General features: G+C 46.4%; 1 protein-coding gene across 6 annotated transcripts; it reads right to left on the bottom strand.

Annotated features, from left to right (window-relative positions):
* Nucleotides 1-21,041: 21,041 nt before the first annotated feature.
* Nucleotides 21,042-67,303, bottom strand: Pdgfra (platelet derived growth factor receptor alpha). 6 transcript variants are annotated; one of them, XM_005080777.4, is made up of 23 exons: nt 67,088-67,303; nt 57,622-57,682; nt 56,086-56,403; nt 51,991-52,251; nt 50,965-51,095; nt 48,487-48,658; nt 48,205-48,394; nt 45,987-46,102; nt 44,351-44,477; nt 42,796-42,989; nt 41,976-42,070; nt 41,445-41,577; nt 39,338-39,442; nt 38,499-38,609; nt 38,114-38,267; nt 36,845-37,011; nt 34,355-34,470; nt 33,899-34,021; nt 31,912-32,023; nt 30,525-30,624; nt 30,314-30,419; nt 26,290-26,531; nt 21,042-24,231 (listed from the first exon to the last, which is right to left on the bottom strand). In XM_005080777.4, the coding sequence occupies exons 2-23, from the start codon at nt 57,668-57,670 to the stop codon at nt 24,084-24,086; spliced, it is 3,270 nt and encodes a 1,089-aa protein (XP_005080834.1). In that variant the 5' UTR covers nt 57,671-57,682; nt 67,088-67,303; the 3' UTR covers nt 21,042-24,083. The 6 variants fall into 6 exon arrangements, with proteins under 6 accessions (XP_005080834.1, XP_012976499.1, XP_040603140.1 ...); XM_013121045.3 differs by lacking the exon at nt 67,088-67,303 and adding an exon at nt 65,923-66,026; XM_040747206.1 differs by lacking the exon at nt 67,088-67,303 and adding an exon at nt 65,349-65,633.
* Between the last annotated feature and the right edge of the window lie 4,454 nt (nt 67,304-71,757).

The raw sequence follows: 71,757 nt of genomic DNA, 5'->3' as shown, positions 1-71,757 counted from the left end.
AGAAAATGGGAGGGCTGCATCATAGGGACTCCAAGGACTGATGCGGTCATAGACAACCCAGGAGTAGAAGGAACACTTTGGGACCACAGAGATCTAGGCTGCAGACATGGCCTCACTGCTCATCTGCTACGTAGTCCCAAGCAAACTTGATTCTCTCCTTTCTTTCAGCTTCCATCTCCTTTTCTTGTATCAAAACCACAGTGTAACAGTGAAATGTTATGTGGAAATACAGATATATGGATATGTTGTCCCATGTGCCCCTGAAATAGATGCATATATATGGTAGGTACTAACCTATGATAGGTCAGCTAGAGATTCTTTGACTTCAAGAGGTGACTGTGTTGACCCATTGGGCTGGTCTCTTTCAAAACAGTAGTTAACAAATCTCATAAACTCTTCAATACTTCATAATGAATAGGCTTTGTGGTAGGTCACGTTTCCTCAGATATTGGTGAATAACAAGTGCTCTGCCCCAAAGGAAGCTCAAGAAAACATCACAAAAGAGAAGACAGAAAGAATGTAAGAGCAGCCAGGCGTTGGTGGCGCACGCCTTTAATTCCAGCACTCGGGAGGCAGAGGCAGGTGGATCTCTGTGACAGGACAGGCTCTAAAACAATACAGAGAAACCCTGTCTCAAAAAACCAAAAAAAAAAGAATGTAAGAGCAGGGGGATTGGGAGGAGTGATGTGAAGCCCTGTCTACTGGATGTGACCCAGCCACTGCACCCATGAACTCATGGCAGCCATGGTGACCTGTGTAAGACCTATACAAGATCAAGCCAACAAAATCAGTCAATATTGCAACAGGCAGCACTAACTGGACTCTGTGGGGTTTTTTTTATTTATTTAAGTAGAGGATATAAAGTGAGGAAGGGGACATGCTGGAAATGCTAGGGAAAGAGAGTAGGGAGAATTGGGGTGTATATAATCAAGACCATATTGCTTACATCTATAAAATTATCAAAGCATAAATAAAAGATTTCCTATTTGAAAAAGTAAGTGTTCTGAGTACATTTAAGGTAGACTAAGCTAAGCTGTAATGTTCAGTCACTAAGGTCTATTGTATGCATTTTTGACAATTCTTCAACTTTGTGATATATTTATTGGAAAATAGTCCCATCATAAGTTGAGGAACACTTACCCAGAAACTACTATCTCTGTATAGACTTTAAACTGCTATAAATAGATAGTGGTTTATGTTTCAAGATACAGATCAAATTCTCAGCACACTGCAGATATCCCAGGAGCATTAGCCCGTCACACAAACATGCTTTCCCATCTAATCCCCCTCCTTTTTCCACACTTAAAAAGATAAGAACCAGTTGATTTAAATGATAATTCACAGCTCGAGCCTTAAGCATCTGTCTTTCAGGCCCTGGGAAGCCTCCTCTGGTACCTAGAGCACAGACCCCACAGTGTGCAGCTCTCCAGCCTTTCGGCTGGCATCCTGCAGATGCCCACAGACCTTCCATTCACAGCGCCTGAGTCCACACTGAGCATCAGCGCAGACTACAAAACAGCCCACCTTTCACGCACTCATGACTGAATATAAATGTCTGTGCTTTTTTAATTTTTTCATTCTGGGAAGGCCGCTCTTGACTTTAGTGAATTCGTGGATTGCTTTTGCCATGTGGAAATTGGTTTAGAAAACTTTTCTGTCTCCAGGTTTCACCTATGAATATCTAGATTGGCCTTGCTGTTTCTGTAACTTAGAAACGACTCTGCACGTGAGGTGTGGGGCAGGGCATTTGGAGACCAGATATACTTAGATATACAGTTCCCTTTCAAATCTCCTACCTGGCAGACCCAATATTTCAAATATCTTGCAAGGATATATAAAGCCCTAACCCTAGACTTGGGTCTTGACACTATGATTTCTGTTTAGAAACTTTGTTTCCTTCTCCAACTTTATTTCTTGCAAAGACATTAATACTGGCAACATGCTCATCATTTTGCCAAAAGAAAAATTCACCTATGAACCAAACATACCAAGGCCTGCCTCTTTCAGTGTTTTAAAATATTTGGCATCATGAAATAGAATATGTATGTACCCCGCAGTGCCAAAGCTGCTTGAGCTTCCGGCCCTGCGATCTCCACCCCCTCACTAGCTCTCCTCTGTAGATACACAGAAGTAAACTGTGTGGACTGGGGGAGGGGCTTCTCCTCTATCCAGCCCACCTGCAGGTGGTCCAAATGAACACCCCAAACTCTCCATCAATCATTGCCAACCATTGTCTAGTGCTTGCTCAGCTCTCTTCTAGACACGGGGTGGGGGGAGGAGGGATGTAGGAAGAGAAACAGCCTGGTCCTCACTCTCCGGGGACATTGCCATGGCAACAGGAATGGGGCAGCAGGGGGGTGGGAAAAGGGCACCCAGACAAGGAAAGGCCAAGTCCTCACCCAGGCTCTTAGGGTTTCATGAGTGTAGGGTCCAGCTGCCTCCTTTGTCCTTTGTGAATGAAACTACTGACTATATTTTCTGGGGCAATTTCCCAAAAGTGTGTCATAAGAAGGAGGCAAGATGCTAATAAACTGAGCAGAAAAAAAATAATAGTCGGTGGTCACCTGATAAGGAAAAACAAATAAGCTTTTTATTCGGATCTCTGACACCACTAACAGCACTATCCCTCCCACCGAGGGCGCTGAGTCTGGTTACATTCACCTTGAAGAACCAGGACTCAGGTGGCACTCACCTTTAATTCCAGTTCTTGGGAGGTAGAGACAGATGGATCTCTGGAAGTTCAAAGCCAGCTTCATCTACATAGCTCCAAGGGCAGCCAGAGCTACACAATGAGAAGCTATGCAACTCTAGAATATTCTCAGTTGTGTTACCATCCACCGTGCTCCCCTGGGTGTTTCTAGGAAATGGTAGGATTGAAGGAAAACAAGAGGTTGGGCCACAGGGCTCCATAGGCAGAGAGGCACAAAAGAGAGCAGGAAGAAAAAAAATCCAAGAGGAAACACCATTTCATGAACTCACCTCTGCTTCCAGCAGTGAAGTTGCAAGGGAACCACCAAGTGACAACTACACCAAGTGACAACTGCCGTTGTGCCTAAGCTTGAAGGCAGGCGACCCCCAACAGAGGGCTCTAAGGCCCAGCTCCAAGCCACCTGGGATGCCACAGAAAACCCAGCCTTTGCTCAATTCCTTTTCCTCTCAGCCCATCCCTTCCCAGTGTCTATGTAAACCCATCAAGTGGGGTTAAGGAGGGCCCTGGGGTTAGCATCCTAGATTCCCCCTCACTGGTGAACAGGGCCACTCGGCTGCCCCCAGCTTCCCCTAGGTCTCTCCATTCAGCTGTCCTTTGATTCAGTTGTTCCCAGCATTGGCTGTGCCATGCAATAATCTGGAGATGTTTGTTTTGTTTTAAATCCAAAGGTCAAGCCTCATCTCACTTAGTAAAGTCAGAATCGTGGTTGTGAAACTCAGACATCCATATCTTATCTCTTGAGTGACTCCTACCTAGATTTGGAGCCACCTGTGCTTCTGGAACTGGGGTTGCTCCAGAAGCAGATTTCTCTTTGCCCTTTACTTTCAGCCAAAAGTGTCCTGTCCGTAGTACCCCCATTCCTGTTTTGGGGTGTCTTTGATCACTGCGTCTCTTGCTTTTGGTCAGAGAATTCTGCAGACCCAGCATGCTCCGGGCTCTTCCTGCTTCCTGGGTCTGTGAATTCTCATCAATAGGTAACTGTGGCTGGCGTCTGCACAGCACTGACTTCCAGGAGGCCAACCACTCACGATCGCAGTCTCCACAATGCCTGCCCACTCCTGAGTTCCCCAGATACCTTCCCCCAGATATGAGAAGAGGCAGTGACAGAAAGCACACTAGGAGTTCCCTAGAGGGGAAAAGACTGGTGGGAGAGGGAGCTGAAGCACGCTAAGGGTCGTGAGTGTGTTCTGAAGTTGACGATAAAAATGAATGCATTTAAAGCCATGGAGTTCCAGGCTGTAAATGAGAGGATTGAATGGCACTTAAATGGCTTCTCAGTCATGTGCAAGGCGAAGACTTGGTCATTGAGATTGTCTTCCACCTGCCACGCTGTGCTTGTCACACTTACTCTAAGTGCGAAGATCCGAAGGCCTCATGAGGGTCCACAGATGTCGCCTTCTGAAGCTGACACCCCATGCAGCAGAGAAAGGAGTTGTGAGTAGCGAAATCCTAATCCCTGCCTCACTCACCTCCCTATAGTGCCTATATAACTCCAGTGTGGCTGGCAGTTTACAATAAAAATAAACACACATCTCAAGGAAAGCCACTAATTCAGACTTCCAACAAAGGCGGCTGGCTTGCTTCATCAACCTAACGTGCACTAGAGATACCTGGGAAGAGGGAACCTCGGCAAGGAATTGCCTCCACAGAGGGCATGTCTTTATGACGTTTTACTGATCAGTGGTGGAGGCTGGAAGGCCCAGCCCACTGTAAGTGGTACCATCCATGGGCATTTGGGCGTGGGAAGTTAAGAAAACAGACTGAGCAAGCCATGGAGAGCAAGCCAGGAAGCAGCACTCCTCCATGGCCTCTGCATCAGCTCCTGCCTCCAGGATCCTGCCTGGAGCTCCTGCCCTGGCTTCCCTTGGTGAGGGACTGTTGCCAGCAAGTGTAACTGGAAATAAGCCCTTTCCTCCGCCAAGTTGCTTTTAAACATGATGTTTCTACAGCAACAGGGAAAGCAACCAGGACGGCACCAACCTGAGTGCTAAGAGTTAGACCCACAGCCACGGAAGACTCCGCAGAACTGGAGGCTCACCTTCATCTGGCTTAGGGGTCTCCCTACAGCTCCTACCAGGCATAGAGATTTCCTCTGTACTTCAGTCTCCTGCCCAGCTTCTTCAGAGTGTTTCACCCTTTCCTATTCTCTTCTCCTTACAATCTCTTCCTCCTACCTCAGAGAGTTTGAAGTTGCTGTTTGGGGGTGACGAAAACCCAGATCTGTTATTTCCTGCTTTCCCCAAATGCCTTATAATAATAATAATAATAATAATAATAATAATAATAATAATGTGCTTGTCCCTCCAAGCTTTGACAATACATATGACTTTTTTTCCCTCAAGTCATTGCTCCATCAGATCAATGAATGGCTTTTCCCAGTAAGTCTGCTGAAGTGAACGGTTGAATCTCTGACCAATTAGACCCTGGTTTCTCTTCACATCCTAAAACCAAAATCCTCATCTCCCTGAGGGAACATGGTGTGGGGTCACTTCAGAAGTGGTGTACAAAACCAGATGGGAAGAATCACAGTGCCATTTACAGGTGTCAAAACGGGCACCTGTCACTCTCTAGTTCAAGAGACTGATGGTTCCGGCTTTAACACACCCAGCTCTGCATCTCAGTGCTCCTCCTGTGAGAAGAATCCGAGATTTGGCTCTTCCCCAAACCACCATCTTCTTTCTCCCTTCTATCCCCTCCATCCTCATAGCACTGCCAATCCACTCCCAGTTGAGGCAGAGGTGGAGGATGGTCACATGACCCCTAGGTTCTGGAGCAGAGCCTAAAACAAACCTCTAAATTCTTTACAATCAATTTGATTTTATACTGAAAATTGGGACTGGTGCAATAGCTCAGGGGGTAACGTTGCATGCTGCCAATGCCACTGCCCTAAATTTAATTCCTAGAACCCCTATGGTGGAAGGAAAGAAATAACTTCTCTCCCTCCCTCTCTCCCCCCTCCCTCCCTCCTCTCTCTCTCTCTCTTTCCCTCCCTCTCTCCCCCTTTCTCTCTCTCTCTCTCACACACACACACATACACCATCACACACAAAAAATAAAATAAAAATAATTAAAACATTTTCTTGGAAATCCATGCATATATTCCATTCTCTTCCAAAACTGATCAGTTTTTTAATATAACTTTTAGATTACAAAAAATAAAAATGGCTTAGCTGGTTCTTTCAGTCTTCAAATAAAATTGACTCTCTGGAGTAAAGCACTCTCTAAATCATGTAGCTTCTCAGATGCCTCAACATACCCCAAGTATGTATCCTTAGCAATGAGGACTTGTTTCCCAAATATTGGTAGATTATTTGACAATGATAAATTCGTATTTCCAGCCACTGTAGCACTCAGACTATCAGGGAGCTGAGATAATACTCATTAAAGAAATTAATTTGGGAGGAAAAAAAGACCAAATCACTGAGAGAAAGGTCAAAAACCTATTCAGAAAGCAAGAAAAACAATGATTTTTCTTGTAACTCAGATCTCCAGATATTCACACACATTATTTGCATCTTTGTAGCAGGCGATGGGGATAATATTGGGGGTTGTGATGTACCTTCTAGTGATCTTTGATTTGGTATCATGCTAGGATATCTAGAGCAGAAGCCATTTCTGGGGGAGGGGTAGTGATCACAGAGTCCCTTACAACTATAGCAAAGGTTTTCTTTCCCATGGAGCAGTATACAGGTCTAGCTATGGAAGGGAAGGAACAGCCTCCCCTTCCATAAAGATTATAAGAAGAAAAGAGGAGAAAGACGATTTTTTTTAAAAAGGAACTTTAGGAAGCTTCTGTGCCTCATCTTGGGACCCTTACTCCAAAGAGGGACATCGTGTTTGTTTCCTACACCAAGTAACAAAGCGCCCCAAATTTAGTGGTTTAACACTACACCTCAGGAGTCCAGCATGTTCCAGAGCTGAGTCCTCAGCCCAGGATCTCTCAGGGCAGAATCCAAGTGTCAACTGGATTCATTTCTGCTGGAGGGTCAGAGAGGCCGAGGTTCAAGCTCTAGCTGTTACCTAAACTCCTTTCCTTGCAATAAGTGGTAGGACGGATTCTTCTTATCTTGCACACTACCTATCGCCCACTAGTGGTACTCATAGACAAAATACCCTCAACGGGCTGCCTCGCAGGCTTCCGACTTCTCTGTCCCTGTGGTCTTGGAGAACTTGTGTACCTGGGTACGACCCACAGAAGTCATCATCCTCTCATAAAGTCAATGACTTGAGAGTTTAGTCACATCTCTATAGACATTCGCCACAGCAGCTGGTGTTTGATTAACTATGTGAAAAAGTGTAAGAACCTCACTCCTGGGACTTCTGTTGTTATTTTTGCCCGCACAGGATGGGCATAAGGCCCCCATTCTATGATAAAAGTTGAGGGAGTCTATTGGCTAGCCTGGCTTTGATTGGCATTCTGGGGGAAGGTCACACACCCTTGGGGAGAGTTCAGGCTTGCCACAGCTGGCTCTAAGTGAGCAAGGGGTAATGAGCATTGTTCTGCCAGCGAATGAGGAGCCTAAGGCAGAGCCTCGTCACCCAGGCCTGTCCATACACCGTAGTACTCAGTCAGGGAGAGGTCCTGTAGTGCATGTGGCAGACTGTGAGAGCAAAGGCCCTGGAACAAAGCCACCAACACTCCCCCCCACACACACACATGCACAGCTCCTGCCTCCTCAAGAGAGCCATGAAGCATTCAGAATATTCTTCCAGAATCTAAAGACTTGGGCTCTTCTTCCCTTTGAAACTTACTTCTTCCCCATGTCCCCAGAACCCTGCAAGAGAAGAACTGAGGAGGTGGTTGTAGAGTCAGAAAACCCAGGCAATGGTCTCCTGGAGACCTACACTAAGTCCAAGTTTGGTTTCTAAGGGGTGGGCACATTCCAGGGCTTTGGGGTTTTAAGCTCAGAATATCCTGATGAGCCCATTTCTTTCAAGATTAGGTGTTACTATGTCCTTCAGGGTGATCATAAATTCTCTACCTTCCTTCTCATCTCTGGTCACTGGGTTTGTCTGTGTGCACCATCATGCCAAACTCTAAGTTGAACTAAGATTTAAATGTAATTTTACCATGTTATAGGACACACATACACACACACACACACACACACACACACACACGATTCTAAAAACCTCATCTAAAAGCATGCCACTTGGGCTCATCACGGAGCCAGCCCTGGAAGCAGATCTTCTGATTCGAAGTATTCAATGTTTGATGAATCTTCAGAATCTAAGAATTCCCACCAATTTATCTTTCTCGGCGCTTTATTTAACATCATTATTAGATTCAACTCTGAGTGTTCATCAATGGTGAGGACCATTCACAGAGTACCCCCTGGCTAGAAGACTGTGCTCAAGACCCCAAGCCAACCTGATTCCCTGGTTCCGGGCGAAACATCAGCCTGCAGTGGGCGCTCACCTGCCTTCCTGCTGGGTGACAATAGGAAAGCCAGAACAAAGAGCAGGTTGACCAACTTGGTGTGATGCTTCCCTCTTGTGGTCAATGTGCAACTATGGAGAAAAGGACAGACGTTCCAAAGGTCCCCAGTGTCTGGGATTCCCTCACCTGTTCACCTCTGTGTGTGCGTGTGTGTGTGTGTGTGTGTGTGCGTGTGTGTGTGTGTGTGTGTGTGTGTGTGTGTGTGTGTGTGTGACTTGACACTAGGTGTACTTAATCAGCAACCACCACCCCAGACCCCCACCCAAGATCACCGAACTCACAGGAAGAATCTTGCTTCTTCATTCATCTTCTGCTCTCCTGCTGGTAAGACAGGAAGAGAACAGGTTAGCTCATGAGAAGTCTGTGTGTTCAAAGAGGAGGCCCACAGAATGCAGTCTGTGACAGCAATTTAGCACTGCTCCTGGGCTAACAGTGAAGGACAAAGCAGTGTTTGTCAGTCGAGAGATGCTAAGGGTGTCAACTGGCCATAAGCCATGACTGATGCCACAGATGACCACAGAGGAGAACAGCTGGTGGTGTGCCAACCCCAGCATCATCAAAGCTACTCTCAGACCCCCTCATAATTCTTACCCTGTACTGGTGTGATGGAGCACGTGCGTGCGTGCGTGCGTGCGTGCGTGTGTGTGTGTGTGTGTGTGTGTGTGTGTGTAAGCAGTTTTAGGGAACTATTTTTTTATTTATCTTGTTTCACAAAGACAGTTTAGCTTAGAAGGCTGAGAGTGTACTGCTCAATGGTAGGAAACAGGCTTAGTATGCACAAGGCTATGGATCCAACAACCAACATGAAACCCAAGTCTAATTGCTCGTGAGAGCCTTTTCCTGCTCTCTTGTTATATCCAAACCCTTCATGTTCAATGGCCCGGGAGCTATGACAGGCCGCAAGCTCACACAGCCACCACATCATCTACCCATTGTGGCCTAATTCAGGAGCCTGAAGGAGGATGAAGATAAGTATGTTTAACTTAGCACAGGAATGGAACCCAACTCCACACAGGTTCCAACAAGAACAAGTCAACAGGAGAGCCAGGGTGTAGGGACAAGAAGATTGTGGCAAAAGCAGGGAGGATAAAGTAGAGGAACCTGGGACAGACAAGTTCCTGGATTGCTTTTTAACTCCCAGGATGCAGTTCTTAATAATTAATGGTACCAATTACTTAAAAATTGTCTGAGATGACTTGTCTCATACTCCATTTGTATAATGTTCGCCCAGCATAAGGCTGGGACTGAAAATGCCAATAAGGGCCAGAACTGGAGGGCCAGTTCCGATTTGTCCCCTCTCTCTCCTCCCTTGACCTTCCTAATGCTGGTCTACCTAGTTTCTAATGCCCTACCTCATGCAGCCCTGATTGTAACTCCAAAGGAGCACCTAGGAAGTTGCTTCCGTATGGACTTCTCTACCCTGCCCCCTCCCTGCCTTGCCTGCATAATAGCAAGAGATGAATAAAGAAGCAAGATTCTTCCTGTGAATTAAGGCAGAGTTATTTAACCCTGCTGATTTCAGCACCTGAGCCATGAATGAGGCTAAGGATGTCAACACATGTTTTGAGTTAAGGAGTAAATGATTGACGGACTGTGTCTCTGAAAGCACAGATGCAGAGTGTCATCCCAGGCACTGGAGACACAGAGGGGCAGACAAAGAAGGACTAGCCTCAAGAAAGCCACAACCCAGCAAGCAATCGGGAGACAGATGAGCTCTTGGAAGACAAAGACAGTGAGCTGTGGGGATGTCCTGTAATAAGTGTGGTTTAAGACTCCATGTATTTATCTCAAAGGATGGAAATAAAGCAGAAGAGGTGGCAGTCATGAGGAAGAACATTCCAGGCAGAGAGAAGGCTATGTGTCACGGCCTAGGACAGCAAACAACTCACTACAGTAGCTGGAAGGGGAAAAAAAGCAAGTGGTTAGGCCAGAACGAAGGGACATGGTGTGAGCATGGCCATTTAACCCCAGTGGAGTTGAACTTTCCCTAAAGACAAGAAGCCATTGCTGTCTTTAAGCTGTGAAGTAACAGAACTGGTTGTGTCTTTTTTAAGTAACCATTTCTCTAGTTGACGTGTGGCGGGTGTATTAGAGAGGGAAGTGTGAAGCCAAGACCCTGCAGAGGCCATGACAGTGCTCTGGGTGAGTAGGAAATTGGACTTAGTCTTGGCTATTGAGATGGAGGGGAGGTAGGATCCAGGAGTGACTTGAAAACAGAACTTGAGGGTGTAAGGAGCCAGGAGAAGAAATCTGAGTAATGCTCAGGCCCAGACTTGAGAGCTGGCTGTGCGCACTAGAAGCACAGATCTCTGGGCTTGTTGGTGGACTTTGTGGATCTGAAGGTCCTGTTAGGTCTCCTAAGCCATTCGGCTCTGTGAGTCTTCAGTTCAGAAGACAGCATCATTTAGAAACCATGAGCTTGTAGAAGATAAAGGAAGCCTAGAAACACCCAAGGAAGAGAAGTCTGGGGAATTCTATCTAACCACCAGTGAACAAACATTATAGTGCAGAGCTCCAAAGCCTAAGCCACTTGTATTTTCTGATCTAATCTCTGTATTCCTGTGGGTATCAGGCAATGAAATTATCACACATAATAGAGGCTGCTGGTTGCCTATCCCATATCCATCTCTCTTGTGTCTACATATGTTGAACAGGGTCTCAATGTGCTCAGCTAGAAAACTACACTTCCCAGCAGCCTTTGCAAATGACAAAAAAGGAAGTTGTTTTGTGAGATTTATAAAAGAGAGCTTCTAAGGGAGCCAGACGGCATATGCCCTGTTGTTCTCCTCCCTGTCTTTATTACTTTCCTAGAATGTGGGCCTGGTGACTGGGACTCTGAAGGGTATCTTAAGGCACAGTTGATCTCCCTGTGTTTATTGCTTCTCTGGAACTTGGGCCCTGATACTCCAAAGGCTATCTTAAGGCACAACCTTGAGCATAGAAGCTATTATTTAAGGTTGGAAAACAGACAGAAAGATGGTTTCTGCATCTCTGGTGACTGGAAAATGACCACAGATCTCATTATAACAGTAAGACCTAATACATCTAATAGATTATTCATGTGACAATTAACCAAGATGGTGAATGTGAGGATGAAAGAATTCTAAAATGAGACTGCAGGGATACACAAAAAAGAACACAGCAGGTCAAGCTAATGTGCAAAAGAACAAATGGGGTAAAATGTCCACATTCCTTTCAGTGTCTTGAGCTGGGGCTGCAACTATAAAAGTAGACACCCAGATCCCCCCCCCCAATCCCATCTATTAGCAGCTGAGTATCTCTGAATCCCAAGGGAATGTTAATTCCACATATTGAAAAGAAATACAAAAATAGTGCCCATTGTGATTACAATCTCACAAAGATAATTGAGTAATCGCAGAACTTGGAAACACCACTCTCTCAGCTGTGTGGAGTACACGTCCCTATTTAGTACAAAGTTCCTTCACAAAATTTTGGGGAAATAATTCATACATAAATACATGTGTGTGCATATTTATCTATCCATGTGCATGTATATATGAGTGTATGTATGTATGTATTGTGTTACTGCAGTTCCCTTTAGCCTACCAAGTCATCTAAAATTCTAGCTCCAGGTTTCCTGACCTAAGCAATGAATGTAGGATGCCATGCAGCCTGATCTCCTTCCCAAAGCTGCCCTGGAGGTTCTCGTCAACCTGGAAGCAGTGGCAGTTTCCGAGGTCTTTTTAATTATAGCCACATCCTTTGGCAAAGGCTTGGCATAAAGATGTTCTCACTGGAGGCAGTGGTGGCACACACCTTTAATCCCAGCACTTGGAAGACAAAGGTGGGTGGATCTATGTGAGTTTGAGGCCAGGCTGGTCTACAGAGTGAGTCCCAGGATAGTCAGGGCTGCTACACAGAGAAACCCTGTGTCAAAAAACAAAACAAAACAAAAAAAGATGTGCTCACTGAGTCTCTGAGGTCCATGAGCCTGCCCGGGTCCTCTCCACCTACCTACAGCACCGGGTTGATGACCTTCAAGGAGCTGAAGACCAGGAAAGTATTATCAGAACTTCTGCCAAACAACACAGAGGACTTTAAGGGACAAGTGCAATAATGCATTAGAGCCAAGCCAGAATCTTTAAATAAATATTAGCATAACAGGAGGAAAAAACGTCTACTTCCTACCAAGACAAAGGAAACAAGGATATGGCCGGAAGATAACAGTTTCAATGTTCTTCGAGTTTCTGTTGCTCTCTAGCAACCCCTTGTGGAACATTCAACACTTTGCATCCTAGGACCCATGAGGCTCCACACCCAGCTGTAGGTTTCGCGTCTAAGCACCTAATACTCCAAATGCATTGTCCCTGTTCCAGGCACAAGAATATAATAGAATTTGCCAGCACTTCATGGTGATGAAGAAAAATTATCAATAAGCCCATTTTCTGCACACAAGTAAAATTCAGCTGTTGAAAACCAAGTGAGTTAATACATCTATATTCTGTCATGATGTTCTGCTGAGAGGCATGAAGGAGGTAAAGGGACATGGGACATTAAAAAAGAATCATAACCAAGTCTACAATACACACAAAAAAAATCTTTCTAGAAATAGAGTCAAATTTGGTTGGATGTGATTCAGTATGATGGATTAGGGCTACGAAGTGGAGACAGACCACTGAAGTGTACTGGCTAATTTATGTCAACTTGACACAAGCCAAAGTCTTCAAAAAGGAGGGAGTCTCACCTGAGAAAATGCCTTCATGGTATCAGGCTGTAGGCAAGCCTGTAGGGCATTTTCTTAATTAGTGATTGATGAGGGCCCAGCCCATTGTGGGTGGTACCATCCCTGGGCTGGCGGTTCTGGATTCTAAAAGAAATCAAGCTTAGGAAGCCATGAAGAGCAAGTCAGTCAGCAGCATCCCTCCATAGCTTCTACATCAGCTCCTGCCTCCGGGTCCCTGCTCTGCCTGAGTTCCTTTCCTTATTTCCTTTGATGATACGCTTCGGTGAGAAGCATAAGCTGAACTAAACCCTTTCCTCCCCAACTTGCTTGGGTCATGGTGTTTCATCTCGGCAATAGTAACCCCAACTAAGACACCAAGGCAAGAATGTGAAGTACAGAGAAGGACAACTTTAGAGAGTCCTGCTGGAAGTGCTGATGATTTCACAGTTTGGATCAGCTCTCCAGCTAAGGCACCTGAGCTGTTGGCAGTGTGGGTAACTATGGCTGCCGTGAGCTTAAGGCCTAGGTGGGAGATGAGAAGAGTTTGTGAATGTCAGTGCTTTCACGGAACGAGCTTTGCATCTGGAGATGCATCTGTTCCAAACACATCTTTCCCAATTGTGTGTTTGTTTGTTTTTAACGCTATCATGATCTTTATACAGCATCTACCTTCCCCAGGGCTAAGCTAGCCACCAAAGTTGTTTTCATCTCCCCTGCCATCCTTCCCAAGGTATATGAGAATCACACTACCAACCCTGAGACCAATCCCAACTGCACAGCCACAGCTAGCTCCTTTCCCTAATATTCACAACGTGTGGACTGAATGTGAAAACATCCCCCCAGATGCTCATCGCTTGAACACTTGGTCCCAGCTGGGAGCGTTGCTTGAGAGGACTGTCCAATTCTGGTAGGTGGAGCTTCCCTGGAGGAAGTGGGTCACTGTGGGAGAAGCTTTACAGCCTAACCTCACTTCCGGTCTACTCTCTGTCTCCTGACTGCAGTGTGACCAACCACCCCAGCTCCTGCCAACATGCCTTCCACCTCAGCTCCTGCCAACATGCCTTCCTGTATTTGGTTCCCAGAACCACAAATAACATAGAAATAAAATACAATTACTTTGAGTGATATCATAAGACTGATATAAAATGTAATAACAGAGGGCCTGGAGAGACGGCTCAGTAGTTAAGAATACATACTGCTCTTGATTTCAAGGTCAACTCACAAGTTCCTGAAACCTCAGTCCTTCTGGCCTTCACAGATACCTGCAATCACACAAACATAGCCACACACATACACACAATTAAAATAAAAAATAATAATTTTGACCCATGATCTTACTATATAGCTCTAGATGACTGGTGTTTACTATGTAGCCCAGGCTAGCTCACTATGTAGACCAGAGATCCATCTACATTGGCATCCCAAACACTGGGATTAACAGCCTGCATCACACCCAGCATAAATCTTTTTTTTTAGTGTTATAGCAGTAGTAATGGGCATATATAATCAAAAATATTGTATAACTAAGGTTTTCAATGAACAAATAAAACAGTATTTTGAGCATGATGAAAGTCTGCACATAATAAGCATATTCCCTGTTGTCATTAGTCGTCTGATCAGTTGCTGACTTTTCCAGAAATACTGGCTTCTTAGGAGTATAGTTCAGTCAAGGAGCCATGTTCATGGAATGTGGTCCCAGAAGGACAGCGTCACACTGTAACCCATCATCTGTTCTGTTTCGTAGCTATAGAGCTACAAGGAGCTAGACTGCCTTGGTCCTGCCTACTGCAATCCACACAATACTGTACACTCAAAAAAGAAAAGTCTGAACCCTACACTCAAAAGCCACTCAAAAGGACTACCCTGGAACATAAAAAAAACTCAAACAAAACAAAAATAGGAAACACATTCAATTTATGGTGATACTAGTTAGAAGGTTTCAAGACTAACCAGGATTCCACTGTTCAGTCACTGTTTTAAATTCAGTTATGGGTTTATAAAAACTCCCCACCAACACTCAACTACTATTGTTCTCAGCACAGCGATTAGGAAACAAAACAGAATAAATGTTTTAGAAAGGAAGGTAATACAGGATTAGAAAAAAATAAGAGAAGCAAAAAGCAAAATAGTCTTTTCCGGCTACACCGAGGTATTGTTAACTGGAAGATTGTGGAGTTTCCACAGAAAACCCCAGGACGGTTGGAAGATGCTGAGAGGAAACGCCTGTCAGTCAAAGTACAAGAAACATGATGGTGACTAAACTGGACATGAGGCAATTCTAGATTTCCCAAGCATTTTCTGCTAACTCTACTTGGTCCCAAAAGGTACCAGATCACAGCAAAACACCAGCTAGGGTGAAGCTGCTGAGGCTCATGGGTACTAAGATGAAGGACCACAACTCTGAAGGAGCCCCGGGGTCCCTCCCGCAGCCCAGCTGCAAGGATGAAAAGCCTCCACTCTAAAGTCGCTGGCTCAGGGCGTCTTAAGCAAGTGGCCGCTCCTCAGCTGTAGCATAACCTAAACACAGAGCACTGTGTGCAGGACTCCACGCTGAAGCACCCCTCTTTGCACAGACTAGCTCCTTTGCCAAGTTGCTCCCATCAAAACCCACGAGGAGCTCCAACTCTGAAGAGGAATTGAAGCAAAACAGTGTCTGCTTATTTGGAATCAGCGGCAGAGCAAGTTTGCCATCTCAGTGAGTCAAGAGGATTCCACAAAGTTCACCCCAAGTTCTACAAACTCAGGGGCCTGATGCAAACAGCCACCACTCAAGACCACTTATGCACTTCATTCCAGAAGGACCGGGGGATTGCAAACAGCACTGCCACCATGTTCTTTTCCTTCTCCTCCACCACCGCAATCACCCCAGACTTGGAGAAGAGACCAATAAAACTCCTAGGTAAGTGTTTCTCAACCTGTGGGTCACAACCCCATCAACAAAACCTTGTCTCCAAAAATATTTACAGAACAGTTCACAATAGTAGCAAAATTACAGAAGTCGCAATGAAGTGACTTTATGGTGGGGGGGGGGGGGTCACCACAGCATGAGGCTGTATTAAATGGTAGAGAACCACTGCTTTAGGTAGTTGTTACCAATTTCAGAATCTGGTGGGTGAGCTTGTCAACTTTCTGTGTGTTTGAAGCCTTTCATAATAGAACGTGGGGTGGAGGGAGAACTTCATTGTTAAATATGGTCGTAGACTGAGAAAATACGGGAGAGGGTGTGTTGGGAATGTTTTGGGAGAAATGGAGGAGGAGAATCAAAGGGGATAAGGGTTGATACGATCATTAATACATTGCATATATGCACAAGCTTCTCAAAGAGTAATGCGTACCCTATGGAACCTGAGCCCAGAGATTACACATATGTTTTACCAAACAAAATTCAATTTCTGCCGCTTGGAAATTTGAAATTTCTGCTTTGCAGCATTTTATTAGGTTGGAAAGTCATGAAAACAATATTAAGAAAATATAAGTGAGGCTGGAGATATGACTTAACAGTTATAAGTGATTTTATTAGAGGACCAGAGTTGGGACCACAACACCCACATCAGGAGGCTTGCAAATATGCCTGTAACTTCAATTCCACAGGCTCCAAGGCATCCCTTCATGGGTCCCTGTGTGTGTGTGTATGCATAAACAAATTAAATATTTTCAAATCAATCTATTCACCCACTATTCTCTCTCTCTCTCTCTCTCTCTGTGTGTGTGTGTGTGTGTGTGTGTGTGTGTGTGTGTGTATTTGAGTGCTTTGCTACTCGGGGTGAAAAATTATGTAGAGATAAGATTCTCAAGGATGCAGACTAGCATACTGGAGAACCCAGTACCCAGTATAAGGTCTCTCTGATAGATCACTCTGTATCCACAGAAATACCTATAACCAGATCACTGCCTACTTCTGGATTTGCACCCCATTCTGCCTGTGTTCTGATCAATACCCTAGAATTTCACAGAGGACCATGCATCTTTGGGCTCTGTGTTGAACCATCGCCATTCTCTTTGAATGGGAGCAGCAACAGGACACTTCAAATGTCAAACAGTTTTTCATCCTCATTGCCACTTATGGTTCCCAGCAGTGACAGGTGCGGCCTCTGCCTTTCCAAGAGATGCTGTACCTGTGTGCTCCCACTGTGAAGTATTCACACCTATACTTCACAGGGGAAGGACAAGCAATGGATGACAACTTAGTTGTTCTGCTGGTTTCTTGTCTATCAACACCCAATTCTAAAGTTTTTCTTCCATTCCCTAACTTAGGGGAAGAGTATTGTCTTTATATGGTGATTATACTTTGAATTGTTTATTGTATTGTATTTAATCAAGATTTGTAAGATGTTGCTAGAGATGGCTCGGTGGTTAAGAATACTCTTTGCTCTTCCAAAGGTCCTGAGTTCAATTCCCAGAACCACATGGTGGCTCACAACCACCTATAATGACATCTGGTGCCCTCTTTTGACATGCAGGCAGAACACTGTATACGTAATAAATAAATCTTTTTTAAAAAGAGATGTTGCTAAAATAATGCTTTAGAGGGAAATTTGTACAATTAAATTCCTATATTGGAAGAAATTACAATCTCAGATAAATGAATGTCTACCTTAAGAAGCTGGAAGACAGAAAGAACAAACTTAACTGGAAATGGGCAGAAGTAATTAATAAAGAATAGAAATCTATTAAATAGAAAAGGGACAAATAGGGGTGGGTTTGGTGAGGGGAGGGGAGGGGAAGGGAGGGGAGGAGGGGAGGGAGCTGGAATCCACAAGTGAAGCAGGCTTGTTTCTAATTTAAATAAAAATAAATTTAAAAAAAGAAAAGGGACAAATAACTGAGAGTAGAGAAACAATGAAACCAAAAGCTGAAATTATCAATAAAATTAATCAACCTCAAGTCACAACCATCAATTAAAAACTGAGACAGTGCTGGGCGTTGATGGCAAACGCCTTTAAACCCAGCAGTTGGGAGGTAGAGGCAGGTGGATTTCTGTGAGTTCAAGGCCAGCCTTATCTATATAGTGAGTTCCAGAAGATTCATAGATTTATAGTGAGACCTGTCTTGAAAAACAACAACAAACAAACAGATAAATAGGGGGAGGTGCTGGGAAGACGGCTCAGCAGTTAGGGCACTTGCTGTTCTTGCAGAGGACCTGTTTTCAGTCCCCAACACCCACACAGTGACCCACAACCACCTACAACTCTAGTTCCAGGGGATCTGACACTCTCTTCTGGCCTTCATAGGTTCCTGCACATATGTGCTACACATGAACTCACTCAGGCTTACACCACCCACATGATAAGTAAATTTAATTAATTAATTAGATATTTGAAAGGAAAAGGAAACCATAGTATCTCAGTATGAGCTAACAAAAGCTCTTCATGCATTTTAATACCCATTCCAGATAAAAATTGCCACCTAATTACAAGAGAAAGAAATTTCCTTAACCCATTAAAGACTATCTGTGAAACTCTTCTGTTAACATTACATAGAATAGGGAGATCTTGATTACTTTCCCATAACATCCAGAACCAGGCAAGGACGTGTGTGGCGTTCACCGTTTCCGTTTATATTGTGCTGAGAGCTCTCTGCCAGCACAATAATGTAAACAGAAGAATAAAAGGCACCCATATAGCTGGGCAGTGGTGGTGCACACCTTTAATCCTGGCACTAGGGAGGCAGAGGCAGGCTGATCCCTGTGAGTTTGAGGCCAGCCTGGTATACAGAGATAGTTCCAGGAGAGCTGAATCCCAGGGCCTGAACCAATGTCCAGCTCAGTAAGGTTGAAACCTATTGGAATGGGTTTGGAACAAGACATGCAGGATGCCATGGACGTGTCTGGAATTATAGCAAAGACAGAACCAGAAGGAGACAAAGCTACCCCAATTCAAGCTCCCAGACCTCAGAAAACCTTCAGCTTCATCAAGATCGTTCAGGGAGCAGCACTTCTATGTTCTACTCTTAGACTCTTCATTACTCTGAGGAAGGCCTGTGGCCTCCAATCACAGTTATCTGCCCTGCTCTTCTGTGTGATATATTGGTCCCCTCGGGTCCTAGGTTGGCTAGAATGAAGTCTTCCAGCTGCCTCATTTAAGCTTACACATTTTAGAGATCAGTTCCACAAAGAGGAGTCTGTCCTATAATAAATATTCTTGGAGGGAATTAATCTTAAAAATGGCTTCCTGTGGCTGGCCCATTGCATCATGGTCTCATATATTCTCTCTACTTGGGAAAGCAAACCCAGCTTTTTTGAGGGAGGAAGAAAGGAGGCACAAACATCCCAGGCTCACGAAGGATGCATCCAGTCTGAAAATGGCTTTGTCTACACCTGATTCTACCAGGAGTCCCATGGGAGAGCCAGCTAAACACAGCACAGATTGACAGTATAGCCAGCACAGACCCCCAGTTTCTTTCCTTTGTTTCAGAGAGCTTCATCATAGTCAGGCATCCAACTTGGGTACACCAACCAGTCTACAAGCCAAGCTCCGCACCGAAAAGCCTGGTTCTGATTCTGTTTGGAGCAGTCAGTGTGAAATGTGATGAAATTCAAAATAGACAGGATACACACACTCCAGAGGGAAGTCATTAATACCCATGAACAATGATAAAGCAAATGCCATCTGCCAGGCTAATGTGGCAAACCTTTTAAAAATTCCAATTAGCCTATAAACCAGAATGGGGGGGACAGACACGTCCCCCTGCCACATGAGACCCTGTGTCCACAATATCTCCATCGCTTTGTATGTAAACTACAGTACGGATGATGGAAACATTACTGGTGTCTGAATCTATTTGGGAAATGGCGTTCAATATTCTTCAGGACACAGGTGCTATTTGTGTAACCAGGTGGGGCAGGATGACATAAACTGCTAATTAAGAACACATAGGTATTTTCACACATTTTAACTCGGGATGAAACAATTGTCTCTATTATAAACACCACTACCATGATGCTATTGGGTTTAGCCTCTATGCATATTTGGAGTTAAACATAATGAAACATGTCTGTTGCTGTTATCCCAAGGGAATTGCCTAGCTTATGATGGATTCTGATATGGCCGGCCGTTTTCATGAAGCACACTACTGTTAAAATCACAATGCCCCATTATTCGGACTGGCGTATTTCAGGCTGAAAAGAAAGGTTCTGATTACAAACACAGAATAGTTCTGCGGGTGGCACTTACCCATTGCTTGTCTTTGAAAATACCAAAGAAGCCAGGCAAGCTACTTTTGTATGCTGATATTCTCAGTATCTCTTGCTTTCTCCTTGGCTCATTATAAAAATGATGGTAGGGTTTACGTATTTGGAATTTCTATTCCTAGTGCTATGATATTACTCAGCTACGTGGCTTTCTCAGAAGCTAGGAGTTTTGAGGTATCTTGGTTTCTACGCATATGGGATGTCTTCCCTGTCATTGTAGAATTTTTTAAGTTATTGTAAGACTCAAAATGTAAAAAAAAATAATCATTTTGGAGGGTTTTTTAACCCCTAATAAAAAAATCACTAGACCAGATTAATTAGACAGAATTGTCTGTGTTATGTTAAAGTATGGAGTTGTATTTTTATTCCCAGGAATCTCTCTCCTTCCTGGGTGGAGCTAAAACCCAATGAACAGCCATGCTCTAAAGGCTGTACATACAAGCCTGGATGTACAGACTGTCTGAATTTGGGCATTAGGGAGTTATTTTGAAACAGGGACCTGTTTTTCAATTATCAACATTATAATTTCCATTAATTAATTGCATTCATTTATACGATGAGATACCGGGTAACTGACAAAATGCAAAGAGCATAAATCCACATATAACTTTCACAGAGGATGCTAAAGCATAGCATAGGTGACGCAGCATAGAGGCAGGTTCATTACTGTAACAAGCAGGGTACATTCTGAGAGGTTACAGTAAAGACGGGGAGGCAGCTCATGTGTGATGCTAACCAGTGTATGGGAGATCTTGACCTTCCATTCAAGTGCCCTGTAAACCTAAAACTGATTCACTTAGTAGTCTACTCAGAAAAAAAAAAAAGGAAAAGAAGCCAGTCATTGTGCTACGTGCCTATGAAACCAGCACTTTGAGGGTTGAAGCAGGAGGATCACAAAGGTAAATGCCAACCTGAACATTATAACAAAATCCTGCTGAATTGTAGGAAGGGGGTGAGTGGGATTCCGATCAAACTAAGAAGCAAGACAAAGGAAGTAGTAGACCCTCATAACTTTAAATCATATATAATAAATCATTTATTGAAATATAAAGATCTCCATTTACACTTTTTTAAACAAAACATGAACAGGGGTATTTGGAAGGCATCTTGCATCGGCAGACCCTCCCTACGGAGTTAGTTGCTCTCACGCATTCACCACATCACCATTTTGGGAACATGTAAGTATTTTTCCTCTTTATTACTTCTAAAATATAAATTTTGGACATTCAAAAGTGCAACAGTTAATGTGCCTGTGGGGAATATCACAGTTAAAAAATATAAACAAAGGCAGTGATACAGCTTGTCATATATGTTTTGGCAGTATTCTCCAAGTCTACATAGCAACACATATATACATATTGATGTATAACATCATTTTATCTTATGTCCCTCTTCACAAATATAGGACCATTTTATACAGGTTGGCAGACCACATTTTAAGGACATCACTGGTCATTTAAAAAGCCACAAATTGTGTTCCTTGGGCCAGCTTTGATTGTCATCATAAAAAAAAAAAAGAAAGCAGGAATGATTGGTAAATTTTCTTCCAGAGACTCTGCAGGAAGGCCCAAAAGGAAATGAATCGGGGATACACTCAATGCACTGTTTAAAAATGAAAAATGTGTTCCTGCTGAGTGTGGTGGTGCATGTTTGTCATCCCAGCACTTAGGAGGCAGCGACAAATGGATCTCTGAAAGTGAAAAGGCTAGCCTGATCTACACTGTGAGCTCCAGGACATCCAGGACTACACAGAGAGACCCTGTCTCAAAAACAAACAAAAAAACCATTTTGTCTCAGAGGAAAGCACTGCTAAGGACATGAACTGTTCATCCAATCTCATGGCGTCATGCAAGGTCCAAAGCAACATCAGAGTTAAAAACAACAAAAACAAGGCTGTGCAAATGGGTGACAAACAGAATGTTTGAGCTGCAACTCTAGAAACATGAATGTTTCAAGTCTAATTGGCTCTAAAGAATCTAGTCAGGTTTTTGTTTTTTAATTGGCCAATCTGGCTCAGTCTTCACACTTACTGTGAAAAGGGAAAGTTGGGGTTTGCATTGAGATTATACCAGTAGGGAGTCAAGTACCCTGTTATTGCTTCTGTGGCTTCCAAAGCATCACCTGCTGGAAGCATATACAGTGATTGCAGTAATCACAGCCCATGTTTCATTCATACAGAGTCAGCAATTAAGCACATTGCAGAGAATGCCAATGAATTCAGGATAACCAGTTTGACAGTTTGGATGGCTGTACTATCTTCCCACCTAACCCCCCCCAACACACATACACACAAAATCAGGAAAATTGTCATCTTCTCCACCAAGCAGAGAGTTGACATGTGTGTAACTCTGTGGAGTTACCTCATCTGTGGACATGCTTGGAGGTGGACAAGTTCAGGTCCCCCACAATGGGAAGTGGTATCCACATTGTCTAGAACTGGAAGATGTGCCCAAATCAAGATTTTGTTTTCTCAGCCTCAGCTAAGCCTACAAACTAAAATTAAGAATAGGAATTGCTAGATACGTGGCATCAGATGTTATTGACATGAAGCCAAGGACTTAAATAGAAGCCTTCCTGTACGGTTGACTTCTAGCCCAGTTCCAAATTTCAAAATTACCCAGCCCACGGTAACCCAAGCCAGTGTTTTCTGAACACTGGTTGACCAGAAGCACCAAAGAGTTTACTATAATATAGATAGGTTCCTGCTCTCCTCAGACCTAGTGATTCCAAATCTCTGGGGCAAAGACCCAGGGCTAGTGACTGTAGTTGCAGTTAACAGTGGGAACTAAAGAGCCAAGCTAATGCCCACACCTTCATTCAACCATTGTGGCACCATTGTGGTTTCGGGATCTCCAGCTCTTTCTCTTTAAGAGAGGAAAGTGAGGTGCTGATGTTGAAGCTTCCTTAAAGGTCACAGATTTAAAAAGTAGGAATGGGTGGGATCCATCAAAGTCATCACTGGCCATGAAAGAAGCTTCTGCCCATCTGAGTCCTTTTGTGGGACTGTTCTTTTCCACAAGGCCACAGCATGAGAAGTCACATTGGGCCCAGGTTTAAGCCTTTATACTGAGAAAATTCAGGACACGGGGGTTCTGCTTTGTTTGTTTCTAATCCCATTACTTCAGAGGTGATTAACTGTTTTTAGTGCCTTGGATTAGGGAGAACACTACTTAATACACAGCATCAAAAACTTGTGGACAACACTACTTATACTCTGCCTCTAGTGTTTACTAACTTTAATCCACTAAAACTATTATATTTTACTGAGAAACATGTTACTTAATATAAATGTCAAAAACTGCCAAACTTGTCATCTACTTAGTAAGGGCTTTTGTTCTAATTGTGCTTTCTCTGTCGGGAAGTAGTGTTATGGATTACATATTTAGCATTACTGTTAACAGTAGTAGTGTTATAAGTATACATTACAATATATGGAAAAGATCTTGGGCTCCTAAAAGACCCAAATCTACTACTCAAGATTGGTTAGTTATCATCTTTTGCCTCTTTAACACTGATAAGACAGTAAGACAGGATGGTCCCAGTACCTTTCAAGGTTCAAAGTGGTTTTGCATGTACTTCATGAGAAAATTCAACAGCAGCTGGCACTGGATTCCAAGAGAGAAGTACATGGTAGATTGAGTGGTCTCTTCAGAAGTCCAGAGAGGAGGGTTAACACGAATCTAAACACATCCTTGCTTAGAGTTATTTACATAACTACAATGCTGGAGCCATGTTACAGCACGAATTGTGAGTGTGGGAATCTCACCACTGCCCTGGAAACACAAAGCTCGCCTTCTGTGGCCTGTTACTCTCTTGTCCATTCATTTCCAAACTTCACACACCGCTGAGATGCTACCGACGCATTGCGAGGGGCAACGCGGACCAAGTTCAATCCAAGAATCCCATCCTTTCACAGAGGCTCCCGGAGGCCCGGGGCAGGCAGATTCTCTTTCCACATCACCCAAGTCCTCTTTTCAACCTCTGCATTGCAATGAAGTGGTTTTCTTAAAGGGGCCCCAAGGAGGCTCCAGGAGTGGAAGATAATTCCCAAACCAGCCAGTTAGAGGAAGCTGTCCTCCACCAGGTCTGAGGAGTCTATGCCAATGTCATCCATCATGTCGATGTCCTCAATGGTCTCGTCCTCCCTCTTGATGAAGGTGGAACTACTGGAACCTGTCTCGATGGCACTCTCTTCCGAGGTCTGCGAGCTGATGGGATTGGAAAGCAAAGGCTAAGGTCATGAACAGACTGATTACAAGCTACACAGACTGAATTTCCAGGATGGTTGCCCAAGGCAAAGGGACTCTCTGTATAAGGTCCTTTCCTATTGAAATACAAGCAGCCAAGCATGGCAAGTTTGTCATTGGGCCAGCCAGCCACTCATTGCCCATTGCTGCACAGAGCCAAAACAAAACCAAGACACAGCCATCTTCACAACTCAGCTTGCCTTCTTCCCTGCCACAGGTGTTTTGTGGAAGACATAACAGTTTCTACTTTCCCTACACATCCTATCAGGAGAGAGGCAGCCAAACAAATGGCACCAGGAAAGAAAAACAAAGGGAGGAAGTCAGCTGTAAAGGTTCAGTCTCTGGAAACTCCAGAGCATGAGGATGGAGTCCCCACATCTCCCTCACTCTCCTGCCATGCTCCTTCTCTCTTCTCACTCACCCAACCCCTCTGATTCTGAAGACAAGAAAAAAGGTTTTCTTTTTGCACCTATAAAATGACATATCAGAAGCCTCACCAACATGGCTGCCTACACAAGACCTGAATAAGAACACCACTAACAGACATGTTAGTATGTAAGGGGGAAAGCTCAAGTGGCCTCAACTCTAGACAAACAACAACAGACAACTAAGAAGTGTTGAGATCAGAGAAATGGTCAGCCCTGAAAACATACATATGCACATAGGTACCATTATACAGACTGAGCAGGCTGTATTTATATACTCTGGTGAATATAGCTACACAAAAAAAACCTCAAAAAATATATATAATAAATTTCTCTGGAACATAAATAAAACTAAACAGTCCTAAAAATGACATACAGTAATGCTCAACAGTATGCCTGCTGAGACAATTGAATATGATGGTAATCTAATAACCACGAACATACAAAAAAAAACAATAAATATTGGCAGGTATTATTCAAGCTGGTATCTGAATTTGAATAAAGCCTGAGTATTAAAGGAGCCCTGAGAACAGTTGTTAGTTCCTTTTCTTCTTTTCCTTTCTCTTTCAGTACTGGGGTTAACCCTATGGCCTCAAACATACTCGATATGAATTCTATGTTGCCAACTCCAACCTTCTTCAACAGTCAACTTCCTTACACATGGTCTTATTCTTAGCAAGTATATGCCAGCATGCTAGGGGTGAAGTATCTTGGTCTTTCCTACTTAGCTTTGAGTGAAAAATAAACGTGTGTGTGTGTGAGAGAGAGACAGAGAGAGAGAGAGAGAGAGAGAGAGAGAGAGAGAGAGAGAGAGAGAGAGAGAGAGAGAGAGAGAGAGATGGTATATGTGATACCAAGCTGCATAAAGTAAATGAGGTAAAATGTGTCACCCTAATTGGCAGGTGTAGTCTCATAATATTCTTGTGTACTAAACGCTTTTCAAACAGAAGTTTTCAGGTATACATTCCCCAAGGTCACCAGCCGGCCGGAACTCTCCACCTCGGAATTCTTAGTGCCTTTTTTGTATTCTGCCTTGTATCACTATCCGCCTTGTCCTTGTGTGTCTTTTCACCCAAAATTCATGATCATCCATCTGACTGTGGATAGGAGGACCATGGCTTCTTCCCCATTGTGAGATGGCTACCCTGTGCTTCACACAAAGAGAAGGTAAAGGCAGTCCACCAGAGGAAGGACGGACAGACAGACAGGGTGGGGCCCGTGAATCAGCAGTCTGAAGATCCTTCTCTAGTGACTCTGAGTTGTACACCGGGCTAAGGACTATTGACGGAGCACGCCAACCCTGTCTCTCTCTGTGTTGTCCTCAGCTCTGTGACTGCTTACGACCTCACAAGAGAGGCTATCTGTAGTCATCACAGCTTTGGTGCTGCAATGATCTAAGGACTCAAATCAGAAATTGTTCACAAGAGACGCGCTCACTTGGGGGTGAAAAGACACCCCAGAATCATGTGGGACCCTGGAACTCTGCACCTTGTTGCCTGAGCATAATCCACATCCCTGATGGCTTCAGTCTCACATGAGCCCTCCAAGGCTTCCAGGCTAGCACAGGGGAAGGTGGGCAAATACCCCAAGTTACCTGTGTCTGTTCCTCTTGCCCAGGTCTTCCTCCTCTGGAACAGGGTCGATGTCTGGCAGGGGGATGATGTAGCCACTGTCTGCACTCAGTCTCTGTTCATCCAGGCCACCTTCCCAGTCCTTCAGCTTGTCATCTTCATTTTTGTAAGTGACACCAATGTACGCGTTGTCAGAGTCCACGCGCATGCGCGCCACAGCCGGATGGTCACTCTTTAGGAAGTCCAGGTGAATCTTCTCATAACTCTGAAAGGATTCATTTAATACATTTAATCAAGTGTTACTGACCAACTGTAAAATGAATATAGACATTTAGAACATAGGATTTACATGTATGTGTTTCTGCAAGGATAACTGAGGGGGGATCATGTGTTAACCATCACCAGAAATGTAAGACACGAAAGAGCGACAACCAGAGGCACAGGACTCCTGCTAATACTTCAGACACAAAGAGCCCTTCCCTAGTCTGTTATTGGAACAGGGTGCCGACCACTCCCACTCAGGGCAATCATGGAGTCTGGGGTCCTGTCACTGAGTCCCTCCCAGGCTCACACAGGGCATGTAGAATGAGCAGACAGGGCTACTGCTGGATCATTGTTCCCAGAAACTTCTTGATTCTCAGTGCTGGGAAAGTCTGACTTTTGATGTGAAAAATCCCACTTTCCCTTTGTGTGGGAGTGAGAGGGGGTTCATTTTTTGTTATACAATAAACATGGGTTTACATATCTGCTATTGCATTCTGTTTTCACTCATTCTTCTCCCTCAGTAACCTGTTTTATGTTCTGACTGATTCCCTTCCTTCCCCCAGATAGGTCTTTCTGCTTTTATATCATGTATATTTCATTACTCTCTGCCCCCCACCAAAGATCTCTTCCTTCCTTCTCTGAACTCCTTTCTTGTTTCTTGACTTACATATAAGCAAGCATGCATGAGCACCCACACATGCACACATAATTATACATGTAGAGGCTGGAGAGATGGCTTGGTGTTTAAGAGCATTTGTTACTCTTGCAGAGGACCCAAGTTCAATTCCCAGCACCCACATTAGATGGCTTATAACTTCCTATAATTCCATGGATTTCCATACCCTCTTCTGGCCTCCATAGACACCTGCACATATGTAGTATACATATAGATAAGCAAGCATATACACACATATGTAGGTAAAAAATTTTAAATAAAATATGTATACCCACATATACATAATTTTTAAATTAGTTTCTATACATATAAGACAAAACCATTGTACTTGTCTTTCTGAGCCTGGTTTATTTCACTTAATGTAATGATTTCCAATTCCAAACATTTTCCTGAAAATATCATGAATTTTTTGTTTGTTTGTTGTTTATGAAAATGCCATATTACCAGGAGTGCTCTACAGATTCAACACAATCCCTATCAAAATTCCAATATCATATTTCACAGAACTAGAAAAACAACCCTAAAATCATATGAAAGAACAAAAGACCCCAAGTAGCCAAAGTAATCTATAGTCTAAAAAAGCAATGCTGGAGGGCTCATAATACATGACCTCAAATTATTCTACAAAGCTATGGTAAAAAAACAAACAAAGACAGCATGAGACTAGCATAAAACAGACATATAGGCCAACAGAATAGAATAGAGGATTCAGAAATAAACACACAGATACAGTCACCTACTATTTGGTGATAAAAGCATACGTTGGAGAAGACAGCCTGTTTAACAATTGGGAAACTACAAGAATGTGGAACTAGATCCACCTCTCACAGAACTGAGTTCAAAATGAACCAAAGACCTGAATGGAAGACTTGAAACTTTGAAACTGCTAGGAGGAAACCCTTCAAGATATAAGCATAAATAAGAACTTCCTGAGCCAGACTCCAGAAGCACAGGAAACAGCAAGAACTGACAAATGGGGCTAGGCCTGTGACACACACCTTAATCCCAGCACTCAGACTAAAACAGGATACCTGTGAGTTCAAGGCCAGCCCGCTGTTCTACATAGTGAGTTCCATGCCAGCCAGAGCTACAGAGTGAGGCTCTGTCTCATACACCACACACACACACACACACACACACACACACACACACACACAAGACATGTGGGATTAACTGAAATGTAGAAGCTTTTGTACAAGGTTTGGTGTGGTGTGTCACACTCATTTATTCCCAGAACCCAGGAAGCAGAGGCAAGCAGATCTTTTTTAAGCCTGAGGTCAGCTAGGTCTACTTAAAGAGTTCCAGGCCAGGCAGGGCTAAGAGTGAGATTGTCTAAAACAATAGATAGACAGGTGCAATGGCTCATGCCTTTAATCCCAGTGCTGGGGAGGCAGAGGAAGAGGATTTCTGTGAGTTCTACCTAGCAAGTTCTGTATCAGCCAGAGATACACAGAGAGACCCTGTCTCAAAAACAACAACAAAAAAAATAAATAAATAAAACGAAGAAAAGAAAGAAGGAAGGAATAAAGCTTAAGCAAAGAAAAACAATCACAAAAATGAAGAGAAAACCTAAAGAATGGGGGAAGCTCTGCCAAATACACATCAATCAATGGATTAGTATGTAGGGTATATAAAGAACTGCAAAAGTTAAATATCCCACCAAAAATCATCCAATCACTAAGTGGACTAATAAACTGAATATTTAGCTTTCAAAAGAATAAATACAAATATCCAATAAATGTTTGGAAAAGTATTTACTATCCTCAGCCATCAGAGAAAAGTAAAGTCACTCAGCCCAGTCAGAGTGATTATCATCAAGAAAGTTAATGAAAACAAATAATTGTTTGTATATTGATGGAAGTCAGTATGGAGGTTAGAATCTTCAAAAAACAAACCAAGCAGGGAAGTGATGGCACACACCTTTAATCGGAGCACTAAGGAAGCAGAAGCAGGTGGATCTCTGAGTTCAAGGTCAGCCTGGTCTACAGAGTGAGTTCCAGGACAGCCAGGGCTACACAGAGAAAGTCTGTCTCAAAAAACAAGCACCAAAGGTAAATTGGGCATAGTGACTCACACCTTCAATCCCAGGATTCTGGAGGCAGAAGTGGTGTGTCTCTGAGTTCAAGGCCAAACTGGCCTACACACTGACTTCCAAGACAGAGCTACACAGAGAGACCCTGTCTCAAAAAACAAAAAAGCAAACAAACTAAAAACTAAAAGCCGAATTGACCTAGCTATACCCCTCTGGCACAGACAAATCAACACACCACCGAGAGTCTTGCCATCAGTGTGTAGTGTGGACCATCCACAAAAGACAGACAAGGAAAATCTCGACTTTCAAACAATAGTTCTTCCTCTTCCACCACAGAGAATCTTCCGCTGACCTGGGTAAATTATTCCTACCTGCTCCCAGCTTCACAGATGAGAGGCACAACATATGCTAAAGCAATCAAGGCGGACACACTGAACTTTCAGCTCCGGGACAAACTACTGATGCTGCCTCTCAAGAAGAAAGAGAAGTGGGTCAGTCCGCAGCCTAGCCTGAGACCGGATTCATCACACTCGAGTGCCTGGCTCCCTCCTCAAGGCCTCGGCAGAAAATTGCTCCATTCATTTGCAGCTCCTGCGTGGGTCCATGAAATTACATTTGTCCCTTTGAACAATGCTTTTTGTGCTGCAGAAAACCAGCTGGAGTCACAGATAACAGCTGGGATTGTCCCCTCCAGTCAGCTGGTAAAAACCAGTTTCGAATGAATTTAAGGACATCCAAGTGAGCAGCAACTTAATGGCCTCAGATGTCCTGAGAGCTCTAACTGCCCTGCAGCTTCAGATACTCAAATGTCTGGAGAATGAAGTGCCTACAGGTGTCGGGGCGTGTGAGAAGAAAGGGAGCCTTATGGGAAGTGGGGGTGTCTTCATTCATCATTGCTAGCCTGGTCCTGTAGAGCCCTCTATCCCATAGAGCCATGGTCTCAGGCTCACACAATCTGTGTCCTCCTTTGAAAGCGTTCTCTTCACACAGTGCTGGACAGCGCTGCTTGCTGGCACAACCGCCGGCTGTTCTCTGCTCCTTGTCCTCCCGCCCACCGTCATGGGCTCAGACTGACCTTTTTGTACTGTCCAGGCAGCAGACTCTCTACTATCTCACTCAGGTGGTAGAAGGAGGGTCTCTTCTCAGGCTCACTGTTCCAGCACTGCACCATAATCTCATAGCTGCAAAGGCAGAACTCAGAGTGAGCGTGGCAGTGCGTGTAGATGTTGGCCACCCCACACAGCCTGGAGCGTGGGCATCGGCCCACGGGTGGGCAAGGAACTTACACCTCACTGGTGGCGTGGTCAGGTTTGGCCATCCGATACCCACTCTTGATCTTATTGTAGAAAGTAGAATCAACCATCATGCCAGGGTAGGGTGTGCCACCTAAGAGCCAAAAAAGGTAACTGATGACTAAGGGCTTCCACTTGTACCACATTCCTTTAATCCTGAAGCCCTGATGTCCTGATTCTTTCAAAGAACTTGTAGGCTGGCGCCTCCTAGACTATGGAGGGCTGCTCAGACTTGACAGGGAGGAGTCTTGCTTGATCGAGTTCAAACATCTTGGGTAAAAAGTATACAACTTTAAAAACAAAAATCACTAATGAATTTAACATATTTCCAACTATTACATATGTATACATACACAAAAGGTAAGGAGGTATTCTAAGTCACTAAAGGTAAGAATGTCATTTCTTTCTTGTTTGTTTGTTTTTTAGAAATAGTAAGCGGTATTTATTCACTCTGGTAGCAGTTTATCAAGGAGTTCTTCCTTGATTTAAGACAGGATTTCTCTACGTCACAGCCCTAGCTGTCCTGGAATTCACTCTGTGGGCTGGCCTTGAACACATAGAGATCCGCCTGCTTCTACCCCCCCCTCAGTGCTGGGATTAAAGGCGTGTCCTACCACACCCAGCACAAGAATGTCGTTTTCATCACAGATGTTCAAATAATCACAGCCCGATTCGAAGCTGAGACCTGAAATGTAGACAACCCACTGTTTCAGGGGAGCACCCAGCTTCAGGACTGGAGAGCGAGGAGGAAGAGCTGTGCACTGAGCACACGGCCAAGGCCAGGCCAAGTCTGACTTCCTATCTGAGGCTGTCTCCTTCCCATGAACCCACATTACGGCTTACAGCGTTTACCTCTGTGTAGCCCACATGTCCCCAAAGGTCACAGTCATCTCTCATCATTCGCTTACAACCCTGCCCTGGCAGCAGGCGCCTGACTTGCCCAGACCCTGGTGACAAGTGGCCAAATGTTAAGGAGGCTTGCCTCCTCCAGATGGGGAGCTTCACTCCCTTCCTGGACACATCACCATCCACCTGGGCCTCATTCACCAACGAGTAAAGGAAAGGAAACTATCAGTGAACTATCTAGCCTGGAGCCCAAAATGAAAAGGTGGACGTCATTGGAAGCCCCTTCTGTGGGGGCAAATCACTGTGACACACGCCAGGAGAGTAAAAACAGCAGTGGCCCGGGTGATGAAACATCCCCCGAAAGATTCACACTCAGCCTACACCAGACCTGATAAGGGCAGACTTGTGGAGTGAAGCAGCCGCAGTGTGAATGGCTGACACTGCGTGTGTCATCCCAGGTGCTGGCATCCCAGACCCAAGACAGACGCTTTGCCCTGCAGAATAAGCCAGACTAGCAGAACAGTTAAGCCCGTACCAAGGGAAAAGATTTCCCAGAGCAAAATGCCGTAAGACCAGACGTCACTCAGCGTGGTGTAGAGGTTGTCGAAGATGCTCTCAGGAGCCATCCACTTCACGGGCAGGAACGTCTGTGGAGAAGAAGGGAGGAAGTTAACTCACAGCATACGCTCTGATGTCTGCAGAAGTAGAAACAGAAAAGGCTTCTTCCTGGGCTATGGATAATGCCTTAATGATCTTGCCTGCATCATGTGTCTATTCTTCACTGGAAACTAGATATGGTGTGCGTGCATATGTAGCTATGTTCACATATATGCAGGTGCTTGGGGTGTGTGTGTGTGTGTGTGTGTGTGTGTGTGTGTGTGTGTGTGTGTAGGCCAAAGGCCTCCGGTTCTTCAGGCTACAGTTCACCTATATTTTGTTTGTTTGTTTTCTCTCTGAGAAAGACCTCTCACGGGTCTGGGACTCAGCAGTTCAGCTAGAGTGCCTAGCCAAGAGCTGCAGGGATCTGTTTCCACCTCCCCAGCACTGGGGTTACCAGCACCAGTCCTTGTATCTGACTTTTTACATGAATTCTGGAGATCAAACTCAGATATGGATGCTTCCACAGCAAGCACTTCACTAACTGCATTATCTCCCTACAGATTCTTAATAACAATGACAAACAAGGAATCTTCCAAAGGAATAATACACTAAAAACATTTAACTTTCAATTTACTGAGGGTGTGGCCTTTGACCACACCAGTCCCCCTGTTTTCAGGTAACCCTAAGAACAAAACTAAAAACAGATAGCTACCTGTATACAAACGACAACTTCCAAACTCTAAGAAATGATTGGTTATTTTTCACCATCAAAAGACAAGACACTGAGATGTATCTCTTTTGCAAAGCTGGTCCAAACTTCAGGTGAAATAGTAAGTCTAGACAGATACATAACGAAGCGTTCTTCAGGCCAGCATCCTTCAGGCTAGGATCCTTCAGCCCTCCCAGAGTACTAATAAAACAGCAGCAGCCATCCATAACTTGTTCAGGATGCCTGGGAAGGGCCACGGCTACGGCCATGGGCACGAGTCATGGGTCTGAGACACAGACATGGACAGAGGCCACTGTCCTGCCTAAGTAGGTGCTTTGGCCTGTGAGCTGTCTTACACCAGTGGAACACAGTGACACATAGTCATGCCTCCAGGTGTCAGATGTGTCCTGAACTACCCATGTGCTTACAGGTTGTAGGGATGGAGGGGGTGGGTCAAGTAGATAATGAAACTACCTTTAAAGAAACCGAACCGTCCTATTAACTCCAGCAGTCTTAATCTTCTGAAGCTTGCACTGGCCTCTTGGGAAGCTGGTAAGAATTTCAACACTAAAGACCTCCCTAGGAATCCATGCTTGCATATTCTTATACATGCTTGACTTATTAGGAGTTAGCACTTACTGGCTGTGTCTAATTGTTTGTTTGTTTTTAATATTACATGTATGGGTGTTTTGCCTTCAATGTCTGTACACCATATGCATGCCCAGAGCTCATGGAAACCAAAAAAATAAAAAAAATAAAAAATAAAGAGCATCAGATCCCCAGACCTGTGGTTATTACAGGCAGTTGTGAGCTGTCATGTGAGGCCTGGGAATTGAACCCAGATCCTCAGGAGGAACAGCAAATGCTCTTCTTAACCAATGAGCCATCTCTCCAGCCCCTGCTGAGTGCTTCTATATGTCAAGCACTGTCTATAACACTTTATATGAATTACCTAAATTATTCCCTGGTAGCAATTTAGGAAATGGGTAATGCTACCGAGAAATTAAGGCATGAGATAGACAATAAACTTGGCCAAATACCAGCCCTGATACCAGGGTGTCTGTTAAGCCTAAGCTTTCCCTACTGAGACCTCTGGGGCCAACTAATGAACCTTGTGACTCTATTTCAAAACTATGACTCCTGAATTAAGAAACAACACAACTTCACAGGTTAAAGGGGTTAGGGGTAAACAGTGAGGGTGGTGAGAACATACGCTGCCTTTTGACACGTAGTTGGAATCGTGCATGATGTCTCTGGCCAGGCCAAAGTCGCAGATCTTCACAATTTTCCCTTGTGCCAGAAGGACATTGCGGGCAGCCAGGTCCCGGTGGACACACTACATGGGAAAGAAAGAAACCACTTCAGAATGGCTCTTCCTGAGGCCAGGTAGCAGCACTCCTGCAAGACGGGCCACTCCATGGTGGCATTTGAAGGGTACCCTGGCAAGAAGAACTTGCCCTTCCTCCCAATCCTGACTCCTCCCAAGGAATGAAGGGTCCTGGAGGCAGGTAGACACCCAATGACACCAGACTTTCAGCCAGTTTGGGGAAGCCACAAAGAGGCAGTATTTACTCCTTGCTACTCTTAGATATTCCAGCATTTCTTTTCCATGTCCCCTCCCTCTGAATCCATGGCTGGGTCTAAAGAGGTCTCTGTGCCTTGAACTTACATTTTTGGAAGCCAAAAATTCCATTCCTCGGGCAACTTGATAGGTGAAGCTCAATAAATCCAGCAAAGTAAGACCCTCGGAGTCATCATCGGAAAGGAGGTTTTTGTCTCCTGAGTCTGTGGGAAAGGAATCAAATGTGTTGGTGTTGGCTAAAAACATGGGATCCCCCAGTACCCTTACACCCCTAGTCTGGCAGCTTGCAGAAGTTTGTCCAAGGATCTCCTCCAAAAAGCACTTTCCCTTAGTTTCTAGACTTCACATGATACAGAAACTATGCAAAGGAGCCTGGGTGTGGCTCAGTGGCAGAGAATTTGCCCAGTATGCATGAAGCACGCATTTCAACCCCCAGCACCATAAAAATAGAAAGAAGAAATAATAGCTCTTCCTTCCAAAAGAAATATATACAGGTTGAGCATTCCTGACCCAAAATCATGACTCTAAAATGCTTCAAACATCCAAAACTTATTTAGCACCAATGTGATGGCAAAAGTAGAAATTCCCATGCCAGACTTCATGTGACAGATCATAGTCAAAACATAAGCACACTAAAAAAAATATTGTATAAAATTACTGTCAGCTATGTGTCTGAGGTGTGTATGAAAAGACATGAATTTCTATTTAGATTTGGCTCCCAACCACTAAGATATCTCATTATGTATATGCAAATATTCCAAAATCTGGAAAAAAATTCAAAACACATTCAGTTCCAAGCACTTCAGAAAAGAGATACCCAGCCTGCATGCACAAACATACCTGGGGGGCAGACAGTCATATGCATAATGATCAGTCAAACCGACCTCCTCCACAGATTCTCACATACAGACTTTTGTTTGTCCTCGGATTTCATTCTCCCCCTAGTCACAGTCACCTCAGTCATCTTGTAGACTCACACACACACACACACACACACACACACACACACACAAACACACACACACAAACACACACTCACAAACACACACATAGACTCACAAATACATACACACACACTCACAAACACACACACGCACACACACTGAAATCTTCTGTGGCAAACTTGAGGTTTGCTTTTTTTCCTTTTTCCTTTGTGTGTACTCTGCCAGTCAAATCAGCTAACCAAACAGACCAGGTGGCCATCTTAGAGGAGGCTGCCCCTGGCCAGGCACCGGCCTCCCCTTGTAACTTGCCCACTTTCCCCCATTCATCCCATCTGGAAGGGCCCCAGAGTTTTCGAGGAAGGCAGTCTAGGCCAGAGTTCGCAGTCCTTGATGATTTTCAGGCCATTCATATTTTTTCCAGCCAGCTATGGGAAGGCCAGAAAACCGTGGTCTGCCTGCCAGCAGGACCCAGGCCGAGCATGACTCAGGCCCACCAGCTCTGCCCGGGAAGCAATGTAAACTATTTTTAACCATACGGGAGTGGAAAGGAAGCACTGCTTCCAATAGCTCTCATCGGGTAAACTTTAAGACGTGTTTGGAAGTTCACCCGTTTGGCAATGGAAAGTGAATGAACTGCAGATATGGAAAATACTACTGCATATTGGCTTTTACAAAACAAGCACATATTTTTTTCATGGACTGTACCTTCAGCGTAAGAACCCTGAAAGCATTCAGAGCTCATTGGAGATTTTTTTTTTAAATTTCAAAACCATCTCCACGGTGGCCGAACAGTTTTACAGCAGCTGACGAGCAGCTCAAACCCCCAAAAGCGGGATCACAAAAGGTCAGGCTCATCTAGACACTGCTCACTGAGTGTGTGGTTAAGTGAGAGCCCTGGAGTGGCCACCCCAGAGCGGGCATGGGTGGTCCATCTGGTGTGGCATCGCCACACGGCACCCTGGAGTTGACAAATGAATTCATCCCCACCACATACATACACTTCTGTTTTCAAAGCAGAAGGGACCACTTTCAAACCAAAGTCAGCAGAAATACTTGTCAGAAAATGTAACCTCAAACTCACTACTCTCCAGTTACCATCACAAATTGTATGTTAAGAAAGCTAAAAGCAAGGATTATCACGCACACAGAAAAAAAAAAACCACGAGGAAACAATATAAGACTGCCAACTTTCAGTGTGGTCATGAGGGCGGGGGGGACCCACCAATTATCACCACTTTCATTTTTTTAACAAAAGACATACTAACAAGAAAAGATCATTATAGCAGGATGAATTATTTATTTAAAGCAACTACATTTCGAGTTTGAGAAATGCATTACATATCTGTCTTTGTTCTCTATTTTTATTTTTACAATACTATGCTCTTTTTTTCTAGTGCTGGAGAATGAACTGTGTACACACCAGACAAGCAATACACCATTGAGCTACATCAATCCTGTTGTACGCTTCTCACTCACAGACCACAAATCTACAAAAGACATCCAGGCCCAGCTGAACAGGCCTGCACTTAGGGATCACGCCGTTTGACAGATGTCCCCCCTCATCCAAGTTTTCCTTCCTCACATCAAACTACACAGAGATCACATTGGCCAGAATGAGCACGGACATTTTTACCTAGCATGGATTTCTTCTTATAGGAGGCTGGCCGATCATACAGCGATCTCTGGATGTCAGAGTATTTAGAGACTTCTTTCCTTTCGAGCATGGGGACATACTGTGTGGCATCGGCTTGCTTCATGTCCATGTAGTCACCGTTGTTTTCAAAAGATAAAATCACATAACTGCAAAAGACGAAACAAAACAAAGACATTTCACCCTGAGTGGCCTCTAATTCGGTCACTCAGTGGACAACATGCTAATGTGGGTACCTACAGAGTGCCATTAACTGAGGGAGGTGTCAGGGTACAGGGACGAACATATACAATCCCCATATGCACACTGTGCATGGGGTGGTCCAGGCAGACAGACGAACATGAATCCGTCACAAATGCCCAGGTCATCTCAAGCCCAGGCGCACTGAGAAGAAGGGATGATTTTGATGACGTGGAAAGAATATGCCCATCTGGGAGGAAGAAACACTTCTCTAAAGAGTCTGTAAAATCAATACTGTCCACGTGGAAGGAAAACACTATAGACAAGTCGGGCTCCACAAATGGTAGTTGCCACAATTCTTCTTGTTTTACTTCTCTGTCCTCTGTGTAAGTAGCAGAGACATCCCCAAGGGCCACAGGAAAGTCCAGGTCTACATTCCCATAAACATACAAAATGCTCTGGGTCTGGTACACTGAAGGGTTGAAAAGTTCATGATAGTAAGGACAATTCGCCATTGTCCTCTGTTGGTTCAGTAGCCACGTGGCCGTGTGGCTCAGACAGACAATTCCTGCGACTCAATAAGCTGAGCATCCATTTGGGGTCCACTAAGTAATGTAATAGCAAGGGAGGTCCTTGGACTTTCTGGTCCTACAGATCCTCACATACCTAGTCTTTACAGTTTGGGAGTTTAAGCAGTAGAGCCAAGTGAGTATCACTGGCCCAAGTTCAGCAAGGGTCAACAGCTCGAGCCTGGAGATACTCCAACATCTCCTTGCAAGGCACAAATCTAGATATCCCTGGCCAGAGCTGCATTTATGTGTCCTGAGGAATCACATACAAAATAGAGAAACACTTTCCGGAGGATCCCAGCCCCCTGTCAGCACAGCCTTCCCATGTAATGACCTAGTCCAGAACACCTGCAGCTATGTATTCATCCACGATGGCATGGATGGCTAGGTAGGCTCCAAGCCTTGTGGCCCCCGGTGCTGGCTAGGAATCTGTCTGTTGGAACAGGCTTTTTGCCACTTATGATGCTGTGGCAAGGACACAGTGGGCTCCCTTCATACTTACCTCCTTGTACTATCGTCCGCAGGATTCAATCCAAAGATGTCCAGCTCTTTCTTTGGCTTCTCTGGATGCCGGCTCATGAAGCTATCTCTATTCTTATGCAAATAGTTGACCAAATCCCCATAGAAGCAGTACTCAGTGATGATGTAAATGGGACCTGTGGGGACCAAATATAAAAGCGAGGTATAAAAAACGAGGAACAAAAAGAAGCCGTAACGATCAGAACCAATGAACTTTCAAAGAGTCAAGACAACCAGTGGGCTCCATTCACGAGCTTTAAGCTCGTGAGGCATGTTTGGGGTGCAGAGAGGGGACTGTGTGCCTGAGGCTGGGTTAACACAACCATGAGTGTTCCCGGCACATACCCACTCCAGGTCAGGGAGCCTACCTGACTTGGTGCAGGCTCCCAGCAAGTTCACGATGTTCAAGTGTGGTCCCAAGTGGGTCATTATCTTCAGCTCAGACATGAGAGCTTGCTTTTCACTGGATCTCGCTGTGGCTGTTGGAGTAAAGGAGATTGCAGTTCAACTGAACTACCTGCTCCTGGTTCTCAGACAAACACATCTAACACTGTGATTCAGTGGTATTTATTTACCAAGGGTTTCAAAGAAGAGTCCTAGATGGTGCTTAGTCTAGACTCTACTGAGTGAGAGACAGTCAGTGAGTGAGAGAGAGAGAGAGAGAGAGAGAGAGAGAGAGAGAGAGTGTGTGTGTGTGTGTGTGTGTGTGTGTGTGTGTGTGTGTGCTCTTGCCTATACAAATACGAATGGAGGCCAGAGGTTGATATCAGGATATCTTCTTCAACTATTTCCCCATTATATTTTGAGACAGGGTCTCTCACTGAATTGGCTAACATAGCTGGCCAGTGAGCTTCCAGGATCCACCTGTCTCCTCCTGCCTCCCTACAGTGTTGGTTTATGGCAGCACATCACCACTTCAGGCTTCCTATGTGGATGCTGAGGGACCAGAACTCAGGTCCTCATGTTGTCACAGAAAGCACTTTACCCCATGAGTCATTTCCCAGCCCCATAGTCCCTAGTTTTTATGTTAAAAAAAAAGTCACTAGAAATGAAACATCTGATTTTTAACAATGAGGAACAAAAGCAAGAGAAACCTAAGTGAGAGAGAAAAAACAAAAACCTGAAGAATCACAACATGATATTAAGTTTACTGCCAAGTCACTTGATATTTGCAGTGTTCAAAGCATCCCTGAGAAGACACACTTACGTTTAAGCATCTTCACTGCCACCTTCATAACAGGCTGGGACCGGCTTAATCCGTAGGCTGTGCCTTCAACCACTTTCCCAAATGCACCAGACCCCAAGATCCGACCTGTGGGCAAACAGAACCATCAATGCCAGCCCCAGGCTCCCCTGCTCTACCGGCAGAGGCCAGCTCACAAGGGTGTACAGCTGGGTGGGTGTTTTTCCTGTACTGAGTAAGCCTAATTATTCCTCCAAGTCATCATGTCAAAAAAAAGAATTGAGCCCACGGGGAAGGAAATTAGTGTAATTGCTTTTGTCAAATAACATTTGCAATGGAAAGGAAAACACAGACAAGACAGAGGCGAGCCTAGCCATCCCTGGTGTGAACATGGGCTCCCGCCAGGACCTGGGCTCCTGTGCACTTGCCTCCATGGCTTCCACCCAAGCCCCCTGGTTCTCCATCCTTCTGCTTCTCTCACGCAGACAGAGGCAACCTTTGCATTAACAAATCCTTACCCACTAGAAGTCCTCAGTGTTCCAAATGCCACTGTTTCTGAGGAAGGCACAAACGACCTGGACTCGTCACCTTTTGTCATGAAGGAAGACGGTCCCTGAACCAGAGGCTATGTGTGCCAGCACAGCCCTTCTTTGTGTAGGCAGACAAATAAATAAATAAAAGCTGTTGTCTGCACCCTTAAAGAGACCGTGGTCTGGATGGGGGTGGGGGAAACGTTCAGGAAGTCATTCTGACCATGGACAGCCCAGACAGAAAAAGACACCATGAGTGGACATGCCCTCTCTTCCAGTCTGTGCCTCTGGCATTCCGCCTGGAAAGGTTTTGTTCCTCCAACAAGTTGGGCTTGCGCAAGAGGCCAAGGACAAAGTGATGGACAGCAGGGGTTTTGCTTTCCCCACCCCCGGGGTTATTACTTTTAACTTCTCTACGCTCTGCAGCCCTTTGGGGGAAAGCACGGTAGGAAATACAATCAAGAGACATAGGTAAAGTGAAGCTGCCTCCCTTGCTGATGGTTTGGGTGACTGTAAGATCTGAGCTCAGCTGTGTGTTGGGATGAGACAGACAGATAATACAAAACTACATTTGAATTTGGTGAGCCCCTTGATTGTGACATAAACCTGTAGATCTAACTTCATTCTGCCTCAGTCTGGTTTTTATTCATTCAGAATGTGATTACAAAACTCATCGGGACTTCATTTTTCGGTCCCAATCCTGGATTGAAATCTTTGAAATGTTTGACAAACTATCTTGATTTTTATGTTTTGCTCTAAAGTGTGTGTGTGTGTGTGTGTGTGTGTGTGTGTGTGTGTGTGTGTGTGTGTGTGTGTGTAGCTAGAAGGGAGTTGTTTCAGGGTTCTTGAGACAGGATGTCATGTAGCTCAGGCTGGTTTCAAACTCTGTATGTAGCTGAGAATGACCTTGAACTCCCATCCTCCCGCCTCACTGGGATTACACCACAATACCAGCCCGTACTTTTACATCCTACATTTCATATATATAGAGAAAAACATGCAGATTATAGCATACTGAGCTATCTCACTTCTCAGCTAGTCCTTTTTAATCACAGATGCTCACTTCATTTTCCATCTTTGGAAAATCATTCCACTGATACAATTAAGAGTTCTTTCCTTTTGGTATTTTGATATAGGGGTTCATGTAGCCCAGGCTGGTCTGAAACCCACTACGTACCTGAGATGATACTGAACGCATGATTTTTCTGCCTCCACCTCCCTCTAGGTATACACTACCTATAGGAATAACTATCTATAGGTATATACAATCATGCCCAGGTAATCCCACCCTTTTCCAGGTCTAGGGATAGAATCTGGGGCCTCACACAGGCTAGACAGCTTCTGGACCTTGACTTTCCCTTCTCAGGCATAATGAGCTTATGCTCAAAGATGTCTATGTAGCCCAGGCTAGCCTTGAACTCATAGTTCTCCTCCTTCAGCCTCCCTAGTGCTGGGGTGAAGAGTGTGAGCCACCACACCCACTCTGTGAGCAAATTTCCTACCAGACAGAGTTCAGGTCCCTAATTCTCCTCCAGGCCTATAGCTAGCAAAGTTGTATGGGTAACGCTGGGGTCCTGGGAGGTTTGCCTACAGGAGCTTACCAAGCACTAGTCCATCCCTCGGGAATTCCCATCTGGAGTCGTAAGGCAGCTGCATCGGATCCACATAAATGTACTCGTGTCCATCAGGGCTGATAGATTCAATGACCCTCCAGCGAATTTCATAGCGTGGCTTCTGCAATGATCAGGGCAGGTAACTGGTGAATTACCAGTCTCGAGGCACTCAAGCTTCACTGCAGAATCAAAGTGACCGAACCTGGGAAGGCCTAACATGGTTCACCACACATGCATCTATCATACATGTATCTAACATAGTCCACCATACATGCATCTATCACTGTCCACCACACATGCACCTATCACACATGTATCTAACATAGTCCACCACACATGCATCTATCACACATGTATCTAACATAGTCCACCACACATGCATCTATCACTGTCCACCACGCATGTATGTCACATGTGTATCTAACATACTCCACCACATATGTAAATCACCAAGCCCCTTCTCTGGGCCAAACACTGAAAGAGGCAGCTGTTCTCGCTCTAATGGCTCCAAAGACTCACCTGCTTCCAAATGACAACCAGGACAATGAGTGAGACGATGACAATCACCAACAGCACCAACACCGCGGCCGCCACCGTGAGCTCTGAACGCAGAGCTGCAGGGCAAAAGAGAGACACGGTGGAGAATTTCCTTAGTTATCCGAGGGCAGAGAGCAGAAAGTGGCTGGGCCTGAGTAGGGCTGTCTTAGTGCTGTCGGGGAAGTGTCCAGGCTCACCGGCTCACTTTAGAGGTGGCCAATAACCATCTCTCAAACACTTGCACCCCTGAATGAAGTGTGATCCTCCCCTGGGACAAAGAACTTTTCCCAAAGATGCTCCAAGGATGCCCTTTTGGGCAATTTGAAAAGAGACAGCAAAGGCAGGGAATGAGTTGGTAGCGACTTCACTTGCAGAAGCAACCACCTCCTAAGCATCATGGTGAAGTGAATTTGAAATGTGGCAGTGTGCCTTCTGTTCCTGTCTTGGGCTCCATTCCTTCCTTTGTTTCCTTCCAAGACTTCAACCCAACTCAGCTGTTCTAAGGAGCAAGAGACAAAAGATTCTTCCTCCTCATTTTCCATTCCGACACCAACGAGGAAACTAAAGAGGCTTAGTAGCTATACTGTATTTGACAAACAAAAATGTCCAGAGCCGCCTTGAACGCAGCTGGGTCTGTGGATGCAAATGAAAGCCAGGCCTATGCTTCAAGTGCAGACGGGGCTGAGTTCCTGTCTTGGAACCTTCATTACCATGCCACCCCTGTCTGGGATTCCACACCCCACCTGAGGAAGACAGGGCTTGGCTGGTGACCTGGAGTTGTCCTGCCTACTGAGAAACTCACTAGGGGCCACCAGCTTCAGCTCTCGGTTCCCAGTGCCGAGGTCATTCTTTGCCAGGCATCGAACTGCGATGGTCTCTTCTACTTTGGCAAAGGACACTCGCCCCTCCACAGTACTCCTGCCTCGGCGATGGAACTCTGTGATGATATTTGACACATTGCTGGCCAGAGTTGTCCATGAAGTGTCATTATTACATCTAGAGAGAACATGACAAATTGGAGGTCTAATTACCACGGCTCACAAAGACCAGCAACACTTCCACATTTCTGACCTCGCACACATTTGGGGTTGCTACAGGTTAGCTTTCTCATTTTTCATCCACATTCACTCACATTAAAATTCATTTGCACCTGCTCAAGAGGAGCAATCTCATACTGATAACTAAGTTTGTGAAGGAGGCAGATAAATTCAACAAAATACAACTACCAATCCAAAATCTTGAACCTGGGAGCAAACTGTGAAGACAGCATCAGACGTGTTTAATAATCCCAATTTCTCACTCCTTCAGAAACACCCTCCCTCCTCATCGCCAGCCCCAGGGAGAGCTTCTAAGGGGGCCCTGGACCTGCAGTAGGCTTCTGGATTAAGTTATTGGACCCAGAGGTTCCAGCCCCCAAGTCGTCCCACAGCCCTGGGTAAGGGGGGAGCAGAGAGCTCGTGCTTCAGCAAAGATGCACTGAAAGACTTCTGAACACAACTAGCTGCCATGGGGATAAGTGTGAACACACAGTTCATGGCCCATTTAAGAGGGTAGAGGAGGGACTGGAGGGACGGCTCAGCACTGGAGAGCACATACTGCTCTTGGAGAGGACCCAAGTTCGGTTCCCAGCACCCACATTGGGAAGCTCACAACTCCAGCTTCAGGGAATCCAAGGCTCTCCTCTGGCCTCCAAAGAACAAACTCTGTGAGCAGTCATACAGGCCCTGCTTTCGCTTCTGTTCCTATGCCAGGCTAGCCACTAAGACAAAGCTGACCAAACCAGAAAAGTGAGCTTGCCAGCAGTGGTGGTGGCACACCTGTAACCCCAAAACTTGGGAGGGCAAAGCAAGAGGATTTTAAGTTTGATGTCAAACTGGCCTGTATAGTGAGACCGTGTCTCATAACAAGACTGAGCTAAAAATATAGGCTGGTGCAGTTAAAATCCTTGAATGACAGTGATTCTTAAAATCCTTCTTGTCTTCACACTAGAGACAGTTTTAAAAGAGAACTAGAAAAACAATGGGGGATAAGAGGGGAAAGTAAAGGCCCTTGGAGATCATACATGCACACATGCATGTGAGCGTGCGCACACACACACACACGCATGCACACACAGACACGCACACATGCATGCACACACGCACTCACACATGCATACACACACACACACACACACACACACGCACGCGCACACACACGCACGCGCACACACACGCTCCAGGGGATGGAATCCACTTTCGGAACCCTGCTACGGCACAGAAGAGGTCAACCAAAGAAATCAGATGCACTTGAGGTGCTTCACGTCATGAGAGAGACACTCTGACCACACAAGAATAGGGAGCATCTGGTTTCCATACTTCTTGATATCCTTGCAGATCATCCACTCGATGTCCGGAAGAGGTGTGCCCTCAGCTGTGCATCTCACAGTCTGTCCCCCGCCAGAGCCATGGTGGTCATCCACCAGCTCCAGGATGGATGCAGGAACTGCAAGAGGAAGGCGGAAGTCAGAGCCTCGCCATTCTCGTCCCTGGCCGTGGAGGGACATCCCTCCAAGGAACATTCCCATGAGTTCAGAAACGGTCCTCAAGGCACCAGTTCTATTAGACAGAAAGAAACACTCTAGCTGGAACAGACCCACTCAGCTAATAGCTTCTTCAGTGCCAGTGTCGGGGGCTTTGCGCCTGGACGGTTAGATCTGGATGGGGCAGAGGGAGAAGTGCCTGTGGCCCTTCAGCTTGGAAGGCAAGGAGAACACTCCAATTATCTATGCATTTGGGGTTTCACTAATGGAACTGACAAAAGCATAGGTCAAACAGCCTTCACCCAAATGCATCCGAGGGACATCACTAGTTTTTAAAGATCCTTTTGCCAATTTGTAGTGAAATAAGTTAGAGACAGGCAAGTGTTTTGCCAGCACGTACAAATGTACACTGCATGAGTGTCTGGTGCCAAGGAAGGCCACAGCAGGATATTGGACCCCCTGGAACTGAAGTTAGAGATGGTTGTGAGCCACCATGTGGGTGTTGGGACACGAACCTCAGTCCTCTGCAAGAGCAGCAAGCGCTCTTACCTATGAGTCATCCCTCTAGCCCCCTGATTGGTTTTTAAACATGGGATTCCATCACAAAGTAATAATGGTAAGCTGGAAAATATGCATCCTTAATTTACTTTTACATATTTTAAAGTAAATAATAACTTAAACTAGATAAAGCTAGATAAATATCTCAAAATAAATATTTAAAAACTAGACTAAATAATTCATACTTTAATTTAAAGTAAATGATAGTTTCAACTTAATAAAACTAAATAAATATTTAAATATTAAAAAACGAAACTAAATAAAAAGTTTAGCTAAATAATATGCACTTTAATTTAAAATTTTTTCCTCAGAACAATCTTTTCTCCAAAAGTGATTTAGATTCAGACCTTTTCAGGAGTTGAGTACTAATGACAAGTCTTAGGGAAGGACTCAGCCCAAGTATGCAATTCATTTATACCTTCATACACACCTTGCACACATAGCTGGGTGGCAATTTTACACAATAGTTTTATATGCCTGAATATTTTCTGACCTGTCACAAGATGTCAGGTCAGGGTCGTCCACTTGTGACATCACATGAATACTCAAAAAGTTTCAGACTTTAAGTGACATGTAGAGGCACATGTCTGGAGTCTTAGCACTCCGGCAGGAGCATTGCTATTTCAAGGTTAGCCTGGGCTGCACACTTAGACTCTATTTTGTCTCCTTCCTTGATTTAAAAAGAAAAATAAGTCTCGGATTTCGGAGCATTTCAGACTTTTGGGTTAGAAATGCTCAAACCAGACCTGAATTTGCAGGAGTGACAACATGACCCCTGACATGTGTGGTGTCTAGTCCCTGCTTCTGCCCTAAGGTCTTGCTTTTCCTCCCAGGCTATGAAGAGAAGAGCCAAGCTGTCTTCAGAAGACAGTCAGTTGCTGAGACAGCATGACCTTTACATGACTTTTACATACCTAGAGTTGACAGCTCAAACGTGTAACTCTTCATGTCATCGTCGTTTTGAACTACAATGGTATAATGGCCACTGTCTTCTTCCTTGGCCCGGATTAGCTTTAATTTGCTTTGATATCTTAAGAGAAGAGAACTTTACTTCAATAAGCAGTAACTAAATTGTTTAAGCAATTACAGTCTTTGATTGAAATTTTATTTCTGGAAAAAAAGTTTCTTTTCTTTGTTAATGTCAGTGTCTTTTCTAGAATTCTTGATCTAGCCTCCACACAATGAAAAGTCTCACTCATGGAAGACACAATAGAAAACCGAGTATTTCTGAGATAAGTCATATCCAGGAGCTACCAACTCTGACAAGGCCTTATCTCTGAGTAAAAATAAACTTTTTTTATAAGGAAAACACTTAAAATGTCTCAGTTGGTAAGACTGCTTCCCTAAAACTGTTTGATGGAGTGAATCCAATCCCCAGAACCCACAAAAAAGGTCAGGTGCAGAGATTCCCATCTACAGCCCCAGCACTCCTGTGTGAGATGGAAGGACACAGGAGAATTTGCCCCAAAGCAATTGAAACAGCTAGCCTGGAATATTCAGCACAGAGGCAGAAACAAGAGAACCTTCAATGAGGTATAAGGCACCAATGGACTCCTTAAAGCTGTCCTCTGACTTAGAGGTGCTTTGCATGCAGTGTGTGTGTGTGTGTGTGTGTGTGTGTGTGTGTGTGTGTGTGTGTAAATACAGTATTTTCACATTTGGCTGTCATTATAAAACATCCCAATACACAAAAACAGCTGGGATGGATCAAAATTGAAGAAACTACTGGGCTTTCTATGCCTCCCTTTCCTTACATATAAAATGGGATAGCTGTGTGTACAGAGCACTCATTCTGAGAATTCATTAAATGCTATTAAACGTGGGAAAGCATTTCATGGGCTCCAAACTTCTCAGAAGCAGGGCTGTGCTAGCTTTCCCTCTCGGGCCACTACTGGACTGGCTTCAGGACTGGATTTCCTTAGAGGCCACCTACGCACACCCGGCTGTGGATGGCCAAACGGCCCAGGCCATTCATAGCCTACGCTTGTTTAGCCAAGAAAGCCAGTGAGGTCACTGGTTTTAAGCTCCATGAAGCCAGGTACTCACTCACCTGGGCTGCCCGGCCCACCCACAAATGAAAAGACTAAGTGCTGGAGGGTTCTCAAATCACATTAGCATGCAGTTCCCTGAAAAGCCTGCCTTCTTGACAACACTCCTTATTACAGCCTGTAATTCCTGCTCAGACACATGTGAAATGTCAGCTGTGCCAGGCTGACCCTGCGTCCCCCAGCACTTGCAAGCCAAGGCATGAGGGTCACTTATGAGCTTGAGGCCAGGCATCACTACATAGCAAGACCCTGTCCCAGGAAAACAAATAATAGTAATAATAATAACAAGAAGCATAACGATAACTATTTTAAATGGTTCAGTAGTTCACACCTATAATCCTAAAAGGTGTGAGGCAGGAGGATTGTTGAGAGTTTAAAGTCAGCTTAGGCTATATATCCTGTCTCAACAAACAGAACCTGTGCCCCCGACTCCTGGATTCTGCGCACAACTCACAGCCGTAAGAGAAAAGGAGGGCACAATGGTAGAGTGTTTGCCTCGAATGCAAGCCGCACAAGAGACCCAGGGTTGATGGCCTGCCCCGGGAGCAAGGGAAAGCGGAGCTGCTGAGATGAGAGAGCCTGCCAGTCACCCAAGGCCAGGATCCAAATGACTCACTGACTCAAACTCAATTGGACTCCGCTCTTATTTTCAGCGAAATCCTGGATGGGGGGAGATACACTCCAGCTGACGGCATTTTGTTACAGGTGGGTCCGCACATAAATTACCTCACATGTGAATCAGTTCCTGTGTCTGTTGAAATAGGATGACCATCATGGATTCTACTGAGCCCAAGAACATCCAATTCCCCCACCTTTCCTTTCCTTTTAGCTAGATCCAGGATGCTGTCTTTCATTGGAGGACAGAACCTTTTAGTCCTTTCTTTCCATTTTGCCTTAAATACCTATCGATGCATTATGGTCAGGCTGCAACGTTATCTCTAAAGTGTGGCAAAGATTAAGATGGGACTGTAAGCATGTCTTTGCCTACATCAGATAGGCTGTGTGGTCTGCGTGCCCAGGCATACACCAACATCTTCCAGAGTAGACGCATGTGACAAACGCGACCTTTGAAGGCCTCCCTTACCTTGTTTCCTGGCTCCTCTGCACATCAGTGGTGATCTCGGTGAGATTCTCAATCAGAGTCAAGTTGTCCTTCAGCCAAGATATCCTGGGAGTGGGGTAGGCCTGCACCTCCACCACGAACTCTCGGACCTGATGCAAGTTGACCGTTTCCAGCTGGCCAAAGGTGGGTTTGATCTCAACAAAACCTTTCTCTGCACAAGCAAGAGTTCCCGTTACATAACAATCACTGCATATGGATCCCAAGGACCGTGAGCAACTGACATTTAAGAAAATAGTATGGTACCGTGGACAGAAATGGTGACTTTCTTCATTTCTTTGACCTCCTTAGTGGCCTGGCGGGCAGCACATTCATAATCCCCACTGTCTTTCACCGTGGCCTTGGGCACCGTCAAAGTGTACACCAATTTGATGGATGGGAGTTTGATCTCCTCCAGCATGGTGACGCCCTTGTTTCTCTGCACACAAGAAAACTAAGGTTTGAAAAGCTCCTTCCAGAGTGACCCTAAAACGACTTGTGGATGCGGGTGGAGTCAGCTCTAAGTGATGGGCACTCTGTGGGAGGCTTGGCCATCGGGAGGGTGAGCATACGTGGGAGCAGGGGTTATGTAGGAAATCGCTGTACTTTGCAATTTTGCTGTGAGTCTAAAGCTGCTCTAAGACATAAAAGCTGAAGAATAGAAATAAAAACTAAGGATGTAGAGGGGAGGAGCCAACAAGGCCCCACTCCTCCCAGGGGACTTGGAGGCAGTTAGTGGTTGCTTGCTAGGAGAGACATTTTCTTCAATGATGCAGCCACTGGTAAGTGACCCAGATTCCCTCCTGTCAGTAGCCCCTTGCCCGTCCTTCTAGAAACAACTCTCATTAAGCTAACTGGGGTACATACAAGCAGTAAACAGGCATGAAAGAGGGAAGAGGACTAGCTTGGAAGAAGGAAATCAGCTAGAGTGGGAAGAGAGGAGAGTTAATGGTAGATGGGCATAATCAAATGCATGGATGAAAATGATGTAGTGAAATCCATTATTATGTATCGTTCATGTATGGTAATAAAAAGTGAACATAACCCCAAATCTAGATCCTTAGGGGGAAAAGGCATGCTTTAAAATGGGATTAGAGGTAGGTATGGGGCTTACAGCTGTAATCCCAGCAGGTGGGAGACTGAAGTAGGACTATTTCCCTGAGGCTGAAGCCATCTTGAGCTACATAGCAAGTTCTAGGCCAGCCTGAACTATTGAGTAAGCACCAGAAAACCAAAAGACAAGCAGAAATTAAAACATTGGGCTGGGGCAGTAGCTTAGCAGTGAGTCATGTACTTGGTGAGTGTGTGACTCTGGGTTCAGTCACCAATATTGCAGAGTATAAAATTCATTATTAATAAAAAATAAATAGAAGGAATGATCTGTGTAAACTGACTATACAATGCACTTTGGGTATAGATAAAACAGACTGTATTGGAAGAATAGTACATATTAATTATAGATATCTATCTATACATGAAAATTTCAAAAGGATTCTTTCTGAAATCTGAAAATGGCCCTGCTCTGAGAATCAGGTTTCCCTATGTCTCCCTACCCTATATTTGACAAAGTTTCAAAAAGAAACTTTTGGTACTTTTGTAGGGGGAAAAATGTGTTTAAGCATTTTATGTATTTGGGTACCAAATATCATGTGTTTCTGCTTAAGAAGTATCTACCTCTCATAAATGAAAAGAAGCTTTATGTTTTAAGAGTTAAAAGCAATCTAGAATGAAGGAAAAAAGTATCAAATCACCTTATAGTACAAGGAGTATAGACAGTGAGTGTTTCCTAATGCATGTAGTCGATAATGTCTAATTTAAGAACACCCAACTTGCTGGGCAAGATGGCTCAGTGAGTGAGGGCACTTGTCATGCAAGCCTAGAAACCTGGGTTCAACACCTGAGACCCATGTAAAGGTGGAAGGAGAGGACTGACTCCAAGAAGAAATAGTCCTCTGGCAGTGACACCAATAATGTCAGGAGGCAAATAGAGCCAGCAAAACCACGGGAGAGAAACGGCCAGAAGAAAGCAAAGGTGTTCAATTACAAAAAGACCAGGGTACAGAAATTTACAACTCATCAGTAAGGAGAAAAGTGCATACATGATTCATATAATTGACACATGGGCTTGTTCCCCATACAGAATTGTATGTGTGCATTTTGCTCCCTATGAGGCCCCCATCCACAATATTAAACACCATATCAGCATTAGATTCCACACTCTTCATACACATCTCTTATATACTCACTATAGCCATCAGAATGAATGAGACTTTATACAAAGTTCCAGTTCTTTATATACTATTGTACAACTTGATGGCTGTAGACCATAATAATATAAGTGCCTAACAACACTATCAGCTGCCTCAAAACCCGAAAGCATGTGAGTCAAGACAATGAAAGTACATGACTACCGCCACAATGAGGGAATACTCAGAATCCAGGCGTGCGCCGCTTTTCTAATTTTAATTGTTATGTTATAGCCACAGAACATTCCTATTTGTTTCTGACCTCTCAAAGGGAGTCTTAGTGGCTTGTGGAGACCCTGGTCCCTTTGTGGTCAGCACAAATTCTCCTGCATTGAGAACAAGTAAAGGCCCTGGAGTCAAATGTACTCAAGATGCAGGTGGGAAGCTGAAGCCTGACGAAGCTCAGGAATGTACCCATTGGTGAGAAACACCACTGGCATGTGGGCATTTCAAGTCCTGCTCTGTCGGCCCCATGCACTCCATATGTGGGGGTACTCACCACTTCTCCGGGGTAAGTCCACTGAAGGTCAACCACCTCATTGTTGAAGACAGCACAGGTCACCACGATTGTTTCCCCTGACTTATACACAGTCTGACGGGCTTCCATCTCCAGATTCAGTTCTGACGTTGCTGTAATGAAATAACAAGGGAATCCAGTATAGTTAAGATCTCAAAGGAAACCCGTAGCTGAATCAGGCACATTCAAAATGATGAGAGATCGTGTGAAAACTAGTATGATCAAGACAAAAGCTGGGAAATCTAGGAAGCCTTGCCTTTTAGTTGAACCCAACTTGGGGGGTAGTTATAATGGAGAAATATAAAATAATAGCAATAGTAGAAATGAATCTCCTTTAAGCAGAACACGATGTGTCTGGGCATTTGGTTTAGCTATGGTTGTGCTCCTTCCAGTCACCTTAAGGCTCTGTGCTCCTAGACCACCTCTTCTCCACTCTGCCCCTCAGCTCTTCTTAGCGCCTCCCCAAAGCCCAGCACAAAATAAGATTGCGACAAGAAGTGACATTTTCTTGCTTCTGACCCATGTCTGTGGAAAGTCCCCCCTAAAGTCTTTCACTCCAACCTCCAATATGTGATAGACTTTTCCAGTCTGACTAAGCCCTCGATTCAAAGGGAAGAAGGTTAGCTTCTTTAACCACAGTCTTCCTTCAAAATTGAAATCACTTAATTCTTAAGTTACTGAAATTAATCTAGGCCTCCAACCTCCTGGGGTGTATGTTTGTTTCTTGGGGCTGTGTAGTCAAGAATGTGAATCAGATAGTAAGAGGCTTATGCAAGAAAGAATTCCTTGAGGTATTTTTCCACTGAGCATGCAATCTTACACGTATAAGCAAGCTCAGCCTGTGGTGGTTTTTAAGCCTGTATTTTTACAGCTACAGAGGTCAGTCACATTGTATAGTGAAAGAAGAGTCTTAAATTCCTAAACCAGAGCCAGGTCTCCACTGCCAGTGACTACAGTCAAATTAAAAAGCCTCTTGCTCGTTGCTCTCATTCAAAGAGGTGGAAGTACCTTTCAAAGCATAAACGTTAAATTCGCTGGTCTTGAATGTCCTCCCTTTGACGGTGGCCTCACAGATATATGGCCCCACACTGAAGGTCCCGTTGAAGCCCTGCCTGCTGTCATAAGAGGCCAGCACCAGTCTACCATTATTGTGCAAGGTAACTTGAGTTTCTGGGTCTGTGGTGCGGCAAGGTATGATGGCAGAATCATCCTCTTCCACGATGACTAAAGAATCCGTCATCCCTAAAGGCACAAAGGCCATGTCTGGGTCTGTGATATTAAGGAGAGAAAGAAGAATCTATTAGGTTTCATTTCCTTTTAAGATACAAATACAGAAAAGGTACCCCATTGACATTATCATCATTGTCATTGTATTATAAGTATTATTATTATCATCATCATCATCATCAATTGTGTTGGTGATGCTAAGGGTACAACTTAGAGGCTCACGCATGCCAGACAAGTTCTCCGCCAGTGAATTACACCCCCAGCCTGGCATTATTCTTGCTAGGTACGAATGCAACCTCTGCACCACCAACATTAGTTACTTTGACAAGCAGAAAATGGCTTTAAAAATCTAATAATAACAGCTAAAAAAAAACAACAATAATCATTAGAAATACCATCTAGGAAGCCAAATCAAAATTTTGAAAATTAGTTTTTCATGTATATATGCTGCATTCTTGCTGTGTTTCATTTTGCTTGAGATAAGGTCTTGCCAGGCTTCCCAGTCTGGACTAGAATTGTTAAATGACCCAGGGTGACCTTGCACTCCTGGTCAGTCCTCCCGGCTGAACTTTCCTGCTACTAGATTATAGGTGTCTACTACCTTGTCCAGATGTAATTCTTATCTACTGAACTGCTCTTAGAAACCCCTACTGCCTATGACTGGTATCATTGACAAGTAGCGCAGATATCTCTCAAAAACAATCTCTCAAGAAATTTTTTTAAGTCCAGGCTATGGTGTAGGGAGGTGGGCAGAATATGCACTTAGCTATCTGAAGACCGCGTGTTTCGTCCCCAGCACGGGCAATCTCAAAGCCCGAAACCCTTCTTTGCAAAGTCTCTAGGGAAACTGCCGTGGTGAGACGTATAAGTGTGAATCACCAGCTGCAGAAATGGCCCAGCTCTGTAACTGCTGGGAGAAGGTCCCATAGGAGAACAACACAGGAGCCTCTTGGGGTAGTGTTTGTACTGGAGGAGGAAACTGAAAAAACAATCTGGACTAGTTTAGGCAGACTGAAACCAAAGGGGCCACATTTTTTTAAAAATATTTATTTATTTATTTATATTGTATGTATGCATGCTCTACATGCATACCTGCAGGCCAGAAGAGAGCACCAGATCTCATTATAGATGGTTGTGACCCACCATGTGGTTGCTGGGAATTGAACTCAGGACCTCTAGAAGAGCAGCCAGTGGGCTTATCTGCTGAGCCATCTCTCCAGCCCCCAGGGGCCACTTTTAACAAGTCCACAGTCCATGTTTACAGCATGCAGAAAGCTCTCCAGGATTAAAAAAAACAAAAAACAAAACAACAACCCACTGAAGGGAGCTATATGTTCTTATTGTCATTATTAACACTATTAGTTTCATCATCATATAGCTGCTCTTTTCACAACAAATTTCATTGTTAGAAAAGACATTTCGCCCTGGTCATTGGTGGCGCATGCCTTTAATCCTAGCACTCAGGAGGCAGAGGCAGGCGGATCTCTGTGAATTTGAAGCCAGCCTGGTCTATAGAGCGAGTTTCAGGACAGGCTCCAAAGCAATGCAGAGAAACCCTGTCTTGAAAAACAAAACAAAAACCAGAAAAGACATTTCAGGGCTGGAGAGATGACTTAGCAGGTACAATGTTTTCCATGAGAACTGGAGTTCATATCTCCAGCACCCATGGACATGCAGTAAAAGCAGGGTGGGTCTGACAGCTTGCCTACAATGCCAAAGCTCTTTCCACTCCTCAGCAATGCACTGAAATTCCCATCCGTGCAATTTGTGTTCAGAGTTCCAAACTCTTGCGCCCTGCCAACAAAGAGTCCAAACAAAAGCTGCATCTTAAATTCAAGTTCAGATAGATCGACTAATGTCCCTAATGCTTCAGCTGGCTTTTCCTTTCTAATACTAACCTTCCCTATCAGTAAGTACTGCGCCTATGATGCCATAGATAAACCAGGGTCCTTCTTTGTGCAGTTTCCACGGAGACAGCATTGCATACACGTACTGATAGTTACAGGTTGGCAAAGGCTCATAGCAAAGGCAAGGTGGGTGGTAGACCAAATACATCTCAGGTTGTCGGCTAAACCTGGGTTCTGGAGAAAGCACATCCCTCCAACCACAGAAGCTTAACTGTCTAAAGCCTAGCCCGGTGGCCCCATGACCTAAGGTCACACTCCCCAGCCATGCTCCCTACCAATGATGAAGGGGAACTGAGGTTGATGGGCAAAGAGGCCCACCCAACCAGCACTGTAGAACCTCGTCAGAGTCAAGCAGGTCCATGCAGGACTCTCCTTCCCTAGGCCTTGCCCCTGTAAAAGCCCTTGCATAACTTCCATCTTGGCATCTGTTTCTCAGCAGGCGCAAGGTCGTATCATTAACATGGAAATCCCCCCAAATGTTAATGACAAAGACAAAAAGAAGTCCTTCCAATTCATCTAAAGTAAATGCACGTTTGTATTAGATCTGAAACTGGGTGGCTATTTGGAAACTACACTACTGAACTATAAATACCCAAGGCAAGGCCTGCTTGTTAGCCTGTCTCCTACACCAGGCATGGGGCCTGGTACACTTCTAAGTGTATTTTCATATTGACTGACCAAAATAGAATGACTACATTTGGTTTTTGATTTGGGCACCATACCAATAAAACACATGCCTTGGTAAAGACTGTCTTCAAAATTAATAAAGCTCTGACATGCCAGTAAATACTTCTCTCTGGATGGGATCTGCAGTCTTCCAAGTGATAAGGAAGCACTCTGCCACTGAGTTATATCCCCAGCCACAAATCTCTTTTTTTAAAAAAATAACATTTGTTTGTTTGAGTGTTTGGGCTAGATATATGCAGATGCATCACATGTGTGCAGTGCTGGTGGAGGCCAGGAGAGGGCGCTAAGCTCCTGGAGTGGGAGTGACAGATTGACACCTCCCCCCAGCAAGACTAGTGAATGCTCCCAACAACTGTGCCATCTCTCCAGCCTCCCATGAGTTTCTCTTGATTTGAAAGTGCAAATGATCTTGATTTAATCTTGTGTGTTTTGGTCATAAAGTGGGTAGTCTCAGCTTCTTCAGAGGTAAAGGTAGGAAGATTGATTGAGGCAGTTTGAGTATGTCCGGGGCAACATAGCAAAAACTCATCTCAACAACAACAAAAAAGCTGAGTATGGCAACACATGCTTGTAACTCTGAGACTCAGGAAGTGAGGTGAGGAGGTGAGGAGGATGAAGTCAGGGCCAGTCTGCACTACATAGGTGACCCTATCTTTAAAAAAAAAAGAAGAGAAAAAAAAGAAAAAAATCTAAGTGCATGGTGGCGCATGCCTTTAATTCTAGCACTCAGGAGGCTGAAGCCAAAGAGTTGCTGTGAGTTGGAGGCCAGACTGGACTGCACAGCAAATTCTAAGACAGTCTGAACTACAAAGCAAAAGTCCCAAAACCAAAATCAGACAGACAGAGCTAAGCAGACGGCTCAGTGAGAAAGAACATTTGCTGTACAAGCATAAGGACCTGAGTTCAAATCCCAAGCACTCGTGTGGAAATCTACACCTTCCCGAGTGTGGGAGGTAGGGACGGGAGGATACCTTGGGTTTCCTGGCTGCCGCCCTAGCTCCAGCCTCGGTGAGAGAGAGAGGGAATGAGGTCCGGTGAGAGAGCAAGACACTAGTGTCCGCCTCTGGCTTACGAGCCAAAAGAGAAAGAGGAAGAGGGAGAGGGAGAGGAGGCAGCAAGGGCAGAGAGGAGGAGGGAGGGGTGAAGGGAGGAAAAATTGTTTTCGTTCTTTCAATTTCTCTACAATACACATGTATGACTTTTACACGTTCTACGGACCTTAACACAGTGAATCGGGAAACAGGACAGGAAGTGGCTTGGTCTAGGCAGCCCTGCACCTCACCTGGTACGTAGATGTAAATGTGCCTGCCTTCGATCTCACTCTCTTCCGTCTGAGTGTGGTTGTAATAGCAAGTGTACCATCCGGTGTGGGCCGCCGAGGCGTTGACCACTTCCAGCACTGTCACAAAGAGGCCACTGTTGTTCTCCTCGTTTCTGATTTCCACATTGGGGTCGTCTTCTTCAGACATGGGGTGCTGCCAACTCACTTCACTCTCCCCAAAGCAGCTCAGAGAAAAGGATGAATTCAGCTGCACAACCTTCTCATTCTCGTTGGGAAGGATGGAGGGTAATAAGAGCTGGCAGGAGACGAGGCTGGGCCCTGCACAAAGACACAGGCGTTGAATGGGGTGAGCCAGAACACTGAGAGCGGCCACAGTAGCAGCTCACATGAACAACGGCCATTTCTACGTGAAGCCCCATCCCGCTGGAAGCCCATGAAAAGCCCCCCATTATGACAGCCGCCGCATCTGCTGAGAGAGTAGCAAGTGTTCCAACGGCCTCAACAGCCCCACCAAGCCCCCCAAATCCACCCCTCCAAACACTCAAATGGATAAAGGATGTCTGATTCCAATTCCATATTTCACACTTTTATGTGTGACCATAAAATATCCCAGTGCGGTTGGGACTCAGGCACATATGGCTTCTTCATCGTGCATATGCCCTGCAGAAGTTTTCCTTGGTTGAAAAAAGAAGAAGAAAGTGGGCAGGAGATGTGAGGAGAGGGGCAGGGAGACAGAGCAAACACAGCGCACAGCGAGCAGATCTGGGCTCACTCAAGAATCACACGTCTTTCCTCACTGACATTCTCCTTAATGATTTCCAAAAGCCGAAGCAGGAAGGCATAGGTTTAAATTCACAAGTAAGAAATAAAACCAGGGGAGGGGGAACTGAAATTCATCTCCAGGCTTCAAGTTTCGGCCTAGCTTCCCTTGGTTGTAGCATGAAATGAGACACGTGATGACTTCATTATTAATTAATGGTCTCTAGTTTCCCTCGGTGCCTAACTTTAGAGTAACACTGCAACACGCAGACATGTGGATGGAATCTAACGAGTGTCGGGCAAGCTCTCCCTGGCTCTCTTTTCACTTTTCTTTTTTAAAGACAGGGTCTCACTATGCAGCCCTGGCTGGCCTTGAATTTGTGATCTTCCTGCTACAGCCTCCCAAGGAGCTGCGATTACAGGCCTGAGCCACCAAGCCCGGTGAACAATTGCCTGAGTCTTTATCCTACCAACTATGTTCTAATTGATTTGATTGTTTCTTTGATGCAAACCCATCCCAGGGAGAACAAGAGAGTGGCGGGCAAGCATAGAAAGCATTTCATTGCCAAAATTATTCATAACCCTCCAAGCCCTGACAGGAAGCACTTGTTCCGAAATGGAGTTAGTGCCCTTCAGCAAAGGGCACCAGAAGTTCCCAGTCACCCTACAGAACTGTGGGTTTCTTCTCACCCCCGTCTGTCCTACGTGCAGGTGGAGAGTCCCACAGAGTACAGAGAGTAAACAGTTGGGGACAGAGATGCATGTGAGGCTACATACCTGTGAGGAGACAGCTGAGGACCAGGAAGGCCTGGTGGGAGGTCCCCATAGCCCCTGAGAACTGCAAAAGACAAAAGCCAACATAAACACCATTATCCAAATGGAAAACCGCTGTTAAGCCAGGTTCTCTGCAATGGGAGCCTTAATGGTGCCATTTCAGTAGAAGCATGGCCTAGCTTCAGGTTAACAGTTAATACAACTAAGAGGAAAGCATCAAAGAGCCCGGCACAGCCACAAAGTCTTGCCAGGGTCTGTAGACATTGTCTCCAAAACAGAGAGAGAATGAAGAAATAAATGTCATGGGCTTTCTCAGCATCTAAGCTGGGAAGTCTCTGCTTCACACGGGCTGTCACTTGCTTCCTGTCACGGTGACCAGGAGTCTGACTCTTCCAACATTCAAGAAAGCTCCTTGGGCTAGATCAAATAATTGGACAATAAGATGTGATTTCAGTGGAGACTAACGAACATAGCTTAGAGGTGGCCTCTATGACATGGAGGCTCTCCCGGTCTGTTCTTGTGGAACCTGGACACACAGTCAGGCTACAAAAGTGCAGAAAGCCCAGGACAGGCACATGTATGCGGGCCACTACAGAGAAAGGGAGACAGGCCTGGAATGGTTGGGGTGCATACACCTTTAATTCCATCACTGGGGAGGTGTGAGGGACATCACTCATTGCCAAGGTAAGAACGTAGATTCTGTGCAGACCAAGTTCCATGGAATAGAAAAACTCCTTCCTAGAAATCTCTAGGAGGGCCACGGACATAGGGGGAACCCCCCATCTGTCCCCTCACAGTTTTTTGCTTTGAGCCGCAAGATTTAGCAATTGATCCAAAATCGTGCAGCCAGGAGCAGATCCAGAAGTAAGAGAATTTGTGCACATATGTGTAAATACATGTTCATGCATGTGCCTGTATGTACAGGTGCCTATGGAAGCCAGAGGCTGACATCAGACATCCTCCTTGATCATGCTACACTGTTTTTTGAGGCAAGATCTCTGGCTGAACCTGGAGCGCACCAATTTTGGTAGACTAGCAGGCCAGCAGTTCCCAGGGATCTGGGAGAGGTCAGCCTTTTGGTGCCTACTCTTTCCAAACACAATCTGCCCCTGACCCCTCTCTTTCTCTGCAAGCCACAATTAGAAAACCTAATTGCAGGGTTGTGGACCAAATGCACTTCGAAAGATGCCGTCTGGCCTAATGGCCTCTCAGGATCTTGGCAGGTGCTGGAGGATGTAGGGTTTCCAAACTGCTGTGGTGACAGCCACAGGGGGCCCCAGAACCAGGCCGTTTGCCTGATTTACCACAATTAGCAGTGAGGGCCCCGTGTGTTTGTACACACAAATATCAACCTCCCACCGATAATCCACTTGGCCCGGGCTTCGCTTCAAAGCGGCTCCCAGCGCCAGCTTGCCGGCTGGGGGCTTTATCACATTCGCATCCTGTAGCTCTCCAGCGAGGCTTACCAGCCATGGATCTTTCCAGCCCCGCTAAGCTCAAGAGAAGAACTCAGTGCACCGACGACACAGCAAGTTCTGAGAACGTTCTGCCCCAGCCAGGCTCCAGCAGATTTCCTCCTGTGTGTCCAGATACGGTGAGCTTGCTGCCAGGGCCCGTGATTTACTGGCATACAAAGCGAGCAATGAAAACAGGGCCTCTGAGGGAGTGAGGACGGTGGAATAGTGAGCATCCACATGTGTTTGCTGAAGATTGCAAATTTCCGTGTCTGATAACAGCCATTCCCTGGCTGGGAAAGCGCCGGCATTTATGAAGTCGCACGCCATTACTCTTCTGCAACCCGACAATCTAGCCATGAATAATTGCCGGACAGTGAGAAGCAGAGACCAATAGGAGAGAAAGAGATCCTCCCATGCTTGCAGCCCACTGAAGATCTCAGGGAGTCTTGGTTTTATTGGTCCTTTCTTACCCTGCGAGTGCTACTCCTTCATTGCTCCCAGTCTGGAACATCCGCTGGTCAGACATACAGATATAAGTAACCATGGTTACAAAATCGGAGGCTTGCAGCACAGTAGGTCAGTTCCGTGGGGACCAACACTTTTGAGGGAAGAAGGACATATTTTCGGGTGGAAGTTTGGGTTTTGTTTTGTTGTTTGTTTTGTTTTTGAAACAGGGTTTCTCTGTGTGGCTCTGGCTTTACTGAAATTTACCCTGTAGACCAGGCTGGCTTTGAACTCAGAGACCTGCCTCTGCCTCCTGAATACTGGGATTAAAGGAGATTAACATATGTATGAACAGGTGAGATGGTCCAGCGAGTGAAGATGCTTACTGTCAAGCCTGATGACCTGAGTTAGACAAGACCCAAAAGATGGAGAGAGAGAGAGAGAGAGAGAGAGAGAGAGAGAGAGCAAACCTCCCTAAATTGTCCTCTGGCCTCCACATGTGCTGTGGCACACACACAAATAATAAATACAGGAATGTATTTTTTAATTAAATCACTTATTGGTCAGGCATAGTGGTATAGAGGATCCAGACTTCAAGGCTAGCCTGGGCTACAAAAGATTTTATCACAAATACATAAACATATAAATATCATTTCTTTCTCCCATGTCATTACATGCTGGACTTCAGTCTCCAGCCTCCATATTCACAGCTCAGAAGCATGTCACAGTTGGAGAAATGAGACGGAACACGAGACTGCAACCGTGATCTCAGAAGCATGTCACAGTTGGAGAAATGAGACGGAACACGAGACTGCAAGTGTGATCTCTCCGGCAGGGGCCAGGTTCATCTCCATCCCGTCATTCTCTCCTCCTCACACAGTATCGGACTATGCACACAGTATCGGACTAGCCTCTGATCACAGTCCTGACCCTCCGTCTATCCCTCTGAACTTGCGTCTCATCTCTAGGTTGAAACCATCCATCCCTGGCTCGCCTGTTTGCCGCCCTGTGTCCTGAAAGGACCAGCATCCACAGCTTCGTGTACAGTGCATGGATGCTCACTTTGACTCTCTGCAGACTCCGAAGACGCTGGTAGATGGTGCCAGTCTGGCCCTTTGACTCCTCCTTATTGGAGGCCCCGCAACTGTACCTTCTGCCCAGTGTGAACTCTAGCTGGTATCAATTCTGTAGCATTAGCCAATGCATACAGTCCTAAAATACAGAGGCAGCCCCTGTCTTAGCCCACCCTTCCCCCTCTCTTCCTTTCTAGTTCTCTCTCACACAACATAGCCCAGGCTGACCTTGAACTCAAGATCCTCCTGTTGCAGGTCGGCACCTTTGCACTTAGTCGTCCCTCTGCAAATAAAAGTGAAAACTACCGAAGCTGACCAGAGACCACAGGGTAACTTGGAAAGTCAACAGGATGCAACCAATTCAAAAGTGTCTTCAAGAAGAGCTGCTGTTCCCTGAGGCTGGAAGCAACTTCCCTGACACCAAGGGTACAATGCTTGGATTCCACTGTACAACCACTGGACACAAAATCCACTCCACCCTGTCCCAATTAAAGACCGCTGGAGGCTGACGCTCAGCCCCAAAGCCACCGAGGGCCTTCAGGGTTCAGATTCCTGAGGTGTGGTTCCTTCCAGCTCTCCTCAGTTAATTCTAACTATGGAAATAACACGTCTTCTTGTTTTGTTTTCCCTCGCTGTCTCTACTCGGTCCCATCACTTCAGCTCAGGCAGCTTAAGTATGGGTCTGCAACGGTGGCAACTTCTGTGTTTTCTGGCCCAAAGCACAGTCCCAGGACCTGCACCCTGCCAGGGCCTAGCATGTTTTGATCTTCCAGAGCCTGTTCTTAGATATTCCAGCACTCGGGAGGCAGAGGCAGGCGGATCTCTGCGAGTTCGAGGCCATCCTGGTCTACAGAGCAAGTTCTAGGACAGCCTCCAAAAAAACAATACAGAGAAACCCTGTCTCAAAAAACAAAAAAAAAAGAAACACTTCCTTCAGACTGTCACTAAATGAATACAGCAATAGGTCATTGACTTGAAGTCACCAAGTCTACATGCTAGGTTTACAGAAGGTAAAAACCCAGCTACTTCCCTTACAGGTCTGCTCTATAAACACTGTTCATTATGTAAGCATAAAAGATTAAACAATTAGCCAGTCAGTGGTAGTGCACACCTTTAATCTCAGGAGACAGAGGCAGGCAGGCAGATCTCTGAGTTTGAGGCCAGCCTGGTCTACAGAGGGAGTTCTAGGATAGTCTGAGCTACACAGAGGAAACCCTATCTCAAAAAACCAAACCAAGCAAACAAACAAAAATGATCAAAAATTAGAGTTTGTTGTCGCACAGTGTTACAATGTTCATCTAACATTTGAAGAGGCTGAATTTTATCTCCAGATCCACCACACACACACACACATACACACACACACACACACACACACACACACAAAAAAAAAATTAAGTTGGAAACTACACAAATGTCTGAAAAATAAAATCTGATCTTCCAGTAATCGTTGCAGATTCATAGGAAAGAAAAATTAGCAAAATCACCTTCCTGCTTCTCAAGAGCAAAAGAGGCAGGGCAGGGACTGGAAAGACAGTTCGGTGGTTAGAGTTCTGGGTTCAATTCCCAGCACTCACACGGCAGCTCAGATCCAGGAACCTGACACCCTCTTCTGTCTCATAAGACACCAGGCATGCACATGGTTCCTATACTTACATATGTATGTACAGACGTACACACAGAGAGAGAGAGAGAGAGAGAGAGAGAGAGAGAGAGAGAGAGAGAGAGAGAGAGAGAGAGAGAGAGAGAGAGAGAGAGAGAGGAAAAACACCCAAACACCGAATAAAATTTAAAAATTTTAGTGACTAAAAAAACAGCAACTTCCCTACTGCCAATTTGGAGTTTGCCAAACCCGCTCAGAGGTATGTGCAGTTCTCCAGAAAGGACAGCAGATGGCAGTGCTGGTTCAAGAACCAGCATCCTGCCGTTCGATGAGCTGCAGGCGCCATTGAAACCAATTCCGACGTAAAATGTCCCAACTTTTACAACCTCTTAGGTTGTAGTTTTACGTTTCATAATGACTTGCAATTAAACTCCAAGGCGTAGAAGCAGAAATAACAAAAGTGCCGTCTAAATTGCCTAAATTTGCTTGGGGACTCCAGGAGAATTCGGTGAGGTACAAGCATAATCGTCAGCATCACCATCAGCATTATTATCACCGTTGCCCAGAGAGGAACCAAGAGGCAGCCGCGCCGTGGAAGCCAGGCCGCAAAGATTTAGCAGAACTAGCCACCCGTGCAAGCATGGACCGTGCCAAGAGAAGCCAAGATTCCTTTCCCTGGTACCCTATCGTCACTGCTCATAAACCCAGTTCCGCGGGGTCCCTGAAGCTTGTCTGCTTGGAAACAACTAATCCCAGTCCTCAGTAACGCAGGGCCATAAAACAAACAGCAACAGGCCGGGGAGCTTGCTCCAGCCTGGACGCAAAAGCAGGCGACTGCCCAAGACAGTGCTGGGTCCGAAATTCACCCCATCCCCTCCACCCACCTTCTGCTAAACTGTGATGCCCCAACTTTCCAGATCAAACCGGACCCCTCAACCCACCCTCGTCCACCCGACGCCTCTGCGTCCACACAGTGCCCTCAGGGAGACTCAAGAACGACCCAGGTGAACCCAAACTCTGGTGCACCGGGCTCCCACCTCAAAGCTCCGGGGACCACGGCTCCGACCGTCCTAGGCTGGTGGGACAAGGGTCGCTCTGTGGGAGCCACTAGAGGGCGCGGCAGCCTTGCAGATCTTACCCGCTGGCTCGGCCGCCTACAGCTCAGGATCCTGGTCCCCAACAGCGCAGCGTTCAGCACGCCTAGTTCTCCCGGTGGTTCCGCGCTGGCAGGCGACACACACTACACTGCACTGCACTACACTACACTGCACTACACTGCACTACACTGCACTACACTACACACGCACACACTCACGCGCGCGCGCACACCGAACACCCTGGCTCCTTTTGCCTTCCTCGAGCTCCCCCGCCGCAAGATCGCCACCAGATACAAGGCGACGCGGGTCTGCCCCGGTATCCCAAGCCCCTAGTCCGCCGAGCTCAGGGCTCCGGAGGCCGCCGCGCCCCAGGCCCTATGCTCAACGTCTGCATTGTTTTCAACGGCGACCTGGGAGGACGCTGGGCAGGGAGGAGGAGGGAGTGCCAGGTTTAGGGTTACAGGCGAGCAACAGCGCCTCCTATAGGCCAGGGTCAGCGTCGCCCGCAGCCGCCTGCGCCAAAGGCTGGACCAAACCCTCTGTTGGATTCGGTCTTGAGTGCCCACCTTGCCCCTTTGTTGCCCTGTCTCTGGGCACCTCCCGCTCCCATTCGTGCCTCTAGCTTCTCTTCCTCCCGGGAGGGAGGGAATTGAAGTAGAAGGCCGGGGAGGGAACTCCCCAAGTCCGAGGCTTTCCTTTATCCCCTCCTACCGTCTAACTCCCCAACTCGCATTTCGCCCTTCAGTTTAAAACAAAAGAAAAAGACCTTAAACTACAGGGGAGGGGAAGCATGCACCAATAGGGCCGGGATCAGAGTGCGGTCCGGAAAAGCTGCTTGCCCCGACTCTGTACACTCATTGCACGCCGAGTAACACCACACAAGAGCCCCTCCACCCCTCCTCCCCACGGCCGATGCCTGCGGCCAACCCAACTTTCGGGGCCCGACGGTCGCTAAGCCTCACCTTTGGGTCACCTATCCAGCTTGTCAACCCTTCGTCTAGAATTGCCACTTTCCCGTCAGCTACCTTTAACCTGAACGCAGCACACTGAAGGCCAGAGGGGATCCCACCCTTCGAGGTCCGCGGGCCGAAAGCTGCTCACGACGTCCCCAGGTCGCGCGCAGCCTAGGTCCTGTCCCCAGGAGGCAGAAATCCCGCCCGCCTCGGCGCCTGACGCGTTTGCAGCTGGAAGCCCAGCCCGAAGCCCCTCCCCCTGCATCTCTGTCTAGCGGGCGCCTGGGGAAAAAAAAAAGTCGAAGCTCCTGAGCCCAGAACTAGGAAACCGGGCTCTGATTCTAATCCCTGCGGGTCTCCAGACTAGAGCAAAAGCAGGGAACAGAGACTAGAACTAGTTGGTGGCGGAGCTGGGCTACGTTCGCTACCCTTTCTCCCGCGAACTAAGTAAATCCAGCTGTACTAGAGTCAACCCAAAAACAGGAACTCTGCAAGAGTTCCGAAGCAGGGACTGACCATGGCGAGAAACTGGAGGAGCACACACACACACACACACACACACACACACACACACACACACACACTCACGCACTCACGCACGCACGCACCCGCGGGGGAATGGAAGGAGTCCCGATCAAGAGGAGTAAGGAAGGGAAGAGGCGGAAAAGGAGAAGGGAAGCCGGGGTCCGGGAAAGCCAGACCACAAGAGAGGTTATGTGAAAGCCACCGCCAGTGCGACGGCAGAAGTGCGCTCGCTCTCCGAGGAGCGTCCCCCCACCCCCGCCGCCGCCTCGCGCCTCCTGCTGCAACTTTGGGTGTTCTGTCTGGTGATGTGCAGCGGAGGACCATAGTGTGGGTCTACACTAGAGGCCTCCTCCAGCTCCAAAGGGCTGCCTAAGTCTGATCCGAAGCCATCCAGGGGAAGCAAGGCAGTCCAAAACATTGAGCAATTCCGCCACGAAGCCAAAAAAAAAAAAAAAATCCGTTTCCCACACCGCCCAGCCTGGGGTTTTTCTGGGTAGCTCCGTCCGACGCTGGGCAGCCCAGACATAATAAGGGCCACCCACGCCCCCCTCCCCAGCTTAGGTTCCCCACACACACACCCTTGGAGATGGACCGAGTGACAATCTTCTTCCGGGCACTTCCTTCCATCCTGGGGTCTTGGGGCTGGGAGCGCTCAGTGCCCGCGGGTCTTGCACAGTGAGGCAAGACCGACCCCTAGTAGACCAACCGGCCAGCACTTCCTTTCTGGCCGAGGCCTGTCGGCAAGTCACCAGCAACTCCTGCACACCTGGCCGCGGAACTCTGGCTTGGTCCTGCTGCTCTGTAGACTGGCCTACACCCTTTCCAAGCAGAAAGAAAAGCCGACCCCACCGACGAGGTTTCATAGCCAAGCGGCTGCCGCCCGCTTCTCGGGCACTGCCGGAGTTTGGGAGGAATTCATCTCACCAGTGCAAACTGATTTCCACCGCGATGAACGGGGAAGGAGGGAGGGCTGCTCAGAGACCGCTCCCAAACCTTGCAGGATAGTGAGTGATGGAAGCAAAGAAAGGGGGCGGGAGACACTGGAGAGGTTGCACTCCGGCGGCAAGCATCATCCCAGGGCGGAGAGGCACCCAGGCTACGGTACCCGAGGGCAGGAGACAAGGCTGGTTGGCCTCTCGCCTTTCTGCTTACCTGCACCCACGGCTGTCCTTTCAGAGTTGTCCCTAACTTCTTCACGAGAAGATCAGCTCCAAGCCGGAGATCTCGCCTCTAGGCTGCCTGCGGCCAGAACTAAGCAACAGCCAGGCCCCCCGGCCCTGCAGGGAAGACTCCACCGAAGACGCAGGCGAGCCGAGTGGGGGTGGGGACTACAGAGCACAATGAGGGCCCCTCGGAGTGCAGTTCGAAATTCCTCAAATCCCAGTTGCTGGAATGCGAGGCCAGGACGACTTCTTCACTCGCGGCCAAATGTGTTTGTCATTATTCCAGATCGTTCGTCCGCGCCGCCGCCAGCGTCGCCGGGGTGAGAGGCGCGCGATCCCAGCGCACTGCAGATCCCGCCCGCGGCTTCTAGCACCCAAGTGGCTCGGCCTGAACGCTCCGGAGCCCTGGGAGCCGTCACCCTTCGCCCGCGAGGCCCTCTGCTGGTCCCGCCGCCGCCACCGCCGCGCTCAAGTCTGGCCGCAGCTCTCTCTAGCAGCAGCGCCGTCCAGTAATTACGAGGGATCTACTGGCGCCGAGCGTACCCGGCCGGCATCCGAGGTCCGTCCTCCTCCAGCCGAGCCCTTCACACCTCCCGTGCTCCTAGTCCTTTCCCGCGCCCCACTCGGCGCCCCTCTCCCCCACACCTCTCCTAGCGGCCCCCACCCCCGCAGCTCCGCGCCACACCACCCGCTACAGCGCAGTCCCGCCAAACCGCGGGCGACGAATGAAAATAGTCATTAAAAACCTGTCCTCTTCCAGGACCCACTGCCAAGAGGCCAAACACCGCGGCTTCCACCCCCAATGTTACTTGGTGTTCGTCCCAGGACGCACGAATGCCACCCCCACCCTGGAGAAAAACCTCAAAAATGTAAGCCTAACAATTTCTTTGGAAAGCTATAGGATTGTTAGGAAACATTGCTTTTAAAAAAGGTCTGGAAATTTTTTTTTAGTCCTTGGACTAACTCTATGGTTATTCCAATCCCAGAGAAGTTTATTCAGAATAAATTACTTTCTGGACACACAACTGGGATTCAACTTTGTTTTTGTTTTTGTTTTTCTCGTTGCCCAAAATTTGAAGTTACTTCGCTTCTTCCAACCCCAAGATATGATTAGGGACTTCCTTTAGAAAAGGTTATTTTTTCCTCTCCCTTACCTTCTCCTTCTATGTCAATTCGCAAGGTAAATCCTATACACGGAGTAAAAAGAAAGCCCCAAGCCTCCAATACTCTCTTGCAGCTCGTCTGTTTGTTTCTCTCCCTCAAGCTCCAACAGTAATGGGCTCAAAACCCGCATTTTGTAATTGATTCAATGTTATAGTCCATCCTCCTAAAACTAATCATTTGCTCAAAGTAAATAGCTGTCAGGAAATGAAGCCCCCCCCCCTTGGCCTCTTCAAAATAAAAGTTTCCCTTCAACTCTTTGCTCTCTAAATCTCTCCCCGCTCCAGACCTCTCCTGTACTTCTTGCTCTTATGCAATCAAGGGGTCCAGTCCCAACCCCCAGACTTCAACAACAACTGGGGGGCGGGGAGAAGCAAACCAGATGGGGTGGGGGAGGCTGAAGAGGGAGGTGTTGACGTTCTGCCGGGAAAGAAGTTTCATGAAACTCCAAACAGCCCTCATTTCCAAAATGAGTTGGCTTCCCCAACTGGGGGGATATTTTCCTGAGCTGCTATTGTTTTGTGTTCTTCTCGAACAGAAAATGCACGTAAAACTGCTGCTAGTCTCCAAAACGAATATAAATCTAGAATGCAAATTTTCCCTTCTGTAGATACTCCGGGCCCAGTTAGAAATATGGCTCTGGGGAGAAATCCTAAGGCGGCTGCGTCGTTTTGAATTGGGGGTCTTAAGGGAAAGTGCTGTGTAGCTGCTAATCCTTTAATGGGATTAGGAGACGGTGGCGTCTAATACGAAGATGATGGGTTTTTGAAAGAGTGGAGTGTGAGAAGGTGTGCATATAACGGTTGCTCAGCGTACCTCCGGATTGTTCTCCGGAGGAACGACCTTTGTCCCCTTGCAGCCACTTATCTGGTCCTGCCTTTGTCTTCGTGGTTATCTAGTCCTCGCGTCTATCTTCATACGAGAAAGCTCAGGCTAGGCATGAGTACCGCACGACCGCCCGCTGCATCTTGAGGGCAGAAGTATTTTGACCCTCCTAAATTCCATCCTATCCGAGTGGTTAGTAGCCAACATACCCTACGAAAGCTTCCTCGGGAGGTTGAGCCACAAACCCGAGAACCCCCCGATTCCCGGCGACAGGCAGCTGGACGGGGCGATCCTGCTGCCGAGGGAAAGGGGGCGCTAACACTCCAGAAACCAGACCTGGGCGAAGCGGGACTTCCCAGAGAGGGTGGGGGAAGGGAAGACCTTCGACTTGTGCTCTATTTTTTAATTCTCTTGGTGGAAGAGATGAGAGCAGTCCTTTATCTCCCCCAACCTCCGTCCCCCATCTCACACATCAACGTAAAAATGGACAAGGTGGCCAGGCGGACAACAAAATGTTGAGTAACCTCCTCCTTCACCAGGAGAGTGGGCATGGGGCTGAAGCGAATCACTAAGAAGGTCCCCCCGAAATGCTGAGTGTTGTGCCTAAATGGGACAGGATTGTGGGGGTGCCGAGCTCAGGAAGAGGATTCCTGGGGCTGGGCTGGGAGCCCCAATTCTCCTCCGCCCTTCTGCACGCCTGCCTCTGGTGTGTCTTCAGCTCGGGTGACTGCCCCGCTCGCTATTACTTCCACATGTTCCTTCAGGAAATCATTGAAGGCGAAATGTATGAACAGCCCCTTGTTCGGAATGCTAGCAGGATACCGTAATGTTTGTAGATAATGAACAGGATGCTGAGGACTCCTGAACGCACAGAGAGAGCGGGGGGGGGGGGGGGTGTTCAGCTGTTGTTAAAGTCGAGATCTAGGTTTTTGTAGCAGATACCCAAGGAGAGCAGAAACTGAGGCTGGGATTCTGCAGAGAGAGGCGGGGCTCCTTTGCAACCTACACCCTGCCATCTCTGTCCCACCGCCAGGGTCTCTCTCAAGCCGGGCCCCTGCGTTCTTCACCCACAAATGGTAACTTCACAGTTCATTTCAGAACAGTTTTAAGAGTCCGAAAAGCGGGCCGCCCGGCTTGGGTATCCTGGGGCAGTAACTCCTCGGGCGTTTAAAGCAGAGAAACGGATGAGTATTGAGAGCCCAGTTGCTCTTCTGGTAGTAATTACCTGCCTAATTTAAATGATGCCTTTGTTATGATCATTAACAAACATTTGCTAAAGGTTTCCATGTGTGACATTCCCTAAGGTTTAAAGGCCTGGAGAACCAACTCCCGGGATAGCGCCCCAGTAGGGGGTGGCGCAGGCAAGCAAATGGTTGGGCGAAGATCTCGCCGAGTAGGGGCCCAGAGAAGCATCTGCCTTCCCTGCGAAAGGAAAATAAACCAGTGGTCTGGAGCAACCTCGGGGCAGGAGGCCTGCGAGTTCCAGCGGTTGGTTTCTTAAACCAGGTCCTGCCCCCGCCCTCCCACTGCTCATAGGCGAGTTTGAATCGCGTTTTCCGCCCTCCGCTCTCTGGAGCTGTAGCAGAGGTCCGGTCTGCGCCTGTCACTCAGCCCATGGTGTCAGGGGGAGGGGGCGAGCCCAGCTCTTGCCAAGTTGTTCTAAAATCCTTCTAGATTGCTCCCTCGACGCCCCAGGTCCTGGGTGGTCTCGGAGCCGAATAGGGCAAGAGCCACTGCCTAGCCAAAGTCTTTTCTTCCCTTCCTGGGGTCGTGAGGGGACCGGGTCACTCGGTGACTGATGAAATGGCTTTCTGCTTGGGATACTGTACCAAAATCCCAATTTGCACTCAGATTGTGGTTGTCGGCTCCTTGGGTCTTTTTCCTTGAAGTTAAAGAGTGAGGTTTTTCCAGCCACTGGGTCAGCTCGCGCGAGGCCAGGAACTTTGGGGAACCGGATGGGAAAGGCAGTCGTTCTCACCTTGGTCTTATGCCCCGTGTTCTGAGGGCGATCAGAAATAGGGTACAAGGGTGTAAAAGGATGCTGGCTGTTATTTAACCTTCAAGAGAGGGCCTTGTGAGCTTTTGAGAACCACATCAAAATGGTCATTAACAGTAAACAAAATCTACCTTACATATCAGAATCAGAATGCCGGGGGCTCTCATCACCACGACTCGCGGCGGTGCCTTTTGGACTCCCCCACTGCTCGCCTGCCTTACACACCAGCACTCAGTCCCTTGGAGAATTCGGGTCTTTCTGGTGAAGACCAGTTACAGCCTTCCAAGCGGTCACCTGTGAAAATTCACATTTAAACAAACGTGTTAATTTCTTTCAAATCAAGTTGACGGGCAGTGCAGAATGTGGGATCTGATTTCTTGTTTGAAAATAAAGGGGCATTTGGTCTACAGCTAAAGAAAACGCCTTTGACTGCCCCTTTAACTCCTGGCTGCTTCGAGAAGAGGTTCCTCCCAGGGCTGGGGAGCCTGGAGCAGGCTGGAGACGCGGCAACCAGATGTGGAGTCCCAGCGGGGAGACAGAACAGGGCTCCACCCCAACCCCAGCCGAGAGGTACCCCACTCTTGCTAGAAGAGGATGGGTGTTCTGAAGAATCCCAAGGGCTGGTGTAACTAGTCCCCCACTCTCCGAGGATTGTCGCCCACCTCGGCGGTGAGGGTTGGCTCCCTAACTGCGCAGGGCCTCCCAGAATCTCCTGGGAGCCGGGAAAAGCAGTTCCCTGGGTCCTTGGCCTCGGGCACTCTCTCTAGGTCTCCAAATACAACCGCGGGTGCTGACCCTAATTGGGGACAAGAGCACATCTTGTGGCGGCCCAGCCGAAGCGGGCCGTGTACCCCTCTGCTCTCTGAACAGCTGTGGCTGGACGGGACCGCGGGGAATCTAGCCTTCTGATCCCCTCTTCTGCAGGGTACCAGCCTCCTTCTAGGGATCCCGTGGTCCTACTACCCTCTCGTTTTCCTCGGGCCTTGGGCTTTCAGTTAACTTTTAATTTGAAAAGCCATGCGAGAGGTGGGGGAGGGAAGGCGATTGGGAGGTCTGCTCTTTATTAGGGCCTCCGCCGTCCAGCTTTCTAACACACAGCTGTGGCTTGGAGGAGGGCTGGCTCCGCTTAGGTCAGCCGCCTCTGAAGAGAGGGAGAGCCTTGTCCTCGGCCAGTCCCCGGAGTGTAGCAGAGTCCCGTGAGGTGCTCTGTCGTTTGTTTATTTGTTTGAGTTTGGGGTAGGCAAAGCTCTGTGAAGTGAAGAACCAGCGAACTGAGTCATTGCTCACCCATTGAATGGAGTAACACTGCATGACCCACAGGACCTAAGGGGGTGGGGGGAGGCATCCAAAATAAGTAAATCTAAGTGTATGTGCTCTAACTCCATCCAATGGAGTCCTACCAAGCCAGAAGACGGCCCCAACTCTGCCAAGTAGGAAGGTTCTGGCCCTGCCTTCCTAAGGTTGATGGAACGGAACTGTAGAGGCCTGCTGGAACTAGAGTCGAACACCCCACACTCATCAGCTGAAGGCCAAACCGATGGGGGGACAAGGCTTCTCCGTGGAAAGGGACCTACTCTAGAAGCAATCAGCGAACAGAGGAACCTCTAGAGCGCTCAGCAGAAGAGGCGTGGGATGGCTGGAAATCACAATGGGGTGTACATCTGCAATCCAGCACTCTGTAGACTAAGGAAGATCACTGACTGCAAAGCAAGTATGAGGACAGTGTGGTCTACAGGAGGAGATGGATGGATGATGGAAGGATGGATGGATGGATGGATGGATGGATGGATAGATGATAGATGGATGGATGGATGGATGGATGGTAGATGGATGGATAGATAG

The sequence above is a fragment of the Mesocricetus auratus genome, unplaced genomic scaffold (genome assembly GCF_017639785.1).
Source record: "Mesocricetus auratus isolate SY011 unplaced genomic scaffold, BCM_Maur_2.0 Super-Scaffold_100006, whole genome shotgun sequence".
Lineage (NCBI taxonomy): Eukaryota > Metazoa > Chordata > Mammalia > Rodentia > Cricetidae > Mesocricetus > Mesocricetus auratus.
This window is presented reverse-complemented; position numbering and strand designations above follow the sequence as displayed.

What these genes read in the sequence shown, in the direction of transcription:
- Pdgfra (XM_040747206.1), bottom strand. Translation starts at nt 65,633, where the DNA reads ATGAAACCTCGTCGGTGGGGTCGGCTTTTCTTTCTGCTTGGAAAGGGT. An exon ending in CACTCGGTCCATCTCCAAGG is followed by an intron (nt 57,683 to 65,348) that starts GTGTGTGTGTGG and finishes TGTCTTTTGCAG; the next exon opens with TTCTCAGGGGCTATGGGGAC. An exon ending in TAAGAAGAAATCCATGCTAG is followed by an intron (nt 34,471 to 36,844) that starts GTAAAAATGTCC and finishes CCTTTCCCACAG; the next exon opens with ACTCAGGAGACAAAAACCTC.